The sequence below is a fragment of the Phytophthora cinnamomi genome (assembly GCF_018691715.1).
Source record: "Phytophthora cinnamomi strain GKB4 chromosome Unknown Contig63, whole genome shotgun sequence".
Taxonomy (NCBI): Eukaryota; Oomycota; class Peronosporomycetes; order Peronosporales; family Peronosporaceae; genus Phytophthora; species Phytophthora cinnamomi.
The window spans coordinates 1,116,110-1,179,480 of record NW_027150996.1 but is presented as its reverse complement, the minus strand read 5'-3'; the positions used below and the strand labels follow the sequence as shown (position 1 = coordinate 1,179,480).

Genomic DNA, 63,371 nt, shown 5'->3' with positions numbered 1-63,371 from the left:
TGCTTGAGTGAGACTTGGCGGCGGCAGACTTACAATAGCTTTTTTTAAAAGTGCGTTTGCGGCACGATGGATGGTCAATTAATGTCACGAACTGAGCGCAGATGCGGCGTACGACCCTTGGATGAGATCGTAAGTGCGGTGCGAGATTTCCCACAACCACGAGAAGTTGTTGAAGTGAAGCCTTCGTGCACTTAGCGGGGTATTACCGCCGCTTCATTGAGGGTTTGGCATCATGGCGCCTATGACCAAACTGTTACGAAAGGGAGTGCAATGGGAATGGACAAGCGCACAGACGGCGTTCGAGCATCGAAGGAGGTACTGACGAATCGGCCTCTTTGATTTATCCCGATTTCTCTCTGCCCTTTCGACTAGTAACCGACGCGCTGGGCCTGCATGCCTCATGCAAGATCGCGGGATTGGACGGCAACCAGTTGCGTACGCGCAGAGTGAATTGAATAGCGTGACAGAGGCGAATTATGGGATCACTGAGCTAGAATGTCTAGCAGTGGTCTGGTCTATGAAATTGTTCAGGCCATATTTGTACGGTCGACGATTTACTATCATCACGGACCATTCGGCGTTGAAATGGCTCATGACGAGTCCAGACCTGACGGGAAAGCTACACCGGTGGGCGTTGACTATGCAGGAGTTTGATTTCGATGTGCAATATCGGCCGGGAGCGACGAACGTGGTCGCTGATGCATTGTCGCGAGCACCGACAACTGCTACGGTGTTAGCAGCGATTGGAAGACGGCGAAAGGCTAAGCGGCGAGCGGCCGCAGCAGCAGCAGGCACCGCGGACAAAATCGCAAAAAAGCACGGCGAAGGCGGTCGACTCTGCCCGGAAGGACGAGCAACTGAACGAATGGCAGCAAAGGAGCCGCGAGATAGCAGAGAAGACGGCGAGAACGAAGAACAGCCGCGGCGACCTGCTCGACGTACGACGGAGGTGCAATGCGCGGGCGACCCAGCCACGAGGGCTTGTATCTGAAGCAGGCGGCGGACAGCCACTTGAGGGCGGTGACGACGGCCAGCGCGCGAGGACGATGACCAGCGTGTCGACGAGGAGCACTGCGGAGACAGCGGCCGCGCGGAGACGACGACCGACACGAAGCTGATGCAGTGGTGATCGTGTACGGCGGCGACTCTAAACTGCGCGACGCGGACGACGAGCGTGACCAGTTACCACGACGGAGGCGAGTGACGTGGGCTAGCAATGTGGTCGGTGGCAACGAGAGCGACGGGCGGCAGAATGACGATGCCGCCGTACGGCGTGATGACAGACGACGACACCGTGACGGGGGTGACGCGGAGCGAGCCAACGAAGTGGCAACCGCAACACAACCATCATCCGGAACGACGAAACAGCGCAAGCACGGCTCCGTCGGTCAAGCACACGAAACGCGAGACGGTGGAAGCAGCAACGTTGACGACGGCGAGCACTCCGAGGACGCCCATGTCGAGACGAGGGGCACTGATGAGAACGCCGGAGGAATCGCGGGAAGTGCAGTTCATGGTGGTCGACGAGAAGGCGGACTTGAACGCGAACGCCGCGCCGAGCGAGCGACGAAGGAGCACGCGGAATTCCGCGCCGCGCAGAACGCAACAGACACGAGCACGACTGGTGTTCGGCAGGACGTAGGGGGTACGGACAGCGATGTCCGGGCACCACCGAGCAGCGACGGATGCCACGAACGGCACGTGGAGGTTTTGAGCGGCACGACGATGACGAGCGGCATAACGAAGACGAGCGGCACAAGGCCGCACATGGCCAGACGCACGACGGTGGTGCCGTACAACGAAGCGGACGGCGGCAAGTGACGACGACGCCACGGAATTTGACAGAGATGAAGCACCACGAGTAGGACCCATACTTGGCGGTGACGGCGTTGCAACCAAGACATCGGCGGCGATGCATGCCAACGAACGGCAGGTGACGTCAGTGAACGAGAACAACGAGCAGCGTGGGCGTGCAGTAGACACTCCAGCTGACGGACGAGAACATCGTGACAGCACAGAAGGAGTAGGCTAGTGCAGCGACTGGTGAGCGCGGGCGAGTACAAGAGCATGAAGATTGAGACACGGCACGGCTTGCGCTGATCACCGCGAATGGACGACGTGTGGTGTTACCACCGGAGCTATGGGCGATTGTCTTTAAGGAGAGCCACGATTCCGTGTGGGCAGGGCACTTGAGAGCTCCCATACCCACGCACGGATCGCTCAAGTATATTGGTGGCCAGGGCTCCAAGAGGTGAAACAATGGGTACGCGGGCTGTCAGGAGTGCAGAAGCAGGAAAAGAGGCCACGTGAGATAGTGCCTCGCTCCGAAGTATCAGAGGCGGCGACAGGCGAAACCGGTGGGCGCTGGATGTTGCAGGCCTTTGCCGATGAGTGATGGCGGTCAGCGCTACGTGATTGCGGCACTGAGTACGTGACGCGCTACGCTGTGGCCGTGACGGTGAAGCAGCATACGGCCGAGAACGGCCGAGTTCCTGATGAAGCACGTGATCCTCTGGTTCGGACCTATTCGCGAGTTGTTGACAGATGGAGCTCCAGAATTGACGGGCAAGGTGATCGAGGAGCTGGTTATACTGCTCCAGGCGCAGCAGATCAACCCGGTGCCGTACAGGCCCCAGATGATCGGATTAGTTGAGCGGTTCCATAGGACATGGAAGGATTGCGTTGCGACATACATGAATGAGGACGCGCAGCGAGACTGGGATGTATGGGTGGACTTTGCGTATCTGTGCGTATAATTCTGGACAGCATTCGACAGTCAGACTGTCACCGAACGAATATGATGGGTGAAGATTGAGAAGCCCTAACGAGTTAATGAGAAGTACGAGTGTTAGCGAGGCCGGTGAGGTGATGGCATACCACCGACAGTTGTTGGCAGCGATGGAAAGCGGCAGACGGTGTGCAGAGGTGGCTAGGACGCGCGAGCAAGAGCGACAAGCCAAGTATTACAACAGGAAAGTGCGGAATAGACGGACGATCAGTTCCGGAGATCGTGCTGGATGTTTAAGCCTCCACGGGCCTAAGGCGCTAAATTCGTACATCAATGGTTAGGCCCGATGCGTGGTCGAGCCAGTGATACGACAACTACTTGGTTGAGCGTGAGGACGTGACGGGTGAGCCGGAGCGGCACATTGCACGTACGTGTCGTTCCTGGTATCTTACCACTACCCGGTGGTATCATTACAGCGGACGGCGGCAGATATCGAGATACAGCTGAACTACGAGAATGCAGTCGGACGGCGGGCGGATGGTGCGACACCAGAGACAACTGCTCCAGCAGCGGCGGCTCCTGTCCAGACAGCGATTGCGGCAATCGGCAAGAAGCGATGAACGACCAATGGCGAGTCCGAAGGTGCGGTGGAGATCGCACGAGCTCTTGGTGGAACTTCGGAGACGACGACGCAGGAATCGAGCAGGCCAATATGTGCTCGAGTATGAGCTCAGGCCTGTGCGAACAACGGAGCAGCGACGCCGAAACCCGCGTGCAAATGATCGAAGTCGATGGGTATCAGTCGAGGAGTAGGACGCGTTGTTTCATGAAGCCGACAGAGTCGTGGAAGACTCTGGGGGTGGATGAAGGCGTGTAACAGTGGAGGTCTACGGGTGGGCTTCAGCAGGCGCATGTACGAGATGGACGTCATGTGCGCGGTGAACGCGACGTGCTTGACGAACGCGACGCGCGAAGAGTGCAGCGAGCACGACGAGCAGAGCGAGTTTGTTGGGGATGCGTTGCGGGAACGCTGAGGAGAATCAGACGTGCTAATGGCACGATCGGAGGACGCGCATTGGTGGAGAGCGCGGCCGCCGTGCAGCCGAGCGCGGCAAGAAGTACCTCCATGCGGTCGGTTGAGTAAACGTGCGGACGAGTGAGGGTGACGGCGTAGTGAGCGCCCCACTTGTGAATTGGACGGGCGACGGCGGTGAGAGCGCTCCACTTGCGAATTGGACGGGCGACGGCGTAGTGAGCGCTCCACTTGCGAATTGGACGGGCGACGGCGTAGTGAGCGCCTCACTTGCGAATTGGACGGGCGACGGCGTAGTGAGCGCTCCACTTGCGAATTGAGGCGAAGGCGTAGTGAGCGCTCTCCACTTACGAATTGGACGAGCGACGGCGAAGTAGCGCCTCTTACGGATTGGACGAGGTGGAGAGAGCTCCCCGAGTCGAGAGTAACTGAGAACGAGTGTGGTGGTGGCGGAGACGCCACTGTGAAGGCCGAGTGCGGCAGCAAGCGGGGTGCGACGAGTGGGTTCCAGGCGGCGTACGACGTGGGTGGAAGCAATGACACTGAGGTCCGGGGGTGTTTCAGAAGCGTCACGCGCGGGATCTGGGGACAGTCGGCGTGCTGCCCGAACGCGTGCGAGTGGTTGTACGAGGACGAGAACGAGTATAGTGGCTGGCATTTGCTAGCTCTATTGAGGTTATTGACTAATCTCTTAATAAAATTGGAACGCACGAGGCGGGCACACTGACGTTCCGGCAGGGAGATCAAGGATCTCTGACGGCCAGTACTGTGTTGAGACTACGAAGCTCACGAGCGACCTCGCAGCGTGAGTATACACGACCTGCCCAGCGGTTCGGGCAAGATAAGAGGGCCGGCACTGGCATGACTAAAGCAGGCGTCGTTCTTGGGGTCAATGACGGTCAAGGACGTACACCACATGCATTACGGACCTTCCGGATCTTTGCAAAACATGCAACCCCTCCCCGCACTGTAGGTGATGCTGTTGTACTGCACAGTATGTCTACGCTGCCATCACCAGACCGTCCAACTCACCGCTATGCACCAGCATCTGTGTGACGGTGGTGACCGTGGTGACCCCACCAGTGCCGGTACACTAGCTCCGGTCCACAAGATCGAGTATCCATCCAGCTCCACCCTGGTAAACACCAGCCTAGCGCTATGATAGTGCAGCAGCGAGACCCGTCGGCTGGCAGGTCGGAGCTAGTCGGGGCTAGTCGAAGCTAGTCGAAGCGGAGTGAGGTTGACGTTTGGTGTCCGCCAGGCAGCCATCCAGCCAGCCTCGCTTCTGCCTAACGCACTCACTCATTCTCAAATCTACTCCCTTGAGCACCCACCCATCGGAGCAAGCCGCTCGATCTCCGCCAGAGCCAACGCTCTACCACTACTACCACACCCTACCGAGCGATCCCAACCATGTTCAGTCTCAGCAACAGCAGCAAGATCTTCGTCTTGTGCGTCGCCGCCGCGGCCGTGTCGAGCGGTGTGCGCGCGGAGAAAGAGGTCGCCGAGACTTTCGGCTTGCTCGGTGTCCCCGGCGTCGGCGTGGGTCCCGGCGTCAGTGTCGGAGTGCCTGGTCTCGCGAGTGTCGGCGTCGGTCTGGGCAACGGTGGCGTAAACGTCGGCGCGAACGTGCTGGGCCTCGGTGCGAACGTCGGAGTGGGTGTGCCGGGCGTCGGCTATCCGTACGGCGCGCCTGTCAACAGCTACAATGCTCCTCCGCCCGCTGTGAACAGCTACAACGCTGCCCCGTCTACCCCAACAACGGGGCGCCCGCTACTGTCGTGAACAGCGCTCCTACAACAACTACGACAACGAACTCTGGCGTCAACTCTGCGAACACCAACGCGAATGCCAACGCGAACGCCGGCAACAATAGCCCGTACTCGAGCAAGACCGCCACCGTCACGAACGGAGACGGAACGTCGAACACTGCGTCCGTGTCGAACGGTAATGGTGCGGCGACTGGCGGTGCGTCGGCGAGCGCCACTGCGAGCGCCACCGCGAGTGCGTCTGCTAGGGCCACGGCTGGCGCGAGCGCCACATCGTCTCAGAAGACGTACCGCCAGCTTCGCTCGGTGGAATGAGCGAGTGCAATGTCCTCGGCGTCTGTGGAGAGGTGAGGTGAGGTGAGGAGAGGAGACGCGAGGTGAGGCCAGGCAGCTCTGGGTAAGCTGTGCAGCGAAGAGCTTGGTATTTGGGCAGCTCTGAATCGTCCCGCCACGAATGGCTCCTGTCGTTAGTGTTACGTTCTTGTGTTTAGTCCATTGCGTAAGGAGGTACACTCCACTCGAATGCAATCCGTTTTTGTCTTCTGATACTAAATATTCCACGTGTATTAGCGTACGTGCAGTGTTCTTGACGTGTGCATTTTACCATACGTAGCCAGCATGTAGTGGAGACTAGAGGTTATAGGGGCGAGCCCGGTGGATGTGGTGCTCGTTGCGTCCGTCGTCAACAATGTCATCCAATGTCATTCGACCGACTCGTTGAATTGAGACCTCCTGATTGGCCCAGAGCACTTCAACAAAACGCATACAAACGCTAGTATAACCTGGACGGATACAAACTCGAAATCAAGGGAGCCGAGCCGAGCTAGCGGCCAGATGTCGTCCTCCGTCCACGTGGTGCCCTGCATCGCCACGGCACACTGCACGACTGAGACTCGATGCAGCTACTACTTTGAAGTATACAAAACGAGCTCACGGTTCTACCAGCAAACCGAGTTTCGAATATGTAGTGGAAACGCGGATAAGAAGGCGTAGAGAGTGAAGACCGACAAAACAACTGCTCCGTAAGGAGACACGAAGTCGTGACTCCAGCCGAACATGATGGCATGACTAAAGCAGGCGTCGTTCTTGGGGTCAATGACGGTCAAGGACGTACACCACATGCATTACGGACCTTCCGGATCTTTGCAAAACATGCAACCCCTCCCCGCACTGTAGGTGATGCTGTTGTACTGCACAGTATGTCTACGCTGCCATCACCAGACCGTCCAACTCACCGCTATGCACCAGCATCTGTGTGACGGTGGTGACCGTGGTGACCCCACCAGTGCCGGTACACTAGCTCCGGTCCACAAGATCGAGTATCCATCCAGCTCCACCCTGGTAAACACCAGCCTAGCGCTATGATAGTGCAGCAGCGAGACCCGTCGGCTGGCAGGTCGGAGCTAGTCGGAGCTAGTCGAAGCTAGTCGAAGCGAAGTGAGGTTGACGTTTGGTGTCCGCCAGGCAGCCATCCAGCCAGCCTCGCTTCTGCCTAACGCACTCACTCATTCTCAAATCTACTCCCTTGAGCACCCACCCATCGAAGCAAGCCGCTCGATCTCCGCCAGAGCCAACGCTCTACCACTACTACCACACCCTACCGAGCGATCCCAACCATGTTCAGTCTCAGCAACAGCAGCAAGATCTTCGTCTTGTGCGTCGCCGCCGCGGCCGTGCCGAGCGGTGTGCGCGCGGAGAAAGAGGTCGCCGAGACCTTCGGCTTGCTCGGTGTCCCCGGCGTCGGCGTGGGTCCCGGCGTCAGTGTCGGAGTGCCTGGTCTCGCGAGTGTCGGCGTCGGTCTGGGCAACGGCGGCGTAAACGTCGGCGCGAACGTGCTGGGCCTCGGTGCGAACGTCGGAGTGGGTGTGCCGGGCGTCGGCTATCCGTACGGCGCGCCTGTCAACAGCTACAATGCTCCTCCGCCCGCTGTGAACAGCTACAACGCTGCCCCCGTCTACCCCAACAACGGGGCGCCCGCTACTGTCGTGAACAGCGCTCCTACAACAACTACGACAACGAACTCTGGCGTCAACTCTGCGAACGCCAACGCGAATGCCAACGCGAACGCCGGCAACAATAGCCCGTACTCGAGCAAGACCGCCACCGTCACGAACGGAGACGGAACGTCGAACACTGCGTCCGTGTCGAACGGTAATGGTGCGGCGACTGGCGGTGCGTCGGCGAGCGCCACTGCGAGCGCCACCGCGAGTGCGTCTGCTAGGGCCACGGCTGGCGCGAGCGCCACGTCGTCTCAGAAGACGTACCGCCAGCTTCGCTCGGTGGAATGAGCGAGTGCAATGTCCTCGGCGTCTGTGGAGAGGTGAGGTGAGGAGAGGAGACGCGAGGTGAGGCCAGGCAGCTCTGGGTAAGCTGTGCAGCGAAGAGCTTGGTGTATTTGGGCAGCTCTGAATCGTCCCGCCACGAATGGCTCCTGTCGTTAGTGTTACGTTCTTGTGTTTAGTCCATTGCGTAAGGAGGTACACTCCACTCGAATGCAATCCGTTTTTGTCTCCTGATACTAAATATTCCACGTGTATTAGCGTACGTGGAGTGTTCTTGACGTGTGCATTTTACCATGCGTAGCCAGCATGTAGTGGAGACTAGAGGTTATAGGGGCGAGCCCGGTGGATGTGGTGCTCGTTGCGTCCGTCGTCAACAATGTCATCCTATGTCATTCGACCGACTCGTTGAATTGAGACCTCCTGATTGGCCCAGAGCACTTCAACAAAACGCATACAAACGCTGGTATAACCTGGACGGATACAAACTCGAAATCAAGGGAGCCGAGCCGAGCTAGCGGCCAGATGTCGTCCTCCGTCCACGTGGTGCCCTGCATCGCCACGGCACACTGCACGACTGAGACTCGATGCAGTTACTACTTTGAAGTATACAAAACGAGCTCACGGTTCTACCAGCAAACCGAGTTTCGAATATGTAGTGGAAACGCGGATAAGAAGGCGTAGAGAGTGAAGACCGACAAAACAACTGCTCCGTACGGAGACACGAAGTCGTGACTCCAGCCGAACATGGTGGCATGACTAAAGCAGGCGTCGTTCTTGGGGTCAATGACGGTCAAGGACGTACACCACATGCATTACGGACCTTCCGGATCTTTGCAAAACATGCAACCCCTCCCCGCACTGTAGGTGATGCTGTTGTACTGCACAGTATGTCTACGCTGCCATCACCAGACCGTCCAACTCACCGCTATGCACCAGCATCTGTGTGACGGTGGTGACCGTGGTGACCCCACCAGTGCCGGTACACTAGCTCCGGTCCACAAGATCGAGTATCCATCCAGCTCCACCCTGGTAAACACCAGCCTAGCGCTATGATAGCGCAGCAGCGAGACCCGTCGGCTGGCAGGTCGGAGCTAGTCGAAGCTAGTCGAAGCTAGTCGAAGCGAAGTGAGGTTGACGTTTGGTGTCCGCCAGGCAGCCATCCAGCCAGCCTCGCTTCTGCCTAACACACTCACTCATTCTCAAATCTACTCCCTTGAGCACCCACCCATCGAAGCAAGCCGCTCGATCTCCGCCAGAGCCAACGCTCTACCACTACTACCACACCCTACCGAGCGATCCCAACCATGTTCAGTCTCAGCAACAGCAGCAAGATCTTCGTCTTGTGCGTCGCCGCCGCGGCCGTGTCGAGCGGTGTGCGCGCGGAGAAAGAGGTCGCCGAGACCTTCGGCTTGCTCGGTGTCCCCGGCGTCGGCGTGGGTCCCGGCGTCAGTGTCGGAGTGCCTGGTCTCGCGAGTGTCGGCGTCGGTCTGGGCAACGGCGGCGTAAACGTCGGCGCGAACGTGCTGGGCCTCGGTGCGAACGTCGGAGTGGGTGTGCCGGGCGTCGGCTATCCGTACGGCGCGCCTGTCAACAGCTACAATGCTCCTCCGCCCGCTGTGAACAGCTACAACGCTGCCCCCGTCTACCCCAACAACGGGGCGCCCGCTACTGTCGTGAACAGCGCTCCTACAACAAGTACGACAACGAACTCTGGCGTCAACTCTGCGAACACCAACGCGAATGCCAACGCGAACGCCGGCAACAATAGCCCGTACTCGAGCAAGACCGCCACCGTCACGAACGGAGACGGAACGTCGAACACTGCGTCCGTGTCGAACGGTAATGGTGCGGCGACTGGCGGTGCGTCGGCGAGCGCCACTGCGAGCGCCACCGCGAGTGCGTCTGCTAGGGCCACGGCTGGCGCGAGCGCCACGTCGTCTCAGAAGACGTACCGCCAGCTTCGCTCGGTGGAATGAGCGAGTGCAATGTCCTCGGCGTCTGTGGAGAGGTGAGGTGAGGAGAGGAGACGCGAGGCGAGGCGAGGCCAGGCAGCTCTGGGTAAGCTGTGCAGCGAAGAGCTTGGTGTATTTGGGCAGCTCTGAATCGTCCCGCCACGAATGGCTCCTGTCGTTAGTGTTACGTTCTTGTGTTTAGTCCATTGCGTAAGGAGGTACACTCCACTCGAATGCAATCCGTTTTTGTCTTCTGATACTAAATATTCCACGTGTATTAGCGTACGTGCAGTGTTCTTGACGTGTGCATTTTACCATACGTAGCCAGCATGTAGTGGAGACTAGAGGTTATAGGGGCGAGCCCGGTGGATGTGGTGCTCGTTGCGTCCGTCGTCAACAATGTCATCCAATGTCATTCGACCGACTCGTTGAATTGAGACCTCCTGATTGGCCCAGAGCACTTCAACAAAACGCATACAAACGCTGGTATAACCTGGACGGATACAAACTCGAAATCAAGGGAGCCGAGCCGAGCTAGCGGCCAGATGTCGTCCTCCGTCCACGTGGTGCCCTGCATCGCCACGGCACACTGCACGACTGAGACTCGATGCAGTTACTACTTTGAAGTATACAAAACGAGCTCACGGTTCTACCAGCAAACCGAGTTTCGAATATGTAGTGGAAACGCGGATAAGAAGGCGTAGAGAGTGAAGACCGACAAAACAACTGCTCCGTACGGAGACACGAAGTCGTGACTCCAGCCGAACATGATGGCATGACTAAAGCAGGCGTCGTTCTTGGGGTCAATGACGGTCAAGGACGTACACCACATGCATTACGGACCTTCCGGATCTTTGCAAAACATGCAACCCCCTCCCCCGCACTGTAGGTGATGCTGTTGTACTGCACAGTATGTCTACGCTGCCATCACCAGACCGTCCAACTCACCGCTATGCACCAGCATCTGTGTGACGGTGGTGACCGTGGTGACCCCACCAGTGCCGGTACACTAGCTCCGGTCCACAAGATCGAGTATCCATCCAGCTCCACCCTGGTAAACACCAGCCTAGCGCTATGATAGTGCAGCAGCGAGACCCGTCGGCTGGCAGGTCGGAGCTAGTCGAAGCTAGTCGAAGCGAAGTGAGGTTGACGTTTGGTGTCCGCCAGGCAGCCATCCAGCCAGCCTCGCTTCTGCCTAACGCACTCACTCATTCTCAAATCTACTCCCTTGAGCACCCACCCATCGAAGCAAGCCGCTCGATCTCCGCCAGAGCCAACGCTCTACCACTACTACCACACCCTACCGAGCGATCCCAACCATGTTCAGTCTCAGCAACAGCAGCAAGATCTTCGTCTTGTGCGTCGCCGCCGCGGCCGTGTCGAGCGGTGTGCGCGCGGAGAAAGAGGTCGCCGAGACCTTCGGCTTGCTCGGTGTCCCCGGCGTCGGCGTGGGTCCCGGCGTCAGTGTCGGAGTGCCTGGTCTCGCGAGTGTCGGCGTCGGTCTGGGCAACGGCGGCGTAAACGTCGGCGCGAACGTGCTGGGCCTCGGTGCGAACGTCGGAGTGGGTGTGCCGGGCGTCGGCTATCCGTACGGCGCGCCTGTCAACAGCTACAATGTTCCTCCGCCCGCTGTGAACAGCTACAACGCTGCCCCCGTCTACCCCAACAACGGGGCGCCCGCTACTGTCGTGAACAGCGCTCCTACAACAACTACGACAACGAACTCTGGCGTCAACTCTGCGAACGCCAACGCGAATGCCAACGCGAACGCCGGCAACAATAGCCCGTACTCGAGCAAGACCGCCACCGTCACGAACGGAGACGGAACGTCGAACACTGCGTCCGTGTCGAACGGTAATGGTGCGGCGACTGGCGGTGCGTCGGCGAGCGCCACTGCGAGCGCCACCGCGAGTGCGTCTGCTAGGGCCACGGCTGGCGCGAGCGCCACGTCGCCTCAGAAGACGTACCGCCAGCTTCGTTCGGTGGAATGAGCGAGTGCAATGTCCTCGGCGTCTGTGGAGAGGTGAGGTGAGGAGAGGAGACGCGAGGTGAGGCCAGGCAGCTCTGGGTAAGCTGTGCAGCGAAGAGCTTGGTGTATTTGGGCAGCTCTGAATCGTCCCGCCACGAATGGCTCCTGTCGTTAGTGTTACGTTCTTGTGTTTAGTCCATTGCGTAAGGAGGTACACTCCACTCGAATGCAATCCGTTTTTGTCTTCTGATACTAAATATTCCACGTGTATTAGCGTACGTGGAGTGTTCTTGACGTGTGCATTCACCGTACGTGGCCAGCATGTAGTGGAGACTAGAGGTTTTAGGAGCGAGCCCGGTGGATGTGGTGCTCGTTGCGTCCGTCGTCAACAATGTCATCCTATGTCATTCGACCGACTCGTTGAATTGAGACCTCCTGATTGGTCCAGCGCACTTCAACAAAACGCATACAAACGCTGGTATAACCTGGACGGATACAAACTCGAAATCAAGGGAGCCGAGCCGAGCTAGCGGCCAGATGTCGTCCTCCGTCCACGTGGTGCCCTGCATCGCCACGGCACACTGCACGACTGAGACTCGATGCAGTTACTACTTTGAAGTATACAAAACGAGCTCACGGTTCTACCAGCAAACCGAGTTTCGAATATGTAGTGGAAACGCGGATAAGAAGGCGTAGAGAGTGAAGACCGACAAAACAACTGCTCCGTACGGAGACACGAAGTCGTGACTCCAGCCGAACATGGTGGCATGACTAAAGCAGGCGTCGTTCTTGGGGTCAATGACGGTCAAGGACGTACACCACATGCATTACGGACCTTCCGGATCTTTGCAAAACATGCAACCCCCTCCCCCGCACTGTAGGTGATGCTGTTGTACTGCACAGTATGTCTACGCTGCCATCACCAGACCGTCCAACTCACCGCTATGCACCAGCATCTGTGTGACGGTGGTGACCGTGGTGACCCCACCAGTGCCGGTACACTAGCTCCGGTCCACAAGATCGAGTATCCATCCAGCTCCACCCTGGTAAACACCAGCCTAGCGCTATGATAGCGCAGCAGCGAGACCCGTCGGCTGGCAGGTCGGAGCTAGTCGAAGCTAGTCGAAGCGAAGTGAGGTTGACGTTTGGTGTCCGCCAGGCAGCCATCCAGCCAGCCTCGCTTCTGCCTAACGCACTCACTCATTCTCAAATCTACTCCCTTGAGCACCCACCCATCGAAGCAAGCCGCTCGATCTCCGCCAGAGCCAACGCTCTACCACTACTACCACACCCTACCGAGCGATCCCAACCATGTTCAGTCTCAGCAACAGCAGCAAGATCTTCGTCTTGTGCGTCGCCGCCGCGGCCGTGTCGAGCGGTGTGCGCGCGGAGAAAGAGGTCGCCGAGACCTTCGGCTTGCTCGGTGTCCCCGGCGTCGGCGTGGGTCCCGGCGTCAGTGTCGGAGTGCCTGGTCTCGCGAGTGTCGGCGTCGGTCTGGGCAACGGTGGCGTAAACGTCGGCGCGAACGTGCTGGGCCTCGGTGCGAACGCCGGAGTGGGTGTGCCGGGCGTCGGCTATCCGTACGGCGCGCCTGTCAACAGCTACAATGTTCCTCCGCCCGCTGTGAACAGCTACAACGCTGCCCCCGTCTACCCCAACAACGGGGCGCCGCTACTGTCGTGAACAGCGCTCCTACAACAACTACGACAACGAACTCTGGCGTCAACTCTGCGAACGCCAACGCGAATGCCAACGCGAACGCCGGCAACAATAGCCCGTACTCGAGCAAGACCGCCACCGTCACGAACGGAGACGGAACGTCGAACACTGCGTCCGTGTCGAACGGTAATGGTGCGGCGACTGGCGGTGCGTCGGCGAGCGCCACTGCGAGCGCCACCGCGAGTGCGTCTGCTAGGGCCACGGCTGGGGCGAGCGCCACATCGTCTCAGAAGACGTAACGCCAGCTTCGCTCGGTGGAATGAGCGAGTGCAATGTCCTCGGCGTCTGTGGAGAGGTGAGGTGAGGAGAGAAGACGCGAGGCGAGGCCAGGCAGCTCTGGGTAAGCTGTGCAGCGAAGAGCTTGGTATTTGGGCAGCTCTGAATCGTCCCGCCACGAATGGCTCCTGTCGTTAGTGTTACGTTCTTGTGTTTAGTCCATTGCGTAAGGAGGTACACTCCACTCGAATGCAATCCGTTTTTGTCTTCTGATACTAAATATTCCACGTGTATTAGCGTACGTGGAGTGTTCTTGACGTGTGCATTTTACCATACGTGGCCAGCATGTAGTGGAGACTAGAGGTTATAGGGGCGAGCCCGGTGGATGTGGTGCTCGTTGCGTCCGTCGTCAACAATGTCATCCAATGTCATTCGAGCGACTCGTTGAATTGAGACCTCCTGATTGGCCCAGAGCACTTCAACAAAACGCATACAAACGCTAGTATAACCTGGACGGATACAAACTCGAAATCAAGGGAGCCGAGCTGAGCTAGCGGCCAGATGTCGTCCTCCGTCCACGTGGTGCCCTGCATCGCCACGGCACACTGCACGACTGAGACTCGATGCAGTTACTACTTTGAAGTATACAAAACGAGCTCACGGTTCTACCAGCAAACCGAGTTTCGAATATGTAGTGGAAACGCGGATAAGAAGGCGTAGAGAGTGAAGACCGACAAAACAACTGCTCCGTACGGAGACACGAAGTCGTGACTCCAGCCGAACATGGTGGCATGACTAAAGCAGGCGTCGTTCTTGGGGTCAATGACGGTCAAGGACGTACACCACATGCATTACGGACCTTCCGGATCTTTGCAAAACATGCAACCCCCTCCCCCGCACTGTAGGTGATGCTGTTGTACTGCACAGTATGTCTACGCTGCCATCACCAGACCGTCCAACTCACCGCTATGCACCAGCATCTGTGTGACGGTGGTGACCGTGGTGACCCCACCAGTGCCGGTACACTAGCTCCGGTCCACAAGATCGAGTATCCATCCAGCTCCACCCTGGTAAACACCAGCCTAGCGCTATGATAGTGCAGCAGCGAGACCCGTCGGCTGGCAGGTCGGAGCTAGTCGAAGCTAGTCGAAGCGAAGTGAGGTTGACGTTTGGTGTCCGCCAGGCAGCCATCCAGCCAGCCTCGCTTCTGCCTAACACACTCACTCATTCTCAAATCTACTCCCTTGAGCACCCACCCATCGAAGCAAGCCGCTCGATCTCCGCCAGAGCCAACGCTCTACCACTACTACCACACCCTACCGAGCGATCCCAACCATGTTCAGTCTCAGCAACAGCAGCAAGATCTTCGTCTTGTGCGTCGCCGCCGCGGCCGTGTCGAGCGGTGTGCGCGCGGAGAAAGAGGTCGCCGAGACCTTCGGCTTGCTCGGTGTCCCCGGCGTCGGCGTGGGTCCCGGCGTCAGTGTCGGAGTGCCTGGTCTCGCGAGTGTCGGCGTCGGTCTGGGCAACGGTGGCGTAAACGTCGGCGCGAACGTGCTGGGCCTCGGTGCGAACGTCGGAGTGGGTGTGCCGGGCGTCGGCTATCCGTACGGCGCGCCTGTCAACAGCTACAATGTTCCTCCGCCCGCTGTGAACAGCTACAACGCTGCCCCCGTCTACCCCAACAACGGGGCGCCCGCTACTGTCGTGAACAGCGCTCCTACAACAACTACGACAACGAACTCTGGCGTCAACTCTGCGAACACCAACGCGAATGCCAACGCGAACGCCGGCAACAATAGCCCGTACTCGAGCAAGACCGCCACCGTCACGAACGGAGACGGAACGTCGAACACTGCGTCCGTGTCGAACGGTAATGGTGCGGCGACTGGCGGTGCGTCGGCGAGCGCCACTGCGAGCGCCACCGCGAGTGCGTCTGCTAGGGCCACGGCTGGGGCGAGCGCCACATCGTCTCAGAAGACGTACCGCCAGCTTCGCTCGGTGGAATGAGCGAGTGCAATGTCCTCGGCGTCTGTGGAGAGGTGAGGTGAGGAGAGAAGACGCGAGGCGAGGCCAGGCAGCTCTGGGTAAGCTGTGCAGCGAAGAGCTTGGTATTTGGGCAGCTCTGAATCGTCCCGCCACGAATGGCTCCTGTCGTTAGTGTTACGTTCTTGTGTTTAGTCCATTGCGTAAGGAGGTACACTCCACTCGAATGAGATCCGTTTTTGTCTTCTGATACTAAATATTCCACGTGTATTAGCGTACGTGGAGTGTTCTTGACGTGTGCATTTTACCATACGTGGCCAGCATGTAGTGGAGACTAGAGGTTATAGGAGCGAGCCCGGTGGATGTGGTGCTCGTTGCGTCCGTCGTCAACAATGTCATCCAATGTCATTCGAGCGACTCGTTGAATTGAGACCTCCTGATTGGCCCAGCGCACTTCAACAAAACGCATACAAACGCTAGTATAACCTGGACGGATACAAACTCGAAATCAAGGGAGCCGAGCTGAGCTAGCGGCCAGATGTCGTCCTCCGTCCACGTGGTGCCCTGCATCGCCACGGCACACTGCACGACTGAGACTCGATGCAGTTACTACTTTGAAGTATACAAAACGAGCTCACGGTTCTACCAGCAAACCGAGTTTCGAATATGTAGTGGAAACGCGGATAAGAAGGCGTAGAGAGTGAAGACCGACAAAACAACTGCTCCGTACGGAGACACGAAGTCGTGACTCCAGCCGAACATGATGGCATTGTAACAGTGGAGGTCTACGGGTGGGCCTTCAGCAGGCACATGTACGAGATGGACGTCATGTGCGCGGTGAACGCGACGTGCTTGACGAACGCGACGTGCGCGAAGAGTGCAGCGAGCACGACGAGCAGAGAGCGAGTTTGTTGGGGATGCGTTGCGGGAACGCTGAGGAGAATCAGACGTGCTAATGGCACGATCGGAGGACGCGCATTGGTGGAGAGCGCGGCCGCCGTGCAGCCGAGCGCGTTGAAGTACCTCCATGCGGTCGGTTGAGTAAACGTGCGGACGAGTGAGGGTGACGGCGTAGTGAGCGCCCCACTTGCGAATTGGACGGGCGACGGCGTAGTGAGCGCTCCACTTGCGAATTGGACGGGCGACGGCGTAGTGAGCGCCCCACTCGCGAATTGGACGGGCGAAGGCGTAGTGAGCGCTCCACTTGCGAATTGGACGGGCGAAGGCGTAGTGAGTGCCCCTCTTACGGATTGGACGAGGTGGAGAGAGAGCTCCCCGAGTCGAGAGTAACTGAGAACGAGTGTGGTGGCGGAGACGCCACTGTGGGCTACGAGTGCGGCAGCAAGCGGTGCGACGAGTGGGTTCCAGGCGGCGTACGACGTGGGTGGAAGCAACGGCGGACACTGAGGTCCGGGGGTGTTTCAGAAGCGTCACGCGCGGGATCTGGGGACAGTCGGCGTGCTACTTGAACGCGTGCGAGTGGTTGTACGAGGACGAGAACGAGTATAGTATTGGCATTTGCTAGCTCTATTGAGGTTATTGACTAATCTCTTAATAAAATTGGAACGAACGCACGAGGCGGGCGTTCCGGCAGGGGGAGATCAAGTGGATCTCTGACGGCCAGTACTGTGTTGAGACTACGAAGCTCACGAGCGACCTCGCAGCGTGAGTATACGACCTGCCCAGCGGTTCGGGCAAGATAAGAGGGCCGGCACATGGTGGTCATACAGGGGCATCAATTGAGCGGTACGAGCGATTTGGAGAGTGTATCAGCGACGAAGGCATCGCCCATGACGACTTTGACTTCCACGCGCACGAAGACGGCCTCCAGGTCCGGCAAGTCGAAGCGCATCACTCGGCGCAAGACCAAGGATTTGCTGGTCCAGACAGACGATGACGACGAGGCGGGCCAGAGCGAAGCTGATGAGCACGGTACCCAAGATATTCCGGCCCAGACGACGAGGCGCGCGACGGAAAAGACGAAGGCTTCCGATCACGGCATTCAAGAGCCTGCGCCAGCGTCTGAAGCGACGCACGAGCGGAGCACGGAGACGGAGGAGCCGACAAGACGAGAGTCGACCAGCGCCATGGCGAGTGAACATAATGAACGAAGCAACGAGGGAACGGCATCAGCGCCTGCAAAGAAGTAGCGGCCATTGCCACCACGCTGCACCAACTTACGACGGCCGTATCCAGCCTCCAAGCCCAGGTTGCCGAGAACACGCGCAGTCGAGAGCAGGCGCGTGCTGCGGACGCGCGTGTGGACGAACGAGCCGAACAGAGTGCAAAACAACGAACGGCACGTGAAGAAGTGCTGCGGGCGGACGCTGAGACGAGGAGCGGCAGCGCACGACACGTGGAGGTGGCACCGGAGAGTACAAGCAGCACCTCAGCAATCCCGACGGCAACGGAGCGTACGGCGGTGAGCTGTACGGCGACGGTTACACCTTCAACGACGACGGGGACAACGACGGCGACTACGCCTGAGCTGGCGTCTATGGCGACGACCATGCAGCAGTTGGCAGCGATGGTAACGCGCCTGCAACCACCGACGCCGAACGATGAGACACACGGGCGACGATCTGCAACGCGTGGGCGGCAACGTCGTGATAATGAGACGAGGGCGACACCAGGAGCGCCTGGAGACGAGAGCAGCTCGTCTGAGTCGAGCAGCAGATCCAGCGAGAGCAGTTCGAGCAGTGACAGTGACGGTGGCGACGACTCGAGTGATAGCTCGGACGACGACGTCAGCGAACGGCGCCGACGTAACGAGCGACGTGGACAACGAGCGCGTCGTGAGCGGCACTCACGACGAAAGAATGTCAAGGATCTGGAGCTTCCAACCTACACGCCATCGCCGAAGGTATCGGTCTCGACGTGGATCGACCGTGTAGAGTTGGCCCTCCAAGGAGCTGAAGAGTCGGGACGAGGAAAGTGGTCGAACACTGCACTCTACTATATCCTAGGCAACAAACTGATGGAGGACGCCGCCAAGTGGTGGGTCAACATGAACAGGAGGCTACCTACAAGGAAGAGGAAGTGGTCGAACCTCAAGAAGGCTCTGCTACGCCACTACGGCGAACGCAAGGACAAGTCAGCGGCAGAGTGGCGAGTGAGCATGCGGCCGATGATGCCTGGAGAAACGTATGCAGATTTTGCGGCTGGCCTGCGCGATGTCATCGGCCGTAACAATGTGCATGAGCGCGTCCTGCTCGCGCAATTTTATCGATGTCTTGATAAGACTACGCGGAGCTCGTCCGGCAAGAACCAAGGCCAAAGACACTGGAAGAGGCCGTGGACAAGGCCACCGAGATCGACGACCCGATGGATAACGTCGCCCAAGGGATGTTGAACAGCGGCTTGCCATGGGCCATGGCACCGAGGCCGTACTTGATACCGATGGCTGGAACGACGGGTCAAACGATACCTGGGATCGGAGGTATGGGCCTGCCGGCCGAAATGCTGAGCAACGTGAGCACGAATGAGGGAATAATGGCTAGGAGGGACATGGAGCATGTGGCGCTCTTTACGAATCCTCAAGGTGTCTATAACAAGGCCACTGGTACGTGGGATCCGCCTCCGGGACACGTCTGGAACGGGAAGTACTGGTACGAGCCTCGCAAGTCGGACAGGAAGCGAACGGCTGCGAAGGTGGTGACGAGCGCCAAAGCGTCGGACAAGAGAGCTGTCAAGTATCGGACTAAGAACGAGATGGACGAGTCCAGTGGCGACGAGGCCGATGTCAAACCGCGTAAGAAGTTCAAAGCGGCAGTCAAACAGGCTGGTGGAGACAAGCGACAAGTGGCGTCGAGGACGACGGAAGAGGAGCGTCCGAACGGCAGGTCAAGCGGCACGAGCCGTCCGAACAGCGGAGTGTGTTTCCACTGCGGTCAGTCAGGCCACTGGGCAACGCAATGCCCGAACGAACCGAAGTGTTTTGCGTGTCACCAGCCTGGTCACTACGCACGAGCATGCACCGACGCTGATGCGAAGGCGCAGAACGATGCCTATTTGGAGCAGCGTGGGCGTAAGCCACGTCCAGCGGCGGAAAACGAGTAGCGGGCGCGATTGAGGGGGTATGGCGTCCGGTGAGAGGTGAAAAACCCCGGCTGGAAGAGCTGACGGCGGATGGTAACGATGAACGGAAGCAGGTGAAGGTTGTTCCAGCGACCGACACGATGAGGACGAGGGGAACTGAGCAGGCAACGACTGTTCGGCCGGTGAACGGAAGATACGATGTACGGAACAGAGAGGCGCCACGCGCGGCAGACTCTGGCGAGATGAGCAAGACGAGGGCGGCAATTGCCGACGAGATCGAGGAACGCAGGGCGAGGAGAGGTGTCCCTGTGCGCACGATGACGGGAGCGGTACGCCTGTGCAACGACGGCGCGACTTCGGTCGTGGAGATGATGAAGAAGGAGGCAGAGGCGAAGGATGCAGCGCGAGCTGCTATCTACGTAGCCACCGTACGTCCAGCGATGGCAGCTGCGCGATACGAGCGAGCTGACCACCAGCATGAGCAACGAGACAAGGATGAAGTGACACGGAGGGTGAACGATGGACGTCTGCCTGGAGAAGGCGCAGACCCTCTTGGTGCTGGAGAAGGCGCGCAGCCAAGTGCGTCGGCGGCGGCAACCGTGGACGAGATGACGATGAGCAGCCCTTGCATGTTGACATCGGTGCCACACGCAATGGTGGCGGTGATGATCACGAGTACGAAGACGGACGTGTCGGTGACGACGGACGTGGACGCGACGTCGAATGAGAACACGGCAGTGCAGGCGAACGAGTCGCTGGTGGCGACTGTGGGCACGACGGAGTCGGGCGTGAGGAAGACGAGCACGGTGCTCAAGATGCGCCCGAACAGGAGGAACAGTTCGTGCGTAGTGATGCGGGCAAGTATGCCGAGGGGTCCGCTCACCGCAACGAGTGCGAGTACGGCGTCAATGAAGAACGTTGGCGTAGCGGACGATGCGCACGAGAAGCTCGCCGAAGATGCGAACGGGGAGAAGATGATGGCAGACGACGCCTCGATGGTGGAGGACAAGGCGGAGCCAGTCCCGGTGACGAGAAGCCGCGCAGCAAAAGCGTGCTTGGTGGTGACCAGCGCGAGTGCACCAGCGTCCACGATAACGATGAGAACAGGGGAGTCGGTGGAGGCGGCGCCCGCGACGATGCACGAGACCGCGGTGAACGATCCGAACGGCGACGTGGCCACGGACGGCGGCGCGACGAGCGAGGCGAGCGGTGAATCGGGCGGCAATGCCTACGAGCGTGTCGAAGTTGAGCAAGCACGTGTTGCACGACGGGAGGCTCGCCAACAAATGAAACGGGAGCTTGCAAAGGTTCGGATTGCCCGCAAACGAAGTGCGGAGCGTGAGAGAGTGGCGGAGCAGCAGCGCATGAGTGCCGAGCGACTGGCGGAGCGGCGGCGTGTGGCCGACGACGCCATGAAGGAGCTCGACGAACGCAAGCAACAGCGTGCGCATGACGAAGCCGAGGGACGAGTGCGGCAGCAAGTCAAGCCTGCACGAGTCAGCCTCGTGCAGCATCGCGATGACCAAGTTGAGCGACGGCCAGTTCGTGGCGAAATCGTGGAGTACATTGGATCGGATGACGGGCTCCCCACCGCGATCATGGAAGTGTCGGGCGCGAGGAGACACGTGAAGTTCGACAGTGGAGCGAGGTACACGGTGGCAGGCACAGATTGGATGCAATACGGCGATCGAGTTGACCGAGTAGCCCCTGTCGACTATGTAGAAGGCATTGGCGGCTTTTTGTTGGACATAGTGGGTGTGTGGGAGTTCCACATGCGCAGTGTCTTTGGTGAAATCATTCGTGTGGAGGCATGTATTGTGTCCGGATGCACGGACGAGTTCCTCCTTGGCGTTGACTTCATGCGTGAGCATGGGGCAACTATGGATTTCGATAGGAATGAAATTCGCTACACTACGGAGGGCCGGATAGTGGTCATCCCGTTTAGGACGAGCGGCGACGGTAATGGAGCACGAGTGGCTGCTGTGCGAATAGTGCGAAGAACAGAAATTGATGCATGTGCAGTGACACCGGTCGAGGTGGCAGTAGCGGCGAATGATGATGAAGTAGGCGTCTTCCTGCCTACGAAGTACACCGGCGCGGTGATGTTGGCGGCGACCGTCACGAAGGTCAAGAACGGCAAAGCGATAGTGCCGGCGGTGAACGCAAAGAACGCGCAGGCGCGATTACCAGCAAGGCAAGAGTTGGGTCAGTGGGTACCGCGAGATAGCAGCATAGAGCTATTGCAAATGAACGGAGAATTGCGGCGTGAGCGGATCCACGAGTGGTTGAACGGATTAAGCGGTAGTGACGAGCCGCTGGAGGACGAGACGAACGTGAACATTGGCACCAAGGACGACGCGAGCAGAAAGTTAATAGTGCGGCTGTTGCGTGTGTACCGCCAGCTGACGGCAGACACTGACGATTGTCCACCTGCCACGGTGCTCAGCACGGAACACCATATTGATACGGGTGACGCAGCGCCCGTTATGCTCAAGAGACGGCGTCAGGCGCAAGCGGAGGATTCGGTGATCGAGTCCAGTGTAAAAACGATGTTAGCTGCTGGTGTAATTGAAGAAGGCGACGGAGCGTGGGGTTTTCCTGTCGTATTGGTTCGTAAGAAGGATGGCGAGGTACGGTTTTGTGTAGACTATCGTGCGCTCAACAAGATTACGAAGAAAGATGTGTATCCACTTCCGCGAATCGATGAGACTCTCGAGGCACTGGGTGGCGCCTTATTGTTCAGCACTTTGGACCTAAAAGCTGGATATTGGCAGATTCGAGTTGCTGAGAAAGACAAAGCGAAGACGGCCTTCACAACGAAGCAAGGGTTGTATCAGTTCGTACGAATGCCATTTGGACTAACTAATGCACCGTCTACATTTCAGCGAATGATGAACAATGTACTACGACGGCTGACATGGACTACGTGTTTAGTTTATCTGGACGATATCGTGGTTTATACACGTGGAGGAATTGAGAGACACATTTTGGAGTTGGCTTGCGTGCTTGAGAGACTTGCGGCGGCAGGACTTACATTGAAGCTTAAAAAGTGTGCGTTTGCGGCACGACGGATGGAACACCTTGGTCACGAACTGAGCGCAGATGGCGTACGACCCTTGGATAGGATCGTAAGTGCGGTGCGAGATTTCCCACAACCACGAGAAGTTGTTGAAGTGAAGCGCTTCGTGCACTTAGCGGGGTATTACCGCCGCTTCATTGAGGGGTTTGGCGGTATCATGGCGCCTATGACCAAACTGTTACGAAAGGGAGTGCAATGGGAATGGACAAGCGCACAACAGACGGCGTTCGAGCACGTGAAGGAGGTACTGACGAATCGGCCTCTTTTGATTTATCCCGATTTCTCTCTGCCCTTTCGACTAGTAACCGACGCAAGCAAGGTGGGGCTCGGTGCATGCCTCATGCAAGATCGCGGGATTGGACGGCAACCAGTTGCGTACGCAAGTAAGGTGAATAGCGTGACAGAGGCGAATTATGGGATCACTGAGCTAGAATGTCTAGCAGTGGTCTGGTCTATGAAATTGTTCAGGCCATATTTGTACGGTCGACGATTTACTATCATCACGGACCATTCGGCGTTGAAATGGCTCATGACGAGTCCAGACCTGACGGGAAAGCTACACCGGTGGGCGTTGACTATGCAGGAGTTTGATTTCGATGTGCAATATCGGCCGGGAGCGACGAACGTGGTCGCTGATGCATTGTCGCGAGCACCGACAACTGCTACGGTGTTAGCAGCGATTGGAAGACGGCGAAAGGCTAAGCGGCGAGCGGCCGCAGCAGCAGCAGCAGGCACCGCGGACAAAATCGCAAAAAGCACGGCGAAGGCGGTCGACTCTGCCCGGAAGGACGAGCACCAGACTGAACAAGTAGCGGCGGAGCCGCGAGACAGTGAGAAGACGGCGAGAACGAAGAACAGCCGCGGCGACCTGCTCGACGTGCACGACGGAGGTGCAGTGCGCGGGCGACCCCAGCCACGAGGGCTTGTATCTGAAGCAGGCGGCGGACAGCCACTTGAGGGCGGTGACGACGGCCAGCGCGAGGACGATGACCAGCGTGTCGACGAGGAGCACTGCGGAGACAGCGGCCAGCGCGGAGACGACGACCGACACGAAGCTGATGCAGTGGTGATCGTGTACGGCGGCGACTCTAAACTGCGCGACGCGGACGACGAGCGTGACCAGTTACCACGACGGAGGCGAGTGACGTGGGCTAGCAATGTGGTCGGTGGCAACGAGAGCGACGGGCAGCAGAACTATGATGCAGCAACACGGCGTGATGACAAAGGACGGCATACTGGTGGGGGTGACGCTGAGCGAGCCATCGCAGTGGCGACTGCAACACAACCATCATCCGGGACGACGAAACAGCGCAAGCACGGCTCCGTCGAGTCAAACGCGAAACGCGAGACGGTGGAGGCAGCAACGTTGACGACGGCGAGGACTCCGAGGACGCCCATGTCGAGACGAGAGGCACTGAAGAGAACGCCGGCGGAATCGCGGGAAGTGCAGTTCATGGTGGCCGACGAGAAGGCGGTCTTGAACGCGAACGCCGCGCCGAGCAGTGAGGCGACGAAGGGAGCACGCGGAATACCGCGGCGCGCAGAACGCAGCATAGACACGACCACGACTGGTGTTCGGCAGGACGTAGGGGGCACGGACAGCGATATCCGGGCACCACGAGCAGCGACGGATGCGACGAACGGCACGGAGGTGATGAGCGGCACGACGATGACGAGCGGCATATCGAAGACGAGCGGCACAAGGCCGCACATGGCCAAGACGGACGACGGTGGTGCCGTACAACGAAGCGGACGGCGGCAGCAAATGACGACGACGCCACGGAATTTGACAGGAGATGAAGCACCACGAGTAGGACCCATACTTGGCGGTGACGGCGTTGCAACCAAGACATCGGCGGCGATGCATGCCAACGAACGGCAGGTGACGTCAGTGAACGAGAACAACGAGCAGCGCGTGGGCGTGCAGACACTCCAGCTGACGGACGAGAACATCGTGACAGCACAGAAAAGGAGTAGGCTAGTGCAGCGACTGGTGAGCGCGGGCGAGTACAAGAGCATGAAGATTGAGACACGGCACGGCTTGGTGCTGATCAACACCGCGAATGGACGACGTGTGGTGTTACCACCGGAGCTATGGGCGATTGTCTTTAAGGAGAGCCACGATTCCGTGTGGGCAGGGCACTTGAGAGCTCCCCATACCCACGCACGGATCGCCCAAGTATATTGGTGGCCAGGGCTACTCCAAGAGGTGAAACAATGGGTACGCGGCTGTCAGGAGTGCAGAAGCAGGAAAGCGAGGCCACGTGAGATAGTGCCTCCGCTCCGAAGTATCAGAGGCGGCGACGTAGGCGACCGGTGGGCGCTGGATGTTGCAGGGCCTTTGCCGATGAGTGATGGCGGTCAGCGCTACGTGATTGCGGCACTGGAGTACGTGACGCGCTACGCTGTGGCCGTGACGGTGAAGCAGCATACGGCCGAGAACGTGGCCGAGTTCCTGATGAAGCACGTGGTCCTCAAGTTCGGACCTATTCGCGAGTTGTTGACAGATGGAGCTCCAGAATTGACGGGCAAGGTGATCGAGGAGCTGGTTATACTGCTCCAGGCGCAGCAGATCAACCCGGTGCCGTACAGGCCCCAGATGATCGGATTAGTTGAGCGGTTCCATAGGACATGGAAGGATTGCGTTGCGACATACATGAATGAGGACGCGCAGCGAGACTGGGATGTATGGGTGGACTTTGCGGTCTATGCGTATAATTCTGGACAGCATTCGACAGTCAGACTGTCACCGAACGAGCTCATGATGGGCAGAAGATTGAGAAGCCCTAACGAGTTAATGAGAAGTACGAGTGTTAGCGAGGCCGGTGAGGTGATGGCATACCACCGACAGTTGTTGGCAGCGATGGAAAGCGGCAGACGGTGTGCAGAGGTGGCTAGGACGCGCGAGCAAGAGCGACAAGCCAAGTATTACAACAGGAAAGTGCGGAATAGACGGACGATCAGTTCCGGAGATCGTGTTTGGATGTTTAAGCCTCCACGTGGGCCTAAGGCGTCTAAATTCGTACATCAATGGTTAGGCCCGATGCGTGTGGTCGAGCCAGTGGGATACGACAACTACTTGGTTGAGCGTGAGGACGTGACGGGTGAGCCGGAGCGGCACATTGTGCACGTGTCGTTCCTGGTATCTTACCACTACCCGGTGGTATCATTACAGCGGACGGCGGCAGATATCGAGATACAGCTGAACTACGAGAATGCAGTCGGACGGCGGGCGGATGGTGCGACACCAGAGACAACTGCTCCAGCAGCGGCGGCTCCTGTCCAGACAGCGATTGCGGCAATCGGCAAGAAGCGACGTGAACGACCAATGGCGAGTCCGAAGGTGCGGTGGAGATCGCACGAGCTCTTGGTGGAACTTCGGAGACGACGACGCAGGAATCGAGCAGGCCAATATGTGCTCGAGTATGAGCTCAGGCCTGTGCGAACAACGGAGCAGCGACGCCGAAACCCGCGTGCAAATGATCGAAGTCGATGGGTATCAGTCGAGGAGTAGGACGCGTTGTTTCAAGCCGACAGAGTCGTGGAAGACTCTGGGGTGGATGAAGGCGTGTAACAGTGGAGGTCTACGGGTGGGCCTTCAGCAGGCACATGTACGAGATGGACGTCATGTGCGCGGTGAACGCGACGTGCTTGACGAACGCGACGTGCGCGAAGAGTGCAGCGAGCACGACGAGCAGAGAGCGAGTTTGTTGGGGATGCGTTGCGGGAACGCTGAGGAGAATCAGACGTGCTAATGGCACGATCGGAGGACGCGCATTGGTGGAGAGCGCGGCCGCCGTGCAGCCGAGCGCGTTGAAGTACCTCCATGCGGTCGGTTGAGTAAACGTGCGGACGAGTGAGGGTGACGGCGTAGTGAGCGCCCCACTTGTGAATTGGACGGGCGACGGCGTAGTGAGCGCCCCACTTGTGAATTGGACGGGCGACGGCGTAGTGAGCGCTCCACTTGCGAATTGGACGGGCGACGGCGTAGTGAGCGCTCCACTTGCGAATTGGACGGGCGACGGCGTAGTGAGCGCTCCACTTGCGAATTGGACGGGCGAAGGCGTAGTGAGCGCTACACTTACGAATTGGACGAGCGACGGCGAAGTGAGCGCCCCTCTTACGGATTGGACGAGGTGGAGAGAGAGCTCCCCGAGTCGAGAGTAACTGAGAACGAGTGTGGTGGCGGAGACGCCACTGTGGGCTACGAGTGCGGCAGCAAGCGGTGCGACGAGTGGGTTCCAGGCGGCGTACGACGTGGGTGGAAGCAACGGCGGACACTGAGGTCCGGGGGTGTTTCAGAAGCGTCACGCGCGGGATCTGGGGACAGTCGGCGTGCTACTTGAACGCGTGCGAGTGGTTGTACGAGGACGAGAACGAGTATAGTATTGGCATTTGCTAGCTCTATTGAGGTTATTGACTAATCTCTTAATAAAATTGGAACGAACGCACGAGGCGGGCGTTCCGGCAGGGGGAGATCAAGTGGATCTCTGACGGCCAGTACTGTGTTGAGACTACGAAGCTCACGAGCGACCTCGCAGCGTGAGTATACGACCTGCCCAGCGGTTCGGGCAAGATAAGAGGGCCGGCACAGCATGACTAAAGCAGGCGTCGTTCTTGGGGTCAATGACGGTCAAGGACGTACACCACATGCATTACGGACCTTCCGGATCTTTGCAAAACATGCAACCCCCTCCCCCGCACTGTAGGTGATGCTGTTGTACTGCACAGTATGTCTACGCTGCCATCACCAGACCGTCCAACTCACCGCTATGCACCAGCATCTGTGTGACGGTGGTGACCGTGGTGACCCCACCAGTGCCGGTACACTAGCTCCGGTCCACAAGATCGAGTATCCATCCAGCTCCACCCTGGTAAACACCAGCCCAGCGCTATGATAGCGCAGCAGCGAGACCCGTCGGCTGGCAGGTCGGAGCTAGTCGGAGCTAGTCGGGGCTAGTCGAAGCGAAGTGAGGTTGACGTTTGGTGTCCGCCAGGCAGCCATCCAGCCAGCCTCGCTTCTGCCTAACGCACTCACTCATTCTCAAATCTACTCCCTTGAGCACCCACCCATCGGAGCAAGCCGCTCGATCTCCGCCAGAGCCAACGCTCTACCACTACTACCACACCCTACCGAGCGATCCCAACCATGTTCAGTCTCAGCAACAGCAGCAAGATCATCGTCTTGTGCGTCGCCGCCGCGGCCGTGTCGAGCGGTGTGCGCGCGGAGAAAGAGGTCGCCGAGACCTTCGGCTTGCTCGGTGTCCCCGGCGTCGGCGTGGGTCCCGGCGTCAGTGTCGGAGTGCCTGGTCTCGCGAGTGTCGGCGTCGGTCTGGGCAACGGTGGCGTAAACGTCGGCGCGAACGTGCTGGGCCTCGGTGCGAACGTCGGAGTGGGTGTGCCGGGCGTCGGCTATCCGTACGGCGCGCCTGTCAACAGCTACAATGTTCCTCCGCCCGCTGTGAACAGCTACAACGCTGCCCCCGTCTACCCCAACAACGGGGCGCCCGCTACTGTCGTGAACAGCGCTCCTACAACAACTACGACAACGAACTCTGGCGTCAACTCTGCGAACACCAACGCGAATGCCAACGCGAACACCGGCAACAATAGCCCGTACTCGAGCAAGACCGCCACCGTCACGAACGGAGACGGAACGTCGAACACTGCGTCCGTGTCGAACGGTAATGGTGCGGCGACTGGCGGTGCGTCGGCGAGCGCCACTGCGAGCGCCACCGCGAGTGCGTCTGCTAGGGCCACGGCTGGGGCGAGCGCCACGTCGCCTCAGAAGACGTACCGCCAGCTTCGTTCGGTGGAATGAGCGAGTGCAATGTCCTCGGCGTCTGTGGAGAGGTGAGGTGAGGTGAGGAGAGGAGACGCGAGGTGAGGCCAGGCAGCTCTGGGTAAGCTGTGCAGCGAAGAGCTTGGTGTATTTGGGCAGCTCTGAATCGTCCCGCCACGAATGGCTCCTGTCGTTAGTGTTACGTTCTTGTGTTTAGTCCATTGCGTAAGGAGGTACACTCCACTCGAATGCAATCCGTTTTTGTCTCCTGATACTAAATATTCCACGTGTACTAGCGTACGTGGAGTGTTCTTGACGTGTGCATTCACCGTACGTGGCCAGCATGTAGTGGAGACTAGAGGTTTTAGGAGCGAGCCCGGTGGATGTGGTGCTCGTTGCGTCCGTCGTCAACAATGTCATCCTATGTCATTCGACCGACTCGTTGAATTGAGACCTCCTGATTGGTCCAGCGCACTTCAACAAAACGCATACAAACGCTGGTATAACCTGGACGGATACAAACTCGAAATCAAGGGAGCCGAGCCGAGCTAGCGGCCAGATGTCGTCCTCCGTCCACGTGGTGCCCTGCATCGCCACGGCACACTGCACGACTGAGACTCGATGCAGCTACTACTTCGAACTTTACAAAACGAGCTCACGGTTCTACCAGCAAACCGAGTTTCGAATATGTAGTGGAAACGCGGATAAGAAGGCGTAGAGAGTGAAGACCGACAAAACAACTGCTCCGTACGGAGACACGAAGTCGTGACTCCAGCCGAACACGATGGCACGACTAAAGCAGGCGTCGTTCTTGGGGTCAATGACGGTCAAGGACGTACACCACATGCATTACGGACCTTCCGGATCTTTGCAAAACGTGCAACCCCTCCCCGCACTGTAGGTGATGCTGTTGTACTGCACAGTATGTCTACGCTGCCATCACCAGACCGTCCAACTCACCGCTATGCACCAGCATCTGTGTGACGGTGGTGACCGTGGTGACCCCACCAGTGCCGGTACACTAGCTCCGGTCCACAAGATCGAGTATCCATCCAGCTCCACCCTGGTAAACACCAGCCCAGCGCTATGATAGTGCAGCAGCGAGACCCGTCGGCTGGCAGGTCGGAGCTAGTCGGAGCTAGTCGAAGCTAGTCGAAGCGAAGTGGGGTTGACGTTTGGTGTCCGCCAGGCAGCCATCCAGCCAGCCTCGCTTCTGCCTAACGCACTCACTCATTCTCAAATCTACTCCCTTGAGCACCCACCCATCGAAGCAAGCCGCTCGATCTCCGCCAGAGCCAACGCTCTACCACTACTACCACACCCTACCGAGCGATCCCAACCATGTTCAGTCTCAGCAACAGCAGCAAGATCTTCGTCTTGTGCGTCGCCGCCGCGGCCGTGTCGAGCGGTGTGCGCGCGGAGAAAGAGGTCGCCGAGACCTTCGGCTTGCTCGGTGTCCCCGGCGTCGGCGTGGGTCCCGGCGTCAGTGTCGGAGTGCCTGGTCTCGCGAGTGTCGGCGTCGGTCTGGGCAACGGTGGCGTAAACGTCGGCGCGAACGTGCTGGGCCTCGGTGCGAACGTCGGAGTGGGTGTGCCGGGCGTCGGCTATCCGTACGGCGCGCCTGTCAACAGCTACAATGCTCCTCCGCCCGCTGTGAACAGCTACAACGCTGCCCCCGTCTACCCCAACAACGGGGCGCCCGCTACTGTCGTGAACAGCGCTCCTACAACAACTACGACAACGAACTCTGGCGTCAACTCTGCGAACGCCAACGCGAATGCCAACGCGAACGCCGGCAACAATAGCCCGTACTCGAGCAAGACCGCCACCGTCACGAACGGAGACGGAACGTCGAACACTGCGTCCGTGTCGAACGGTAATGGTGCGGCGACTGGCGGTGCGTCGGCGAGCGCCACTGCGAGCGCCACCGCGAGTGCGTCTGCTAGGGCCACGGCTGGGGCGAGCGCCACGTCGCCTCAGAAGACGTACCGCCAGCTTCGTTCGGTGGAATGAGCGAGTGCAATGTCCTCGGCGTCTGTGGAGAGGTGAGGTGAGGTGAGGAGAGGAGACGCGAGGTGAGGCCAGGCAGCTCTGGGTAAGCTGTGCAGCGAAGAGCTTGGTGTATTTGGGCAGCTCTGAATCGTCCCGCCACGAATGGCTCCTGTCGTTAGTGTTACGTTCTTGTGTTTAGTCCATTGCGTAAGGAGGTACACTCCACTCGAATGCAATCCGTTTTTGTCTCCTGATACTAAATATTCCACGTGTACTAGCGTACGTGGAGTGTTCTTGACGTGTGCATTCACCGTACGTGGCCAGCATGTAGTGGAGACTAGAGGTTTTAGGAGCGAGCCCGGTGGATGTGGTGCTCGTTGCGTCCGTCGTCAACAATGTCATCCTATGTCATTCGACCGACTCGTTGAATTGAGACCTCCTGATTGGTCCAGCGCACTTCAACAAAACGCATACAAACGCTGGTATAACCTGGACGGATACAAACTCGAAATCAAGGGAGCCGAGCCGAGCTAGCGGCCAGATGTCGTCCTCCGTCCACGTGGTGCCCTGCATCGCCACGGCACACTGCACGACTGAGACTCGATGCAGCTACTACTTCGAACTTTACAAAACGAGCTCACGGTTCTACCAGCAAACCGAGTTTCGAATATGTAGTGGAAACGCGGATAAGAAGGCGTAGAGAGTGAAGACCGACAAAACAACTGCTCCGTACGGAGACACGAAGTCGTGACTCCAGCCGAACACGATGGCACGACTAAAGCAGGCGTCGTTCTTGGGGTCAATGACGGTCAAGGACGTACACCACATGCATTACGGACCTTCCGGATCTTTGCAAAACGTGCAACCCCCTCCCCCGCACTGTAGGTGATGCTGTTGTACTGCACAGTATGTCTACGCTGCCATCACCAGACCGTCCAACTCACCGCTATGCACCAGCATCTGTGTGACGGTGGTGACCGTGGTGACCCCACCAGTGCCGGTACACTAGCTCCGGTCCACAAGATCGAGTATCCATCCAGCTCCACCCTGGTAAACACCAGCCTAGCGCTATGATAGTGCAGCAGCGAGACCCGTCGGCTGGCAGGTCGGAGCTAGTCGGAGCTAGTCGAAGCTAGTCGAAGCGAAGTGGGGTTGACGTTTGGTGTCCGCCAGGCAGCCATCCAGCCAGCCTCGCTTCTGCCTAACGCACTCACTCATTCTCAAATCTACTCCCTTGAGCACCCACCCATCGAAGCAAGCCGCTCGATCTCCGCCAGAGCCAACGCTCTACCACTACTACCACACCCTACCGAGCGATCCCAACCATGTTCAGTCTCAGCAACAGCAGCAAGATCTTCGTGTTGTGCGTCGCCGCCGCGGCCGTGTCGAGCGGTGTGCGCGCGGAGAAAGAGGTCGCCGAGACCTTCGGCTTGCTCGGTGTCCCCGGCGTCGGCGTGGGTCCCGGCGTCAGTGTCGGAGTGCCTGGTCTCGCGAGTGTCGGCGTCGGTCTGGGCAACGGTGGCGTAAACGTCGGCGCGAACGTGCTGGGCCTCGGTGCGAACGTCGGAGTGGGTGTGCCGGGCGTCGGCTATCCGTACGGCGCGCCTGTCAACAGCTACAATGCTCCTCCGCCCGCTGTGAACAGCTACAACGCTGCCCCCGTCTACCCCAACAACGGGGCGCCCGCTACTGTCGTGAACAGCGCTCCTACAACAACTACGACAACGAACTCTGGCGTCAACTCTGCGAACGCCAACGCGAATGCCAACGCGAACGCCGGCAACAATAGCCCGTACTCGAGCAAGACCGCCACCGTCACGAACGGAGACGGAACGTCGAACACTGCGTCCGTGTCGAACGGTAATGGTGCGGCGACTGGCGGTGCGTCGGCGAGCGCCACTGCGAGCGCCACCGCGAGTGCGTCTGCTAGGGCCACGGCTGGCGCGAGCGCCACGTCGCCTCAGAAGACGTACCGCCAGCTTCGTTCGGTGGAATGAGCGAGTGCAATGTCCTCGGCGTCTGTGGAGAGGTGAGGTGAGGAGAGGAGACGCGAGGTGAGGCCAGGCAGCTCTGGGTAAGCTGTGCAGCGAAGAGCTTGGTATTTGGGCAGCTCTGAATCGTCCCGCCACGAATGGCTCCTGTCGTTAGTGTTACGTTCTTGTGTTTAGTCCATTGCGTAAGGAGGTACACTCCACCCGAATGCAATCGGTGTTTTTTTCTGTCTTCTTGTTTTGAGGTTGGCGTTCTCGCAGTGCCGTCATTAGCGTGAGTATCTGCGTGGAATTGATCAGCAAGCACTGCGATGTAGTATGCAATGTTAGGAGAATCTCCTGACATGAATTTATCTCCTGAGGAGATAAAATCGCACATTTCCAGTGATCTGATTGGTCGAGAAAACTTTAACGTACCAAACGATTTGGAGCCGCTCGCGGCTCACCTGTCAAAGACCAGCACAAGATGCTGCCGACCCGCGCCGCCGTAGCGGCGCTCGCGCGCGCTTCCCGCTCCCGCTGCTCGCAGGCAGCGAGACGCGTGGCCCCCTCGTCGTTCTTCTCGTCGTCCATCGCCACCACCGCTGCGCTGGCCGCGGACGACGCCGAGCTGTCGTCGAACCTGCACGGCCACGTCAAGGCGCGCCTGGACTACAAGAAGCTCGTGGACAACGTGGACGCCGCGGTGGCCAACGGCAAGAAGCGCTTCAGCGAGGGCGACCCACAGCTGGTGGCTGATCTATACCAGCGCCAGTCCAAGCTGCGCCACCGCGCCAACCTCCTACGCGCCGAGCGCAACACGCACGCCAAGCAGCTCGGCCAGGCGGCCGCAGCTCGGAAGCAGCAGGGCACGGAGGCCCAGGAGGCCTTCGAGGCGCTGCGGCTCCGCGGCCAGGAGCTCAAGCGCGAGATCGCCGACGTCGAGGGCGAGCTGACGCAGGTGTCCACGCAGCTGGAGCTCGAAGCTCTCAAGATCCCCAATGACACGCACCCGGACGTGCCGGTGGGCGCCGAGGAGGACTCCCGCGTGGTGTTGACCCATGGAGAGAAGCCCGTGTTCGACTTCAAGCCCAAGGACCACTACGACCTGGCTACGCACCTGGAGCTGCTGGACACGCAGACGGCCGCCAGAGTCGCCGGCTCCAAGTTCACCTACCTGTGCAACGAAGGCGCCATGATGGAGATCGCGCTGGTGCATTGGACGCTGAGCAAGCTGCGCGCGCGCGGCTTCAAGGTCATGTTCCCGCCCGACGTGGCGCACTACAAGCTCGTGGAGGGCTGCGGCTTCCAGCCGCGCGGCGAAGCCACGCAGATCTACTCCATCGCCAACTCGGACCTGTGCCTGACTGCTACGTCGGAGATTACCTTGGCTGCGATGAAGAGCAACGAGATCCTGCCCACACCCACCCTGCCGCTCAAGTACGCCGGCTTTAGTCACTGCTTCCGTACTGAGATCGGCCACGGCGGCCGCCTGACCCGCGGTATCTATCGTATTCACCAGTTCAGCAAGGTCGAGATGTTCGCCTTCTGCGCCAACGAGACCCAGGCGCAGCAGTTCTTTGACGAGATGGTAGAGATCCAGACGAGCATGTATGCCGAGCTGGGACTGCACTACGAGCTCGTGGACATGGCCACTGGCGACCTCGGAGCGCCGGCCTACCGCAAGTTCGACCTGCTGGCATGGATGCCTGGTCGCGAGGAGTACGGCGAGGTCTCGAGCATGTCCATGTGCACAGATTACCAAGCTCGCCGCCTCAACATCCGCCACAAGGACCCGAAGGACGAGGAAGCTGGAACTTCTTTCGTGCATACGCTCAACGGCACTGCCTGCGCTGTCCCGCGCCTGCTTATCAGTCTGTGGGAGACGTACCAGCAGGAGGACGGCTCCATCGTTATCCCCGAGGTGCTGAGGCCGTACATGGGTGGCCAAGAGGTCATCCGCCGCCCTGAGTAGAGCCAAAGCCCAACAGCAAGACAGACCATTACAGAGAGGTCAAGCAAGTGAAGTGCACCCTCCGCCAATAGACGTATCACGTAGTATGATGCTGTGTGGCCGATTTGCTGCTGTTGTCGCCGCCACAGGTGAGGGGGTAGCTAGCCTTTATTCGCTTGTTTATCTATCCGGGTCTGACGCTATTTGCCGGGCTGTCGTTGCCTTCTAGTGCCCGCACATAGAGCGAGCCCACAACGCAGTCACGAACGTTGAAGGACTCGAAGCGACCGGTGACAGTGAGCACGTACACCTGCGTTGCCGTCGCGGCAGTAATAATGCCGGACATGACGCACTCGTCCCGGTTTTCATCTTTGCCTTCATCTTCATCGCCAGCCGCCGCTTGTGTCCGCTGCCGCTTGAACACCTCGACTTCCTGGCCCTCCTGTAGCATGCGTGGGTTGTACTGCAGTCTGGTCCGTCGGCTCGTCGCTGCTGCATTCGCCATCACCTGTGAAGACGCTATCGCAGACGCAGGTACGTCCAGTGCTGACGCGTGTGGTATCCTCCTGGGAGTGATGATCCTGGGTCTCCGTCGCGTCGGTTTCTCCTTCTTCTGCTGCTGTTTCTTCTTCGGCTGATGCTGCTGCTTTTTGTTCTTATGCTTCCTATCAGCCTTGCTCGCTGTCGTCTCCGCGTCACACGGGACAGCCGTTCGAATGGCTTCCAGGTCCTCCGCGATCTCCTGAGCTGTCACCTGCTTGACGACGGGCTTGAACACGGACGCGCGGCCCAAGAGCCGCTCGAGCCGCTTCTTCTCCTGGAACTCCACCCTGTGCGCCCGCTCCTGGGGCGAGGCCGAGGCCAGGAACACGTCTTCGGGTCCGTCGTCGTCCCCGTCGCTGGCGTACATGGTGCGTCGCCGCCGCATGCCGTTGCCCGAGCTCTTGGCGGGCGGCGTGTCGTCCCGCACCGCTCGGCGGCGGCGACTGGTCACGCTCACGCCGTCCTTGGCCGTCTGCAGCCTGCGCAGCTCGCGCTTCATGTCTGCGTTCATCTCTCTGCGTAGGTCGGTGCAGCGGCGCGCGTGCGTCTCGCGCGCCGTGGCCTCGGCGTGCTGCAGCACATGGCGCGCCGCCGCCTGCCGCCGCTCCAGAGCCGCGTGGGCGCTGGCCACGCGCTGTCGGCGCGCGTCTCGCAGCCGCACGCAGCCCAGCACAAAGTCTGCGTCCGTCTCGAGCTGCAGGCGACGCTGCACGTGGTCCAGACGCGCCAGCTCGTGCTGCAGACTGGCGCGGTCTCGAGGCAAGGCGTCGGCGCCAAAGTTGTCGTCGCTGTCGTCGGATTCCTCCCGCTCTGCTGCGTCTGCGTCGCTGCCGCTTGCACTGCTGGTAGAAGAGACTTCGGCAGAGCCGACGCGCCAGTCGGCGGGCTCTGAATCGCCCTGGAAGGCGCAGGACGCCGCCGCCGCCTCCGTCATCTCCCCACGATGCGACCCGCGCGAGCAAAATTCCTGAATGACGCGAAACGAGCGACTGATTGGGCGACAAAAGTGAAGTTTCACGAAAAACGCGGCTGAAATTTGGCAATGGGCTGGCTGCTCAGGGGTGGAGGACAACTTGTCTCGCGCGATCGCTCTCTCTCTCTCTACGCGCGGCGCTTGTGCGCCACGCGCTCGAAGCACGCACGCAGCTTCTGGAACTCCTTCTCGCACGCCTGGCGACTCACGCCCCCGTGGATGTCGGCCACGCACTTGCCGTACACTTGGATCTGGTCGACAATGTCAGGACAATGACGCAAGTCAGAGACGAACTCTCGTCTAGGAGATAGGTGCACCCAACGTAAGGCACGAGATAATTATTAATTATTGCACACGTACGTCGAGCGGGCAGTCTGTCAGCATCTGCGAGAAGACTTTGCCCATTCGCACGGGCGTCTTGGTCTTGGTGGCGGAGCTTCCGGGCATCGTCGCTCTTTAGGCGAAAATGAACTTTGACGTCCAATCACATGAATGCTCGCTCAATCGGCACCTCGCGGCGTGCTGGTGGCGCTGTCTGTGTGTTGAAATGGAAGTTCATATTTCTCTCTCTCTCTTTAGCGGTTTAGTTGCATCAAAACACACGAGCGACACGTGCTGGAAGGTTGCGAGTTGTTGTATTTGGCGGTGGCGACGCGACGTGGCGTGTCAAGCCTTCGATCGTCCTGCTGCCCCGTGCGTCCGTCTTGCCATCGGCGTTGCGCCTACGTTGTTACCCTTGGAAATCCGCGTCGCTGTCGCTCTCGTCGCTCGACGGGTACTGGGGTGCATGAAGAACGGGGGCGGGGGCGATCGATGCGTCCGCTGGTGTGGCACTGGGAGCGGCTACTGTCTCTACTTCCACCTTCGCCTCGGCGCTGTGCTTCTTCTCCTCGTCGGCAGTGGCAGCAACGACGACGGGTGTAGATTTCTCTTCGGCACTATGGCCGTTGTCTGCAGGTGGCTCGTCCTCCGCGGGGACAACCGCTGCTTCAACAGCAGCAACAGTCTCAGCAACTGCCGCCACCGAGGCAGCAGCTTGGACGACAGGGATCTCCTGTGGTGGAGGCGCAGGGGGGCCATCGCTCATGTTTCCGTCGCTCTCCGCCTCAGTCTCCGTGTCCTGCTGCGGTGGGGGCACTTGCAGCTGCTGAATGATACTCTTCGTGCTGGACTTAAGGACTTTCCGAATGGCTGTGAGCACCTGCTTGCCGTCCACGGCGGTCTCCTCTTCGAACAAGTCCTGGAAGCGGAAAAACATCTCGTTCACGGACTCCTTAAAAAGACCCACCAGCCTCTCGCGCTCGTCTGTGCCTCCTCCAGTGTGAGCTGCAACTGCCAGCATGTCCTGCGCTTCGCGCTTGATAGCCTCGGCGGCAGCCAGTGCACGCTCCGCTGCCTGCTCGCGGTCCTTCACTGCCGCACATTTTTCGCACTCACCTTCAAAGCCCGACTTCTGTCCGCGCGGACTAGGACCGGATGATGATAGACGTCCCGACGCTAGCGCCTCCTGCACTTGCTCGTACTTCTCCTGCTCCAAATCCTTGACCTTTTGCTGCAGCAACTCGATCTGCTCCACAAAAAGCCGCTTCTCTTCAGCTGCCAGTGCACTATCCGCCTCAGCACTCGCCTCCGGGGTCGCAGCCTTCAGTTCAAGCTCTGCTTCTAGCTCGTGAACGCGTGCTGAGGACACGTCCAGCTTGCCAGTCAAGTCCTGGTTATCCTGCTGCAATTGAGCAACTTGTTGTGCAGCCCTTTCCAGCTGCTGCTTCGCGTCTCGCTCCTTGCTCTCACTCAGAGCCGCTAGTCGCTGCGCTTGCTCCTCCGCGTGGGTCTGTAGTCGCACTCTATCGTCATTGACCTTCTGGAGCTGCGTTTGAAGCGAGCGCACCTGCTGCTCCAACTGAGCTGAGGCTGTAGACAGCTCCGACGACTTGACTTGCAGAGCCACGTCATGCTGCTTCTTCGTAAGCGCTAGCTCCTGTTCGGCCAGAGAGCGAGCCTGGGTTTCCTTTGTGAGCTGCTTTTCAGCGCGAGCACGGGCTTCACGTTCAAAATTGAGCGCCTGCTTGTGCTCTTCAGCCTCATTACTGGCGCCTTGTTGTTGTTGCAGCTGGTAGTAGGCTGTCAGTAGCTGCTGATACTCTGCGTGCAAACGGTTCGTCTGTGTGACGGCTGCGTCGCGCGCACTAGCGAGAGCACTCAGCTCTGACGTAACATTCAGCTGAGAGCTAGCGGCCGACTGGTACCGCTCCTGTAGTGTGCGTTTCTCGTCTTGTAGTCGCTGGTTTTGCTCTAGAAGCTCCTCGCAACGCTTCTCGTACGACGACTGCTGCTGGTGCTGCGAGTTAATCTGTGTCAAAAGTCTGTCGTTCTCGCCAGCAAGCCTCTCCACACCGCGGATTACCGCGGCAACGTCACTGGGGCCAGCACCAATTCCAGATGCAGAATTGGAGGAATTTCCCGGTGCCATACGAATCAAATAGTCCACTTTGGCGTTTAGCTCCGATAGCATTGCATCAACAGGCCGTCCTCCACTAAGTGCACTGTTGTTGAACAGCGTCGACGAGCTGGGAAAGCTGCTGTTGAAGCCTCCGCCCAAACCAAAGCCCATAGATCCAAATCCGCCGCCACCACCTCCAGTGACACTCATCCGTTCGCGCTCAAGCGCACGTGCCTGCAGCTCCAGCTGCTGTTCACGCTGCAGTAAGCGCAGTTCTTTGAGCTCCATTTCGTTCTTCGCCGCAGCGCTGTTCGGATCTTCTTCGTACGGGACGAGGTCTCCGTTCCTGGCGGTATCATTTCTATCATTGAGATTGCGCGTGCTGTTTGACCGCGAAGCTGCTGCCGCAGTAGAATTCGCGCTTATGGAGCTTGGGGTCGAGCGCCGTCGCGACGTCTTCCTCTCCGTAGCAGCCTTGGGCGCTTCTTCTGTTGCTGCTGCAGTATTCACAGCCGGCACCGACTTCCGCTGCGTGGCGCCGTGTCCAGTCTTGGTCTTCAGCAGCTCAATCTCCAGCAGGTACCAATCCTGTCCGTTGGTCTTCCCGGGCGGGGCCAGCACAATGCGCTTGCCGCCCTTCCTCATGCCGACGATGCCCTCCTCCAGCGCCTTGATGCGCTCGCTGCTGTCTCCGAGTCGAATCTTCCTCAAGTCCCCCTCGCCCGCCTTCTCAAACGGCGGGTACTTGGTCACGACATCTGCCGGCGCCGAATTGGCGTTGCCTACGACTCTCCAGGCGCTGAACGCCACCGCCACGGTGTCGCCGTTGCTCACCTGCTGCGTCTCGGGCTTGACGAACACCAAGTCGTCCTGGATCAGCGCGCTCGGGTTGGTCTTGGTCACGGTCTTGTCGCTGCCCCAGATCTCCACGTGGATCTTGGCCAGGAACACCTGGCGCATGAACTCGGCCACCTGTGCGTCGCTGGGGAACTTGACCGACCAGTTCAGTCCCTGCTCGTCGTAGAAGTTCACGTAACTTTTAGCCTGCAGCGTGGGTTTAAAGACCCCGAACTTGACGGGCACAGCACACAAGTGCTGCTTGGCGGCGTTGTAGAACAGCAGGTTGTAGGACGTCTCAGCGCCCACAAGGACGCAGCCCACGGCAGCTTTGCTGCCGGCTGTGGCGCCTCCTAGCTGCACGTACTTGCGCGCGGACGCGTCGTATTGATACAGAGAGACCATCGTGGAGTACACTACGGAGGAGGCGGGCGCCGCCGCCGCGGGGGCTGCCGCCTGTTGCTGTTGCTGCTGCTTATGCGAGGGCTCGCGTGGCGCCGTGTAGCGCAGCGCGTCGTTGCCGCCGCCGGAGGCCGAGGCGTCCTGGAAGATGCCAGTCAGGCGGGCGCTCGGGTTGGAGGACATTTGCGGCGCTTGTACGGGGAGTTAGAGCGTGCGGGAGGTGTGGTCGGGAGCAGGAGACGAGGGGGGAGAAGACGAGGGGCCTCTGGGGGATGGAGACGTCCTGCGGCGCGCGCGGCGAGGCGGGGAGTGAGGCGCTTCTTCCGCCGCTGCTTACGCCGCGAGTCTGATAAAGTGACGACGATGCAACCCGAAAAAGTGGCGTGTCACACGTACGGGAGGCAGGGTGACGACGGTAAAGTATGCTAGTGAGGGGAAATGATTGAGGCGTTTGCTCTCGGGTAAGTGCGATCTGATTGGCATGGCGTGACGCTCGACTTCAAGTTGAAGTGGCTCATTGAATAGGCAGAAGCTGCGCTTGTTGCTGTGGCGAAGCACTTTGGGGCGGAGCAGTGACTTGAACAGGCTGGCGATGGTTGCGTTTGTTCTACGCAAGTCGACGTACTCCAATTCGGTCAGCGACAGCAGCGGGGAGACGTCGGTGACGAGCGTCTCCATCAAACCGAGTCGACGGAGGCGAATAGCTGATCGGAGTACGCTGATGTCTCCAATCGGGGCCTCCACTGGTTCCAACACCTCCAGGTGCGTGAGTGCTTCGAGGAATTGTGGTCTCCAGGTGTGGTGAGAGAGATAGCTTGAGCCGTACATACGCAACATCCGAAGTTGCGTCATTGCCGCGATGTACGAGAACTCGACGTCTTGAGACAAGACTCTTGACCACCAAGTCGAAGCCTAGGGAACGCGCGGAGGTCTGTTGAGGACCAGCCGTTCCATTTAGCAAACTCCAAGTTCGTCCAACTCATCAGGTCAAGACGCTGTCCACGCCTACTGACCACGTAGAGAGTTCTCAGGTGCTAGTGCAAACAATCACGGGCGGGCCCTTCAGTGTTGCCAGACTTGGGAGCTTCGCTAAGATTTCGCACTGCGAAGTGTAATTATCCTTGTTGTTGAGCAGTGCGCCTTGATCCATCGTGCGAGAGTTTGCAACGGGCTCCAGTCCATCGCGGAAGAGTATTCATCAATTAGCAGCACTTTGAGATTCGGCATACCCCGCACAAACTCGACGTAGTTGTTTTTTACACTTTTGAATGGCCAGGTGCTTGATGATTACGTTAATTACACCTCTGCTTAAAGCGGTGGCTGTGGACACATTCACGTACCTGCAATTCGAGATCGTTAGCTGCTCCAATGTCCCCAACAACGAGCGCAGGCTAGCGAAGGCGGCGTGAGATCCAGTTTCCACATTTACGTAGGTCAAGCGCAAAACCCTCAACGACGAACTGTAAACAGTTAAAGTGCCCTGGCCAAGTCTACAATCGTAACACAGGGAATGTTCTCCTCAATCTCAAGGATGTGAAAATTCTCCAGCTGAGCATCCACCAGCGGTCCTAGATCAAGCATAGGCATCTCACGGGTATCTTGGCGAATATGGACAATGATCTCGCTAAGACCAGGGCTGTTGCGGACAAAATCGAGAGTAGTCACCATCGAGCTGCAGATCGACATGAGAATTGCTGTCAGGTGCGTCAATTGCTCCCAAGACGGCGAGTAGACTGCTGCTAGTTCTGAAAACGTTCGAGCTGGCGAATGCTTCTTAGACGGTTCTGGAGTGTCTCCAATTGCGTCAGCTCTCCCAGTTTCGACACCTTATTCAGCCTCGCTTCGCTCAGATCCACCTTCATCATCGAGGAACGCCACAGCCCCGTGAGACCCACGACAGACGTTGCGCTCACTTCTATGTAGTTCGCGTTCAACAAAGCACGAATTGTATCGTCTTTTGACAGTCACAGTCTTGATCTCTGGAAAGTTGGCAAGCTCTGCGCGTCGTGCACTACGACGCTCTTGGTGAAATTCCGCGTGACAGTGCTCACAGCAACTACATGACGAACTGATGGGAGTAGCACCCACACTCCACTCGCAAATAATTGCTCCCGAAACTCGGACTGGGCGGCGCGGTGACACAGCGTTGCTACATGGCGTCGCTCATTCAGTGATAGCAGTAGGGTCAATAGCACTGAGAGCTTGCGGATGTCGAGCAGCGTTAGCAGTATCTAGTCTTCGTTAGCCGCCATCTTCCGTTTGGATCAAGGAGGGCTGAAATCCTGTCGACGAAACTATCAAGTTGAAGTTGTAGTAATTCTTGCTCTATAAACCAGGCAGGTACGATGGGTTAGTTTTTCGCCATTTCATTCCCAGTCGTGTAGTACTGTATTCTCGTTGCTGAACAGTATCCCTTGATCCAACAACTTCAGTGAAGTTGCTTCACTAGTGCAAAATTAATCCCTCCAAGTCGAATCTTATGCCGTCTTGGTGGGTACGTTGGCATCCAACGTACCTAACAACGCGGCATGAGATTCGTTCACGTCAAAACTTTCACGACGTACTCGGCAACGGTAAATCTACCTCTCGATGCGCGTGCGATTCTTTCAGCTCAGCATCCATCAACCCCAAGCCACGATGTCTAGTGCTGAAAGCTCGCCAGCAGCGTCGGGGCTTCATAGCCATCTTCAAGCGGCGAAGTTCTGTCGAATCGGATACACATACCAGCAGGCTGACAGTTGGCTGCTCTGCATCTACTTCCCAAATTTGCGTAACGACCTGCTGCGGATTCGGGCTAGGTCCGGGAAGTGGCATAGTGAAATTCATCTGGACTTGTAGCATGTTTTTGCTGTTCGTGCCTGCTCGACCTCTCGTCCATAGATCTATGCGGGTACATATGGGTTCACCCGCAACGGCTTCAAGCAAATGCCTTTCCACCGTCTTCCGGGATTCTTGGTCTCTGTCTGCTAGCTAAGCTCATGTCTTCCTCGCCTCCATTCCCAAATCTTCCGTGTTCAAGCTCTGCTCACTGGTACCTGTCTGTCAACCTTCGCTGACGAAGCTTCAGAACCATGCGCCTCAATCTCTGGCCAGGGGCATTGCTGGCATTGGCAGCAAGTATCGTCGAGGCCCAAACCTACGATTGCATCGTTGTCGGCAGCGGACCCGGTGGCCTCGTGGCGGCTGAGTACATGTCCCGCGACCCGAGTGTCTCCGTGTTGATCCTCGAAGCTGGTCTGAAGTCTTTGGCTGCAACCGGCGGAACCGACAGTCCCAGCTACGCTCAAGGCTCGGGGCTCACCAGGTTCGACATCCCCGGCGAGTTCGATAGCACGATCTACAATTCCGCCAACGAGCAGTACCGGGTGGACTGGATCAGCGACGCCTACATGTGGCTTGGCAAGCTCGTGGGTGGGTGTTCATCCATCAACGCCGCACTCTACTTCCGCCCACCGGATGCCTACGTCACGCAGATGCAGTGGCCATTCTCAGCGGCTCAAATGGTCTCCAAGATGGACGAGAACGAGCAGCTCCACGGCCACACCGACAAACCCTCGACGAACGGTGTCTGGTACACCCAGGAGGGGTACTCGATCGTGTCGAAGGCGCTGTTGGCTCAAGGCTACGCCGAGCGTACCATCAACGACGCTACCGCTCGCAACAGCAAGAGCAAGACGTTCGGTCATGCGCCGTTCACGTTCAAGAACGGCAAGCGCGACACCCCCGCCGCAGCATTCTGGGGAGCGATGAGCTCTCGAAGCAACGTGAAGCTCCTCACTGGCGCCAAAGTTGACTACCTTCTACGAGCTGCTGGTGGCAAGGCGACCGGAGTGATCTACAATGGCGGAACCCAAGTGCTTCTTTCGTCTCGAGGCACCGTGCTTATGGCTGCCGGAGCACTGGGTACGCCTAAGGTGCTGATTCAGAGTGGCGTTGGCCCTACATCGCAGCTCAATCTGCTCAACGGACGCAATGGTTTCGCCGGTGTTTCTCAAGCAGCTGGCTGGGTCACGAATGCCAACGTTGGGCGGAATCTCTTCGACACGAACGTGGTGTTCGCCTCGTTCTCGCACCCGCAGATGAGCTCATTCCAGTACAAGAACAGACCGAGCTGGGCAACCGACATGTATATGAGCAGCTTCACAGGCCCGTGGACCAGCTCCGGCCCGACGTTGATTAGCTACGAGAACTACGATGTTCAAGGCCGCGCGTACCAGTTCCAGTCCACCGCCCTCACTACCGGATTCGATGCATTCTACAACCGCGGAGATGCATTCACTCTTTCGCTGTACGTGAACAACCCCGAAGGCCGAGCAGCCTCGGGTTTTGACAGCAACGGGAATTGGAAGGCCTTCAATGAAGGCAACGCGTACTTCGGCACAAGTCGCGACCTCGCTGCGATGCAGTCGTACGCTCAGAACGTCGTCAAGGCAATGGTAGCCCAAGGAGCTACCTTCCTGTCTGCTTCGGGGTCCGATGACACTACCGTCGCCAACTGGGTCGCGTCCTACGGCGCTCGCATCACTCACCACTTCGGTGGTAGCTGCTACGCATCGAGCAATACTGCAGACGGGAATCGCTGCGCTGATGAAAAACTGCGCGTCATTGGCATGACCAACGTGTTTGTGGCAGACGCAAGTGCCATGCGTGACGGAACGGTGGGCCCCTACGGCTTCACCATGTACATCGGACGTGAGGCTGCTGACCAAGCCAAGAGCTACATCGCTGCCAACGGTAATAGCGGCGGTGGCGGTGGTAGCTCGAACTCGACCTGCTCGAGTTTTGAGAACGGTGTCGACTACATGAATAACGACGTGAGCAACTCCCCGAGTTCAGCTGCAGATGGATGCTGTGCTATTTGTTCAGCCACCAGCGGTTGCAAGGCGTTCACTTGGACCAACTACAATGGCGGCACTTGCTGGCTCAAGAGTGGCAAGGGCAGTACTCAAAGCAAGAGCGGCGCTATCTCAGCTGTGCTTCAGACCTCGTCGACATCAGGCTGCTCTTCCGTTGAAGACAACACCGACTACACAGGAGCCGATGTCGGCAACAAGCCTAGCTCTTCCGTGGACGGGTGTTGCTCGATCTGCACGTCGACGAGCGGGTGTGGAGCCTACACATGGACGAACTACAACGGCGGCACTTGCTGGCTTAAGAGCTCTAAGGGCTCTGGGGTCACCAAAAGCGGTGCCACGTCTGCCGTTGTTAGTGGATCGAGCGGCGGAGGCGGCGGTAGTGGCGGTGGTGGTTCCACCTCTTCCTGCACTACGATCGAAGAAGGCGTGGATTACACCGGCAATGACGTTGGCAGTGCGCTTAGCGGGACGGCTGAGGGATGCTGTGCCATTTGCCAAGCGAAGACTGGCTGCAAGGCCTACACTTGGACCAACTACAACTCGGGAACCTGCTGGCTGAAGAGTGGCAAAAGCGGCACTAGCAGCAAGAGCGGAGTTCGATCTGCTCAAGTCAGCTCTTCTTCATCGCCCACGTGCACATTGGTGAACGACGTCGATTACAAAGGCAACGATCTCTCCAGCACCCCCAGTGCACCCAGTGGAACCGGCGCTGGTTGCTGCGATATTTGCCGGGCGACGTCAGGATGCAAGGCGTTCACCTGGACTTCTCAAAGCGGGGGAACTTGCTGGCTCAAGTCCGCGCAAGGCACTGGCTCACCCCTCACTGGGGCCGTCTCCGGAGCCATTTAACCAGCTTTTCGACTTTATCCTTACCTCCTATTAATTGGAGACAAAAACCTTCACATGTATACGAAAGAGTAGGAATCGCTCTCCACTCAATTCCTGGTACCTAAACTCAACATGCTCTTGTTTTTAAAATGAAATTGTCAAGAAGTACAAGTTGAAGTCGTTCATTACTACCCAAGGGTGATCATAACGTCCCCACTCCATACATACACCTCTCTAGATTATCCTATCTATGCTCGTCCAGCCTTTCGTTCCCCGCGAGTCGTCATCCCCCATCATATCAACAAGGTCCGTCGAGATGCTGGAGCCTTCGCTGGCGGAGCTGGGCGAGAGCTCGCTGCTGGACCAGCTGCACGACCTGCACCGGCGGCTGGCGGCCGTGCGCCAGGACTCGCAGCGCTACAACTCGCTGGCGCGCAACCTGGGGCCGATCCCCATGGCCAACGACAGCAACAAGATCGTCGTGTGCTCGCTGCGGCGCTGCGTGCGCATGCTCAAGACGGGCCAGGGCGACGGCTGGCAGTACACGGCGTCGGCCACGGGGCTCAAGAGCGCCATCGACTACCTGGGCCAGGGCAACGCCGTGCGCTGGGTCTCGTGGCCGGGCGCGGCCGTGGACGAGTCGAGTCAGGACGGCGTGCGCCGCCGTTTGGAGGCCGACCACGCCTGCCACGCCGTCTTCCTGGGCGCCGAGACGCTGGACCTGTACCTGAACCAGTTCTGCAACGTGGTGCTCTGGCCGCTCTTCCACTCGCTGCCGCAGCGCTCGGACAGCCGCCTGCTCGAGAACTTCGGCGACAAGTACGACGCCTACTGCTCGGCCAACCAGAAGTTCCTCGAGGCCGTGTCGGAGATCTACAAGGACGGAGACCTCGTGCTCGTGTGTGACTACCAGCTCATGGCACTGCCGGGGCTGCTGCGCCGCCGGTTCCCGGACATGACGTGCGGCTTCTACTTCCACTGCCCCTTCCCGTCCTCCGAGTTCTTCCAGATGCTGCCCGTGCGCGAGGCGCTGCTGCACGGCGTGCTGGGCGCCGACCTGGTCGTGTTCAACCACTTCGACTACGTGCGCCACTTCCTCAACGTCTGCACGCGCATGCTCGGGCTCGAGTCGTCCCCCAGCCGCGTCGAGTACAACGGAAGGCTCATCTCGCTCGGCATCTGCCCCATGGGCATCGACCCGCCCAAGTACGCGCTCACGCCCAAGGTCGAGGCGCACGTCGAGGTGCTCAAGCGCCAGCAGGACGGCATGAAGATCATCGTGGGCGTGCACAAACTCGACTTCTGCAAGGGCATCCCCGAGATGCTCGAGGCCATGGAGTACTTGCTGCAGCACTACCCAGAGTACCGCGGGAAGGTGGTGCTGTACGCGGTCGTGCGAGACGTTGGACGCACGGCGTCGGTGCAGTACAGAATGCTCAGTCGACAGATCAACGAGCTCGTGGGCCGCGTCAATGGGCGGTTCGGCACAGCTGAATACTGTCCGGTGCGGTATTTGAAGCAGTCCATCGACCACGACCAGCTCGTGGCGCTCTACAACTGTGCAGACGTGGCCATTGTCAGCAGCATCAAGGAAGGGATCAATTTACAGGCCATGGAGTTCATCGCTGCCCAGAAAAAGAGTTGTCACGGTGTGCTTGTCTACAGCGAATTCGCAGGGTGAGTTAAATGTGCCTGATGATTATTGTTCCTGCTTGTATATACTGTAACGCTGACATATTGTGTATGCCCGTTGTTATTATCAGATGCGCGTCGTCTTTTCAAGGAGCATTGTTGGTCAACCCGATGCATATTGAACAAGTCGCGGCAAGTGTTGACACAGCGCTTCGCATGAGTACGACCACCAAGCGAATCCGCCACCACCAGCTGTCGCGTTATGTAAACACGTACACTTCGACACTGTGGGCCCAAAGAATCATGTCAGCTTTAAACGAGGTGAGCTGGCTGCCTCCCATGTCACCCATGACAGCGATGGACCACCATCGCTAACGCTATTCTTTAATGATGCAGGCTGCTGCTACGGCTCAAGAGTATAATCGTTTGGACAAGCTAGATACGGCGCAGCTACTAGGGTATTACGAACGAAGCCAGCGGCGACTTTTTCTGCTGGATTATGATGGCACCATCGTCAACTATCAGAGCATGGAGGAGCTGGCGGAGCCGTCTCCTGCACTGTTGTCTTGTCTCGAAGATCTCACTGCAGATCCTCGCAACACCGTCTATATTATCAGCGGAAGGAACAAGAATCGTTTGCAGGTAAGTTTATCTCGTCATGATGTCCGGATTGTATGATCCTGAAGTTTGAATTCTTATCACAACTATGTGTTTGACAGGAATGGTTTGGCCATTTGCCACGCGTTGGACTGGCAGCGGAGCATGGCTACTGGTTTCGTCCGGCGTCCAAGCACCCATCTACCCTTGACGTGGACGGAATTGGTAGCAATGGAGACAATTTACCAAGGATAAGTTTGGAAGAATTATCGCATGCACCTGAGGTGCTGTCGATGGCAATAGCCTCAGAAGAAGACCCATTGGCCAGCTCGTCTTCATCCGCGATGGGAAACAGCGAGAGTGCCTTGTTTGAGAGAGCTCACTGGCAATGCATGTTCAGCGACGTTGAGCTAGAGTGGCGTGATGAAGTGGAAAGCATTCTGGAGCACTTTACAGAGCGGACTCCGGGCTCGCTGTTGGACGTGAAGGACTGCTGCTATACGTGGCACTTTCGAGACGCTGACCCCACCTTCGGTCTGAAGCAGGCAAAGGATACGCAGCTGCATTTTGACCAGATGTTGCGTGATCTACCTGTTGGTGTGGTGATGTGCCGAATTAAGAAGTACGTGATGATTCGACCGTGGCGTGTCAACAAGGGTCGAGCGGTAAGCCGTATTTTGGAGTATGAAAGCGAGACGCCATACTTCACGGCACTGGACTTCGATTTCATCCTTGCGTTGGGAGACGAGCGGACGGACGAAGACATGTTCGACGTTGTGCAGGGCAGCAACTGCTACACGTGCACAGTCGGCATGAAAGTTAGTCGCGCGCAGTATTATCTGGATGACCCGGACGAAGTTTTGCGGGTGCTGACTGCATGCACGAGCTTGCTGGGTGTTGAGCGGCAGCCGCTGTCAGGCTAGCATCTATTGCTTAAAGGGATTTTACAGGCACCAACTGCGTGGATTGGTCGATTCTACCATGGAAGTATTTTTATTTTTCCGGCTAATCGGATCGACGAACAAGCAGTGATATTATTCGTATTTACTTATCACGATCAGAGGAATCTTTGCTCACCATGCGCTTGCGAGTCACCTTTCGTTTGGATTGCTCTTTCTTCTTTGGCACAGCTCGCGTAGCCTTCACGCCTTCAACGGAAGACTTCCGCTTTGCCCTTGACTTGTGGTGACGACACACGCTCCGTGGAATCGCCATCTTGTAACTTGGCTAACTTGCGTGCGTCGGCAACTCACATCTTACAGACACGAGAGAATGTAAAAGCTAGTTGGGAGTAAATATGATTGTTCATCCCGTTTGTATTGTGAAGTGAAGTTTCTCCCTCTCTGCTTTTCTCTCCTTTTCCAGCTGTAGAACCTTCTACTATGGTCTGACTGCACTTAACTGTACTGGAACCTGGCACAGAGGCAACCGTGAGGACCAGTACTTCACAACAGCCCCACCAACTGGTTGTCAACGGTGCATGGGAGTCGTAGTGTCTTTGGGACAGTGCTGCTCGAATTTGACACGAGGTAATGACTTCGTAAATGTATCTAACACGATATCAACTCCAGCAACCCATGTCATAGTGATCTCATTTCGCTCTACACGTTCCCGAACGAAATGATGCCGCACATCAACGTGTTTCGTCCTGCTGTGAAATTCAGCGTTGTTTGCCAGCTTTCGAGCATTTTCATTGTCCACAAAAAAATCAGAGGGTTTGTTCTGTTTCACTTTCAGTTTTTTTAGCGTTTGTCGCAGGTGGATGACTTCTTAAACAAAGAGTCTGAGTGCCACATACTCAGCTTTAGTTGTGAGTAGAGAGACAGTTCACTTCGTCTGACTTGCCCACGAAATAGTACTTTCACAAAGCGGGGTGAGATAACCAGCAATAGACTATTCGCAAAGTCAGCACCTGCAAAAGCTTTCAGATGAGCATCCAATTCCAGCTCACTCCACTGTGCACCTCCTAACTTAAGCCCCCAGTCCATAGTCTCTTTCAAATATCGCAGCTCACGCTTGGCAGCACGCTAGTGCAAAATCCCAGGATTTTCGAGAAATAGACTGCATCCCCTGACGAGATACGAGAAGTCAGGGCGTGTACCCAGCGTTAAGTACATTAGACTGCCTATTCCAGCTCCATACGGGTTTCCACTCATCAACTCTTTTTCCTCTGTTGTGGTGGGGCACATGACTTTTGACAACTTTAAATCCGGCGTGTTTGGTACTTTACAGCCATTGCATCATTCCACTGACGAGGAACCAGTTTCCAAGTACTGCTTTCCATCAATGCATGATACTCGGTATGTGCTGCACAGCTCCATTTGTCAAAGTATTCACGATTGAGTGCATCATCAAGGGTTGCTGGGTCATCAATCACACTAGCCGTAAGACAGCCGAAGTCCTGCCACAGCTTGCGGAGGTGGATTCCTTTCTCTGTTCCACGTCGCGTCAGCCAGTTAGGTCCCAAACCATCCATCGGAAACGTCTTTTATCGAAACGCAGCCAGAACAAGATTTTCCATTGGACAAACAAGCCCATGGTTGCCTCCCCCGCAACGCGCACCGTGAGCTGCGCCCCGACTGGGACTGGCTCCGCAGAAGCCGGCGTAGGCGCACGGTCCTCCGCCCCGAACGACGGGCGCAGCTCTAGCGACGAGAGCGAGGAGGAAGAGGAAGAAGAGGAGGAAGAGGAGGAAGCGGAACAGTAAGCGTCCGTCTCGACAGGGGGATCCCCGGACTCCGGAGCCCAGGGCGTCGGCATCCTCGCCCAGCGGCAACTCGTCGACCCCGGCAAGCCAGCTGCATTGGTCCGAGCGCGGGCATCTTCAAGAGCCTGCAGGCGCTGAGTGTGGATCGAGCGAGTGCTCTTCAAGCGCAAGGCCACCTCTCTTCCAGACAGGGCTCCTCGTCACGCAAGGCACGCGCATACTCCGTCCCAGCAGAGCAGCCTTCGGACGTCACGGTGCGGGTCGTCGGCGTCCCGGCGGCGGAGAAGCAAAACAACGGCAAGATCTTCCTGCAGGATGGCTTCGGAGGTTTGGAGACCCTCGTCCAGATGGAGAGTCTGGGGGCTAACGAGCTGATGCACCTGTACGACTTCTTCGAGGGATCACGACGTCATCAGGGACTACATCCTGACTTTGCGCGAGAACCCGCTGACGGAGGCCGGGATCACGTCCGAGCTGGAGAGCTACACCGTCAAGTGAGTTAACGAGCATCCAGTCACAGTTCGACCCCAAGCAAGTGGCCTACCGGACGTTCAGAACGGTGTCTCTCCTCCGGGAGGTGACCGCCAGATACGACCGGATCAAGCGTCGGCTCGCAGAAGACGACGATGCCAAGGCGAACGTGGACCTTCAGGACGAGGCCCTCCAACTCAAGTGCGAGCAGCAATTCCAGACTAGCTGCTGGATCGAGAAGGTGGCGGAGCTCCAGAGAGAGAAGACCACGGCTCTGGCTCACACCCGCTCGGACTTCCTCCTACTAATGGAGAGCGGGAGAAGGACGTCAAGAGCCTGCGCGACCAAGTCCGAGATCTCAAGGCCGAGCTGGAAGCGGCACAGGCGACTCGGACATCGTCGGGGCCACGGTCGCGTCTCCGGACAGCGCATGTGATGAACTTCCTCCAAGACAACGCGACGGTGAAGATGAACTGCACCGGCTTCGCGACCTTCTGGAACACTTGGAATTTGGAACCCAAGTGGCAGACGGTCATCACCGTCATGGCCAACGACAACCTCGTCTTCCAAGCGCATCCGTTCGTCCGGATGGATCCCCTGCAGACGATGGCGACGAAGAGACCAAGGACCCCCCCCCCCCCCCACCCCCCCACCCCACCCCCGGACTCAGTCTTCGATTTGTCTCAAAACTCGTCTGCGAAGACGTTCGGATCCAAGCGCACGCGCTCGGGTAAGCAGAAGGCTTCGTTCAAGTCATCCAAGTCTGGAATGAAGGCAGCTCCGGATGTCGCCCAGGACTTTCCGACGGACTGGATGGAGACTTCAGATGCTGGCTGTCGCCAGGAAGAGTCTCCCATCTCCCATGCCGCTGACTTCGATGCAAGCTCAGGCACACCTGATTGACCACCCAGTCGTCTGGAAGAATCTGCACGCGGACGTCCAGCTCCTGATGAAGGACGGTCTGGAATATCGGGATGCGCTGGACTTGACGGGTCAGCACAAGTGTCTCCACACGAGGTTCCACCTCTACGACCTCGTTCTCATCGTGCTGTCGATGATGCATTGGCATCATCTGGACACCACACTTTGGGCCAAGTACATTCCACACCGTTACCTGACTGTCGCTTCGATAGCACTGGACACCCTGATCAAGTGTGGCGAGTGCCTCCCGGAATGGGACCCGCTCCCAAACCTTCACCCAAACGAAGCTGAGCTAGAAATTCTGGAGCTCGAGGACGACGAAGAGGTCGAACCCAAGGACGAGGAGTACGACCCACAGCAGGATCCAGATGACGGCGTCGACGACGAGCATGACGGCAATGATGACGATTCAGGAAATGACAGTCTGCCAAGCATTGTAATGCGAACCTGCAAGCGTCGGCGTCTGAATTTGTCCTCGATGGAGCCGGGTACACCCAAGAAGTCCAAGTCGAAGAAGCCTAAGAAGTCACGGTCTGAAGTCCAGTCGGGAAGCGAGTCGGAGTCCAACGTAGAGGTCAAGTCCGAGTCCAAGTCCAGCGCTGAAATCAAGCCCAAGAGTTCTAAGCGACGCAATTACGGGGTTCCGACGGCGCTCGCTGCCAAGGGTCCAGACAATCTGACGGCGGGCGAGGACCGGCTTATCGAGACGCCGGGTCCAAACGCGAACTCCTGGATGTACTTCGGAGTTCGCATGAAGCCGGGTGACCCCACTGCGCACGCTCCACAGCAAACACCAGGGTGCCTAGATTTCATTCCGAACCGCCACGACCCGGACCTCCTGAAAGAAAGATGCAAGTCTGACGAGCTTCGTGACTTCTTAGGAACCCGTCCCTGGGAGAAGATGCTGAACTTGCGCCGGGCGGAATTCTACTTCCACCGTCCGACAAGTCTGAGCGACCGCGCGGTCAGGCTCGTCGAGGACTGGATCGTCTTGATGGTCGACAACGCAGAAGCGGTTTGGCACGCACTCCACTGGATCGTGCTGGATCGGGATTCCAGTTCTAGCTACATCCGAAGAGCGTGCGCCAGACGGATCAAGAATCACGAGAGTTTCAAGAAGCGAGTCGCAACGAAGGAGCGGCAGATGGCCAGGATTGTTCCCGCTTCTCTCTGGGACGAGCCCGGCACCTGGAAGTCCCCAAGCACATGTGCTACTGGATCCTAATGCGTCAAGACCATACCAAGCCCAGCACCAACCTGCGTTACTTGCTGAAGGAGCAGATGGTGCTTCTGGACGCCCGCGATCCGACCCGCGCGCAGCGGGGACTCTGTTCCTCAGACGACGAGCGTATCGCTCATCTTCCGGAGGATGTCCGCCGCAGGTTGAGCCCGGATGGACAGCGCGATCAGATTGATGTGGCGAGGCTCGCTTGGATCTTTCCGGCGAACCCGTTATCGTCCTGTCGCCAACGCACTATATCCCACGCACGGCCATTAGTGAATGGGAGGGGGCAGCTGGCTTCAAGGAACCGTTGCTTCGACAAGAACTGGCTCGGAGAGCATGGACACACTCTCGGCCGAAGCCCCAGGCCTCATATGAAGGTCTCAGTCACTTGGCTGAGACTGCTGTGACTCTGAAACCACGGTGACTGAAGGTGAATATGGATTGGCTTGACTCCTGTGAAGATTGGATTGCGGTCACCCCGCTGAGCTAAGACGTCCTGGATAGACACCTCTTGATGGCTGGATGCGCGGTAAACAGAGCCGACCAGGTCTCAGCTGAACTCGCTGCGGCTTGACTGATAGTCGGTCAGCTTTGGTGATATAGGCGCTGAGGTCCTTAAGTCTCAGCTCGAAGAACTGAAGTCTCGGGACTCAGCTTGGATCACTGAGACTAACTGGTCTCAGCCGAAGCCAGTTGGTTTCAGATCTCACTACTCTGAGCATGGGTGGTCTCAGCCGGAACAGCTGGAATCTGTATGTCTCTGCTCAGATGTTTCAGCGGGATGTGCTTGGGCTCAGCGGACGCTCCAGCGTCTCAGTTTGGCGACCCAGGCCTCAGATGTTGCGGACACTGGTGGACACTTACGCCGGGGGTCTCAGTTGGAATCTCGCCCGAGACTCTGGGGTCTCAGAGTGGCCGATGGGTACACAGTGAATGCGCGTTGCTGGAGGGTCGCGTCATCAAATGATGACGGACCCATATATCAGTCGGGACTGGACCAGCTGTACCCAGATTATGACACACTTTCGGCCAATGAGTCACCGGGGATCAACTGCTTCGTTGAATCTTTGCTGAACCCATGCCTGACCACACTGGATCTCGCTGAGCTCGGCCCTTTGGTGGCTGAAACTCAGGTTGAAGCGCCGAATGCGTTAGGCACACTGGCAGCTCTCAGGATGATCTTAGCACCCTTTGTGGGTGCTCTTCGAACGGCGCCGTGCGCCCCACTTGATAGGTCTTTGTTTGCATGTGTAATAATTGAATCAGAATCGAATTTGCTCCGAAGGACGCAAGTGGGAGTGTTTCCTTGTGTAAAAGGGTGCCGAAGACCGGTTCCATCAAAACTCAACCCCATATAGTCTTTTTGGGTGTGCCTCGGTGTGAGGAGGAGCTTAATTAGCTGTTTTATATTATTACGTGATCTGGACGACATTACCGACACGTATTTTGTATTTCCCGGGAGTAAGTGACTCTCCTGAGGTTTCGGCGGAGCGACTACGCGGGAGCTGAGAAAGGCTCAAGTCTTCAGTGCGGTTGCTGAATTTCGCTCATTTGGAGCGTGGTGCGCGGGCGTCCCTGATTGCAAAGCGAGAACCCAGACTACGGACAGGCTCAAACCGAGCCAATTTTCTCGGGGCCACTCTAGGTCTGAGGGGCGAGTGAAGACCTGTGGAAGCGGCTCTCAGCTAGAGCCGCCAGAGGAAGTGAAGATGCCGCGGAGACCAGGTCCAAGGTCTCGGAAGAGGTGGACAAGTTACGTGTGGAGTGTCGTGTTTTGTATTGGAGAATACCCGGGGCAGATTGGTTTGGACACGTGCGAGCTGAGACCTGTCAAGTGGGGAGCAGTTTTCGTTTGGGGAGTACTGGAGACATCTGAAGTGGGAACAAGGTTGCTGTGGCTGGGGCCCAAAGCGTAGCCCGAGGAAGAACCGTCAAGGGGATCGCAAGTGAGGTACACACGCCGCGCCTGACCAAGGACCGGAGCTGGGAAGTTTTTTCCGAATCGTTGTTGGGCTTAGTTGAGGTATTTCAGCTTAGACCCTAAGACGCTGAGCCTTCTGTGCTCTAGGCCGACGTTCGGCGGTCTACGTTTATTCAAGGTTCGATCTGGAAAGCCGGGAATTTACCCACACCTCGCCACATTGAAGGCAAGCTTCTGGGTCAGGTCATCTGCGCAGCGCCTGCATTTCTCATGCATATTCATTCTGAATGCAATCGCGTTTACCTTTTCACCGTGTCTTCTTGCTATCGTTTCCAACACATAGGCCTGTCATCTTCCAAACTCAAAAGTCCTAACACTCTTAACTCCAAAGTCCACTGTCGAAACGTTCCATAACTTCCGCAACCGTAAACTCCAAATCGCCGTGTCAACATTCGCATCACAATTCCTGTTAGTTCAGAGTATTTTCCGTCGAGAGGTATACCCGCACAGCCGATTCATTTAGACTCCTTCTAGGTTCTAGGATGATCGTCCCCAGCCTGCATCATCTGAAAACGGGCTCGTGCACGTGCACCTTGGTTGAACTCATACAAGAGTGCTCCACCACTGAGTTGTTACATAGGTAACCATTCGGGATTCTCATATCCTTTCCACTTGATCAGATATTCCCGCGTACGTCCGGATGTCCGCGTGCGCTTGGACTACCTGAGGTCCAGGATCTTCTCCACTTCGTACTCATCACGCTCAGAGTCGGGTTCCCAGCTGTCTTCAGGAAGTAAAGCAGCGTCAAAATCATCGTCTTCAGACACCTCGACCTCCGTGGCTGGACGCTTCGGGAAGAGGGCACGGGGTTTAAGTCGGCTTACATGGACCCAGGGGTTAACCCGGTATCCAGTGTCACCAATGCTGAGCTTGACCCGAAAGGCTTCGTGTATATCCTCTATCTGGAAGGGGCCATGCCAAATGTGGGCGAGTTTTCGGCTGAGACCAGGTTGGACTTTCGGAATGTATAACCAAACCAGGTCTCCCTTCCCAAATCCAGACTTCAGTCTCTCGACTCTCTCCACCTTTGCGTTTGGGCTTCCGACCGCTGGGATTTCGCCTTCTTCCGCAAGTCCTCAGCACATGCTTCGCATAACTGTACTATCACTGTGGTGAAGCGGACCGCGAGACGAGAAGTGATGAGCGAGGCGCGCCAGAGGACCGTTGCCCAGAGTGAAGGAACGCGATCTGTACGGAATCTTCTGCGGAAAGCGGTGAAAGACGCCTCAGATGCCATGTCGGGGTCGGAGCCGTCATTCAGGGCTCTAGGACTACCCCACTTTAGTGACACCCTGCTTGAATGACCCCGTCTCAGGTCTGGGACGACCCTGTCCTGGGACCCCTGAGACGCGGTCTGGAGGACCCCGTCTCAGAGATCAAGCATCATAAATCAGGGTATGCGTCATCGAAGTAGGGTTAGGCATGGAACCGTAGCTTAGCAATCTTCAAGTAGTCAGTCGGTGGCATAGGATAGGTGTAAGGCTCAGCCCCGAATCTTCTTTGTGCCGCTCAAGTGGATTTCTCCCTTTCGGTCCAAGGCTTCCGAGTGCCGGCAAGCAGAGCCGCCCCGATAACGCGGCCCCCGTCCCTCTGTCGTCGGTGCACTCACCCTCAGACCCGTGCCCAATAGGAGGGACACGTTAAACGATACCGCTCAAGCACACCCGATAACGCGTTGCTGAAGGCGAAGACCCGTGCCGGCCCCGATAACGCCGCACAAGACCGCGTCGGCCCCGATAACGCCACGCACCCCAAGGACGCGACGCACCGATAACTGCACGTGTTCAAGGGCAAGAAAGGAGAAAAGACGGATCAAGGACAAGACCGTCCCAGTAAGGAAGACTTCACGCTCCAAGCTTGAGCTACTCGTTACCCTATCCTGAGAGACGCTACTCAAGTCCCGGGGAAATATCCGACGCGCCCACCGACAGCGGACGCGACGGGTTTGTGCGAGGACGACTTTGCAGATTTCTGTGAGGGCGCTACTCCACAATGGTGCCGCGACCCGGGAGTACTACTCCGGAAGACGGAGTAACGATCAAGCAAGAACCTGGAGTGGATGCGCCATCGATTGGAAGGTCGTCGACGGCAAGTGAGCAAGAGAGACCGGACGCGTCGTGGAGCTCGGAGGGAACCTTCACGACAGGCCATGGTGCCAGCGACGAACACGATGGCTACGATGAACAGTTTGCCGTTCCCGAGGTGGCTCCCCACGGAGCCACCACGGACCTCGGTTCACGCCGAGGTATGACCGGTGTGAAGCCTGAGAAAGCGGAAGACCAAAACCCACCCACCACCAAGGCCGCCGCCAAGCGCAAGCTCAAGAAGAAGAAGAAGCTGCGCGCGCCAGAATCCGCCGACGGGAAGCTGCCCAAGACGGGAGGCAAGAACGCGGGATGCCAATACACGGAGGAGGAACTGGACTATGGCTTAGGCAAGACGCAGTTAGCTCGCCTGCTAGAACGCGACCCGATTCTGAGCTTCGTCCGTCCCAAGCTGATCAACGAGCTCACCGGACCGATCCAAAAACCGGACTGGGATAGCATCACGGACGTGCGGATGGCAGTGCACGCGCTCTTCGGTATGCTTCGTGAGTCGGGCTTCGTGCTGGGTGCGTTCGAAATGGAGAGAGTGTTCGACTGGGAGCTGGTGTCCTGGAAGGACTCGATCAAAGCTATGATGGGCCCCTTGGACGGGTTAGTCGGGATGGTCAAACGCGAGGCCAAGCCGCCCCGCGTCGCCCCGGGGGTGGTTCCACCGCCTCTGCTACGGCACCAATACCAGTCGAGTGTGGGCTCGGACAGCAGCATCGAGTCCCCAAAACGAATGCCGATGCCAGGTCGTCCGCCGCGAATCATGCAACTGACAGCTGCACCGACGCGGACGGAGACCCCGTCCCCTGAAGAGAACGTGATCCCTAAAGCATTGGAAAACGCGATCATCCGACTGATGCGGTCGACGATGATGCGCACCACGAGCGTGCCAACTCGCATCGAGCCGGCACCGACTGTCAGGACGACGGCACAAGCGACGACCCCGCGAGACCCGGCGGACGTTGCCATGGAGTCCGTGATTTCACGATCGACGCCCAGGTCCAAGTGTCAGGCGCGCGATCAAGACGAGGATCCGGAAGACTTGTTCGATCTGGAAACCGGGACGCCGGGAATCGCGGCCGCGGTCTCAACCGCGACGGCCGGAACGGGTCTCACCCGAGTACGCCTCTCCGCGTTTTCTGAACTCAAGGAATTCCACGGCCGAGACACCAGCGAAGAGAAAGCTCGAGCATGGTTCAACCGGGCAAAGTCCGCGTCGCGTTGCGACGGAATGACGGGAGAAGAAGTGTGTGCGCTGTTCGGAGACCTGATGGCAGGCCCCGCCCGCCAGTGGTACTTGCAGCTATCCAAGAACGTCCGGAAGTCATGGGCTGACCTCACGGAACGGTTCAGGATCCAGTACTGCGGCAAAGGCGTGTCCATGGCAAGTCGCTACTACCATGCATCGAAGCGCCCCGACGAAACTCCGCTGGAGTACTTGTACAGGCTCAACGTGGCGGCCGTGCGTGCCAAAATCCCCTATGCGGACGGAACAGCCGAGGAGAAACGGGAGCACTTGGAGGTATTCATCAACACCCTTGGGTCCCAGGAACAAGAGTTGGCATCCCGTCTCACGCTCATGGAAGTCCCAGACGCGAACACCCTGGAGAAGAAACTGCGCCCTCGACAACGAGGGCTCGCTCATTAGAAGGAGGCACTCTTCGGGTCAATCAAGTTCCGACAGAAGGCACCAGTCTCGCCGGCGCCACCCCCGCGGGCGGTGCACGCGATCCATGCCGCGACAGACGGCTACGACTCGGGGCGAGAAAGTTGTGACAGCGAGGACCAGTTGTACGACCAGGATCGGGATGAGGATGACCGGGCCAAAATGTTTGTGCCCAGCCAAATGCCGCTGGGGGAATCCGCGCGTCGCGACGCTGGAGTGGACGACGCGGGACGCGACCGCCCCCGATGCCGACAGTGTAGCTCACGTCGACACTTGGAGGGAGACTGCGGGAGTTTGCTGACGTGCCAGAAATGTGGCGGCCGTCACCCGACGGACCGCTGCCTGCGCGCGTGTAAGGCCTGTGGAGACGTGCACGACACAGGTGGATGCTCAATGGAAGAATTCTTCAACCAGCTTCGTCAATGGTATGATCCACAGAAACACGCAGGGATGCTTCCACCGACAGCCGAAAAGAGGTTAAACTAGATCGCTCGCTGGGTGGGAAACCAGTACGAGACGAGCGATCCGTTTTAGTCTATGCGTTTGTGACCAAGAAGTCGCGAAAGGCGGTTAGTGAAAGCTCGGCTGTCTCCAACGATACTACATGTGAATCCAAACGGGTACGTACCACGCGTGAGCGTCCTCCTCAAGTCGCGACTCTCAGGTACGCGGACGAGTATGCACGAGAACCCCTTCTGGACGCGATTGACTTGCAACCGGGAGAGCGACGTGGGTACTGTAAACATTACGCGCCGCAGAAGTGGTACAAACAAGCCAAGATTCACGGGAAGCTGAATAACCGTCGCGGAGTGTTGCTACTCGATACAGGTGCCGAGGTGTCCATCCTGGACACCACCTTTGCTCGTGAGGTAGGCTGCCTGATCGACACAGATGTGACACAAACTTGCGTCGGAATCCACGATGAAACGTACTACACGATCGGAAGAACTAGAGTCAAGATCACCTTGGCGGGAAATTTGGTGTACTTCATGGACATCTGGGTGGGGGGTTTAGTAGGCCAACACGCGATACTGGGGATGAACGTCATGGTCCCAGCTGGGGTACGTATCGACACGGCGGATGGGACTGCCTGCCTGCCAGACGAAGTCCGCATTCAGCTGATCGGGAGGCGACCCCTGTACGGCGCCAAGATGCATCCAATATCCGCCGCGTCGTCACTGAGGATCGACCCAGGACGGACACAGGACGTCCCGCTGAGACCCAACCGAGCCGCACCGCTGCTCTGGGTAACTCGAGGGAAGTCGTGGGTCATCACCCTCATCAAAGGAAGGATCGGGCGGAGATTGTATCTGCGGGTTACGAACATCGGGGAGCGAAGCGTAACGCTCGACGCTCACACTCCAGTAGGCTGGTGGATGCCCGCGGACGCTGTTCCGTGCGCGTTCGGTTTCGTTCAACTGGGTTCGCGCCGCTACCAAGAATGACAGGACCTGGCGTACAGCGCTACCTGCGACGCTGACGATGTCTGGGTTGGGGAGGAATCCAGTGTTCCCATGACGGAACGACCGACATACCAAACCCCGCAGAGAATCCTGCGTCGAGATGGAGGACGGCCTGCCAGCCCTGAGGGAGAGTGTCCAGATGCGCTGCCCGTGATCGCCGCGATAGTGATCACTCAGAGGGATGCGACAGAGAATCGACCCAAGATCGAGAAGCACGTCGAAGCAGCCCAGGGGACGCACGTCTCAGACTTTGAGATGGATGCCCAGGTCGAAGCGGAAGAGGACGCAGTCCTCATCCATGAAGGCTCCGACCTCTACGCGGAAGAGCTGGAGGCAGAGATGGCAGTCTTGCCTGATCTCTCGCTGACCGCTGAGGTGAAGATCGAAGACTTCAAGGTCGGACAGCCGACCAACGTCGATCCAGAAGCAGCCGCCCGTGAGGGAGAACGCCTGCGCCAGATCATCTGGAAGCGGCGGAAGTGGCTAATCGGGAAGGGTAACGCGTTACCGCCCGTAGCTGTCGGAGTCGTCTGTGACATCGATGTTGGAGGCGCGAAGCCCGTTGCTCAACGCGTCAGGAAAATCCCGCCACAGTTCAAGGAGAAGGTGGCCGATCTCATCAAAGTCCTCCTTAGTGCAGGCATGATCCAACCGTCGACGTCACCCTGGGCATCACCCATCGTTGTGATCGTTAAGAAGAATGGGGTGGACATTCGACTCTGTATCGACTACAGGCTGGTGAACGGCCTCACACAGCTGATGGTATACCCGATGCCGCTGGTGAACGGCTTGCTGGAAGACCTCGACAAGTAACTGTGGTACTGTTCCTTGGACATGGCCAGCGGGTTCTGTGTCGTTCCCATGACAGATCGTGCTCGACTCATTTCGGCCTTCATCACCCCATTGGGTCTCTTCGAATGGCTGCGCATGCCTTTCGGATTGTGCAACGCCCCTCAGATTTACCAACGCTTGATCGACAACGCGCTCTACGGTTTCTTACGATTGTCGCCCGACAATGCCGCGCGGGACGTTTTCGAAGGAGGCGAGGCCGAACGGCCGGGAATGCATTCCGTTTTAGGCCGTCGCTCGTACATCGACGACATACTAATTGGAGGTACGACTTGGGACGACTTGTGTGAGAAGGTCGAACGTCTACTAGACGTGTGTGAACAATGGCATCTGTCCATCAGCGTCGAGAAGAGCGAATGTGGAATGTCGCAGGTCGACTACCTGGGCCATAAGGTCACGGAACGTGGTCTCCGCGCCAACCCGAAGAACTTGGATTCGCTTACCACGTTAGAATTTCCACGCACCCTAAAGGGTCTACAGTCCTCTTGGGTAGCCTCAACTACTACCACCGGTTTATTCAGGACTTCGCCGTATACGCGACCGCGCTCTACACGCTCACGGAGCAAGATTTCGAAGCGTATTCCACGTCTCAAGAGGCCCGAGAACAGGAGAAGTGGAAGCACGCCACGCGCGCGTTCGAAATCCTTAAGGCCAAAGTGGCAGAGACCCTGATGTTGAAGCACTTCGACCCAGAACGGGAACCCGTCGTGATCATCTATGCGAACGACTGGGCCATTGCGGCCGTTCTCGTCCAAGTCCATGATGACGTGTGTACGCCCGTTAAGTTCACATGCCGGTCGTTGAAGCCCAACGAGTTGAATTACGACATCGTCGAGAAGGAAATCTTGGCTCTGTTGCGGGCTCTGAGCGACTGTTTCACGATGCTGGCAGGACGGACGGTGCGCGTTTTGACGCGTCACACGACTTTGGCATGGTTGTTCAGGTCGAAAGGATTGCAAGGCCGGCTGTCGCAATGGGCAGCAGTGCTCTCACCCTGGAGACTGGAAGTCTGCCGGTCGCTGAAGGGCGAAGAGGAGATACTCGGGACGCTGGCCGCGAGTATAACCCCACGCGAGGTCGTGAACGCGGCCCTGGAAGAGATCGCCCCGCGAAGACGTCCATCCCGGACCGCGGTGATCCCGGTCCCCACGGTTGCCTTCGATGAGAAGTTGTTCGTTGTGAGCTTCGACGGCTCAGCTAAAGCCAAACGAGAAGGAGGAGCGTTTAGCGCAGTCGTCTGGAAGTTGCCTGGATGGATGGTCGCTCGAGCTGCTTCTGGGTACGCGGCCGACCTCACGGTCAACGAAGCTGAGTATCGAGGCCTGCTGCTGGGATGTCCTTTACTTGAAGGACTGGAAGTTGTACGGCTGATCGTCTTCGGGGGCTCTAACCTCGTCATACGCCAAATGATCGATGAGATGGACTGCAAGTTGCCGGGGCTAAAGTTGCTTCGGCAACAGGCCAAGAATGCGTTGGAAGCGTGGCCCCGCCATGAGTTGTTCCATGTGCGCCGGGACTGGAATGCAAGCGCCGACATGCTGGCTGGTCAAGCTCTGCAACGGCAAGCCGGGCTGAACGTCTCCGACCCGCGAGAGACTCAAGATCTGGTCACGTTGAATAGACTGGGGGAAGTCAATCGTCCTAGGACGCGTGAAGCGGATCTCGATCCACAGGAACCGACGACGCCCCACGACAGTGTGAGAGAAACGGCGGCCCCGGTGCTACCAGTGATCACACAATACGCTGCAACGCGAGCCGCTTCCCACCGATCGCGAACTCCAGAGGCCCTCCGAGAGCTGGAAGTACAACGTCTCCGGCTAGATCGCGTCCGTGCTGCCCAAGACGAGGAAGTCTGGATCGCCAACTTGAAGAAATACTTGCGAGGTGAACTGGGAAGACTTTCCAAGCGAGAAGCGAAAGACTGCCGCAAGATCGCACCTCAGTACGAGGAAGGCGTGAGCGGGCTGCTGTACTATCGCACACGAGGCTACGAGGCCGCCGAAGATCGAGACGCGATCCTCAAGCTGGTCGTCCCAGAAACGCTCCGAGACTACGTTCTCCACCACTACCACGCGAGCCTCGAAGGAGGCCACCAGGGGATTGGACGGACGCACCAACGCGTACGACACCACTTTCACTGGCCGGGCATCTTCAAGAGCGTTCAATGCTACGTCGGAGAATGTACAGAGTGTGAGACGGGAAAGGGTCGACCAGCGATACAGGGCGAGTCACCAGGCAACATTGTCGCGACGTATCCGTTCCAAGTCATTGCGATGGACCATATTCCGTCGCTGCCCGCGTCGCTCAAGGGGAACACCGAATTGCTTGTGTGGGTTGACTTGTTCACGGGTTTTGTCATTACGAAGGCGAATGCGTCGCGAAGTGCCCAGACGGTAGCCGAAGCTTACGGAGAGGCCGTCT

The 63,371-nt window shown here is 58.0% G+C and overlaps 5 protein-coding genes across 7 annotated transcripts; 2 read left to right on the top strand and 3 right to left on the bottom strand.

Annotated features, from left to right (window-relative positions):
- Positions 1–32,999: 32,999 nt before the first annotated feature.
- IUM83_13334 (serine-tRNA ligase) lies at positions 33,000–34,487 on the top strand (the record flags this gene model as incomplete). The annotated part of the gene is made up of 1 exon (XM_067938003.1): positions 33,000–34,487. The coding sequence occupies one exon, from the start codon at positions 33,000–33,002 to the stop codon at positions 34,485–34,487; it is 1,488 nt and encodes a 495-aa protein (XP_067786853.1).
- Positions 34,488–34,650: 163 nt separating this feature from the next.
- On the bottom strand, positions 34,651–35,943 carry IUM83_13333 (Peptidyl-prolyl cis-trans isomerase; the record flags this gene model as incomplete). The annotated part of the gene is made up of 1 exon (XM_067938002.1): positions 34,651–35,943. The coding sequence occupies one exon, from the start codon at positions 35,941–35,943 to the stop codon at positions 34,651–34,653; it is 1,293 nt and encodes a 430-aa protein (XP_067786859.1).
- Positions 35,944–36,110: 167 nt separating this feature from the next.
- IUM83_13332 (NADH dehydrogenase [ubiquinone] 1 alpha subcomplex assembly factor 8) lies at positions 36,111–36,429 on the bottom strand (the record flags this gene model as incomplete). Its single annotated transcript, XM_067938001.1, has 2 exons — positions 36,111–36,233; positions 36,343–36,429. The coding sequence occupies 2 exons, from the start codon at positions 36,427–36,429 to the stop codon at positions 36,111–36,113; spliced, it is 210 nt and encodes a 69-aa protein (XP_067786858.1).
- A 283-nt stretch (positions 36,430–36,712) lies between these two features.
- On the bottom strand, positions 36,713–39,844 carry IUM83_13331 (FK506-binding protein 15; the record flags this gene model as incomplete). The annotated part of the gene is made up of 1 exon (XM_067938000.1): positions 36,713–39,844. One exon carries the CDS (start codon positions 39,842–39,844, stop codon positions 36,713–36,715), a length of 3,132 nt encoding a protein of 1,043 aa, XP_067786857.1.
- Positions 39,845–42,732: 2,888 nt separating this feature from the next.
- IUM83_13330 (trehalose-phosphatase) lies at positions 42,733–48,497 on the top strand (the record flags this gene model as incomplete). Of its 3 annotated transcripts, XM_067937997.1 has the most annotated exons (6): positions 42,733–44,475; positions 45,608–47,022; positions 47,109–47,298; positions 47,374–47,619; positions 47,697–47,829; positions 47,887–48,497. In XM_067937997.1, the coding sequence occupies 6 exons, from the start codon at positions 42,733–42,735 to the stop codon at positions 48,495–48,497; spliced, it is 4,338 nt and encodes a 1,445-aa protein (XP_067786854.1). The 3 variants fall into 3 exon arrangements, with proteins under 3 accessions (XP_067786854.1, XP_067786856.1, XP_067786855.1); XM_067937999.1 differs by lacking the exon at positions 47,697–47,829 and having other exon boundaries at positions 48,150–48,497; XM_067937998.1 differs by having other exon boundaries at positions 47,697–48,497.
- Positions 48,498–63,371: the final 14,874 nt, after the last annotated feature.